Source organism: Martes martes (genome assembly GCF_963455335.1).
Source record: "Martes martes genome assembly, chromosome: 9".
Taxonomy (NCBI): domain Eukaryota; kingdom Metazoa; phylum Chordata; class Mammalia; order Carnivora; family Mustelidae; genus Martes; species Martes martes.
Genome location: NC_137896.1, coordinates 66,655,280 through 66,727,368, shown reverse-complemented (window position 1 = coordinate 66,727,368; position 72,089 = coordinate 66,655,280).

Sequence of the window (72,089 nt, the reverse complement as noted above, 5' to 3'; positions counted from 1 at the left end):
GGCCACCTGTGTGGCCAGGCCCAACCACATGGCCCTTGCCCTTTAAAAGTTAGTTGGTAAGCTGGTGGTTGGGGGAGGAGGGGGGGTCGTGCTCTCTGTAAGCAGCACAGCCCCGGCCGGTCAGTTTGATTCTTGATGCTTGGAGTGAAATAAAGCTTTGCTTGACCTTCGCAGTGTATCAATCTTGCTCCTTTAATCACGGACCCATTATTGGGGGATCTTTCAGTGAGGTGACAGTTCTCCATGGTTTTTATTTGTATTCTCTGATGATGAGTGATGTTAAGCATCTTCTCATGTCTCTATTGTCTATATGTATGCTGCCTTTGGAAAGACGTCTATTCAGCTCCACTGTCCATTTGTAATTGATTTTTTAATTTGGAGTTGAGTTGTATCCGTTCTTTATACATTGTGGACTTTTGTTGCAGAAAAATGAAAATTAGACGGGCAAAAGATCAAGGGACACTAGGAGAAGTAGGAGTACTCGAATTTATTTCATTCTGGTGGAACCAGATGAGCTCATGCTCAAAACTCTGGGCCCCAGGGAATGGGGTCACAAGGCTTTCATAGGGCACTGCAGACAGTCAGATCCCCAGGGCTATTCTGACTGCTGGGAGGTGGGTTTAAACTGAGGGAGCAGGGGCTGCTTTGGGCTGGAACAGGAATGCAGGGAGCCTGCGGTAGGAGCCTGTTTACAGAAGCAAAAAGGGCTGGTTATCTCTTGCTGCCAAAAGGGCCACTGCTTATCTCTAGCTCATTGTTAGTAACTTTCCATTTTTTCGGGCCTCCTGGCCTGGGCCTGCTCTGGGTCATTTTCCTCTTCATATTAACCCCTTACCAGATAGATCATTTGCAAGTATCTTTTCCCATTGAGGAGGTTGCCTTTTTGTTTTGTTGATGGGCAACCCAAGTGTCCACTGCTAGATAAATCAATCAAGAAGATGGGACATATATGTACAATGTAATATTCATTGGCCATAAAAAAGGAGATCTTCCCATTGGCAAAAACATGGATGGACCCAGAGGGAATAAGGCTAGGTGAAATAAGTTAGAGAAAGACAAATCTATGATTTTATTCATATGTAGAATTTAAGAAGCAAACAAAGAAAAATAGACAAAAAGACTCTTAAATAGAAAAGACTGGTGGTTCCCAGAGGGAAGTTGGGGGAGGGAGGGTTGCTGAAATAGATAAGAGAGAGGAAGAGTTCACCAATCTTCATGAGCACTGCATAATGTACAGAATTGATGAACCATTATATTGCACCTCTGAAACCAATATAAGACCGCATATTAATTGTACTTCAAAAAATTAATGAGAACACAGGATTTCAGAAAAGTAGTACCTTGCCAGGAATGGACAGCAATCCCTGTACTGATGGATGAAAGAATACTCCAAACTTGGCTGTCACAGAGAGGCAAGGCAAGGGGGTCAACGCTTGGAGACCCTTTGCCCTTCTTTGCTCCCGCTTTATGGGTCCCTCAGGATAATCACAAATCCTTACCACTGTTTCTCAAAGAGGGCTCTCACTGACAATAGGAGATATAATATGCTAATCTTCCTGTTCTACCAGTTCTGCCAAACATAGCCTAAGGGGACAATGCTCCATTTAGATCACAGGGCAGCTGTTTGGACTAACAAAGCTTTGGGGAAGGCCTGTCCCCATGGCACTCCAACAGCAGAGTGGGGAGCAGGCCAGGGCATTCCAAAGGTGTCTGCCCTCCTCCCAAACCTTCCATCACTCCCAGCATCCTCTGTGGTATATTTTCATAAGCCAGGTATTATTACTGATTTCCTACTCTATGGTGGATCCTTACTGTGGCGCCAAGAAAGGTAAGAACTGGTTTTCTTAAGACTCAGACTGATGAGGGAACAGAAGGCTGGCTGAGGACAAAGCAAAAGGCTGACACCTTGCAACCTCCGCCCCCACCCCCACTCCTCGGTGGGACATATTGTGACATTCTTTAGGAATCTCCCAACTATTAATAACTTGCTAAAAGGGGCAAAACAACCTTGGCAATGGCAAGGCCTCTGCTATCCAGTATATTTGTAGGACCTCTTTAGCATATGAAAGTTCTATTGAAACCTCCCTTTTCCTTCCTTCCCCCAACCCCATGGTACATAACTTGCCATCCCTCACAGCCCAGGGCAGCATCTCTTCCTGCCCACGGGTCCTGTCCCCATACTTTAATAAACCACCATTCTGCACCAAAGATGTCTCAAGAATTCTTTCTTGGTTATCGGCTCAGGACCTCACCCTACTGAACCTCACCTACATTCTAGAACTTCATCAAGACCACCACTCACTACTTCTTTGTCAACTTTCCTCCACTCTTGTTGATTTGTCTTTTTATTCGCCTTATGGATAACAGGCAAAACTATCAGAAATGCACTTATAATGAGGCAGAGATGGTGGCTACATTTGTACTGTCATCTAAATTGTGGCACAAAGTCTAAATCCTTTTAAATTATCTGGCTCTAACTAGTCCTATCCAAGGTCACATTTTAAGAAAAAAAAATGGTATTAAAGTGAATATCCAGGGGCACCTGGGTGGCTCAGTGGGTTAAAGCCTCTGCCTTCGGCTCAGGTCATGATCCCAGGGTCCTGGTGATGAGGGAGCCGGAGGCTGGCTGAGGACAAAGCAAAAGCTGGCACCTTGCACCCCCTCTCCATCCGCTCCCCTCGGTGATGTGTGTGGCATTCCTCAGGTACCCCTGACTGCCAAAACAAATAGTTAACTTACTGAGATCACAATCCCGCAAGACAGGAGTCTCCCTTGGTTTAACAAAGAAGTTACATTATCAATAGCACAATTTCCAGAGGCAAATGACTCAGTTCCTCAAGCCTTAATGTCACCCTCCCCTCCATAAACAAAACTGAAGGAGGCTGGGGTAGAAGGAAATGTAAGTGAAGTTAAGTTTCTTCTGTACCTAAATCTCACTAACAAAGACGCTTGATAGCAGGATTGTGACATTTCACCAGGAATCTCCCAACCATCTTGATGTTAATGGCTTGCCAAAAGATAACATTGATCAAGCCTCCCGGTATCCCTGCACCTTGGAGGCCTCCTTTAACATATGAAAACTCCGTTCTAACCTGTTTCCCTGCCTTCCCCAACCTTGTAGACCCCTTTAGCATATGAAAGCTGCATTGAAACCTCCCTTTCCCTCACCTTCCCCCAACCGCAGGGTACATAGCCTGCCATCCCTCACAACCCGGGGCAGCAGCTCTTCCTGCCCACGGGTCCTGTCCCCGTGCTTTAATAAACCACCATTTTGCACCAAAGATGTCTCAAGAATTCTTTCTTGGTCATCGGCTCCGGACCTCAGCCCACCGAACCTCACCCAGGTTCTAGAACTTCATCACTGGGATCGAGCCCCACATCAGGTTCTCTGCTCAACAGGGAGCCTGCTTCCTCCTCTCTCTCTCTCTGTCTGCTTCTCTGCCTACTTGTGATCTGTCTGTCAAATAAATAAATAAAAATCTTTAAAATAAAAAAAAAAATAAAGTGAGTATCCAGGGGTGCCTGGGTGGCTCAGTGAGTTAAAGCCTCTGCCTTTGGCTCAGGCCATGATCCCAGGGTCCTGGGATTGAGCCCTGCATCAGGCTCTCTGCTCAGTAGGGAGCCTGCTTCCCTTCATCTCTCTCTGCCTACTTGTGATCTCTGTCAAATAAATAAATAAAATCTTTAAAAATAATCTTTATTTTATAAATTTTAGTCCTCCCTGACCAAACCTAAAACTCCATTCCAAAATTTTTCCTTCACAAACTTTCTACAATTTTCCTCTGCATTCAGATTTTGTCTTGTTATGCCCACGTTTTCATGTCTGAGAGACCACCAAGGAGCTAACACCGATGCGATCACATGAGGGTTTATTTGACAAGCTTAATCTTGGGCACAAGTATACCCGACACAGCAGAGTAGGGACTTGGACCCTGAACCAGATTACAGTCAGAGTTTTTAAAGGCAGAGTAGGGGTGGACTCAGCGGTAGGTGAGGACAAAGGGGATTAGGGATGATGTAAGTCTCTAAGGAATTTTGGAAGCAAGGTCTCCAGGACCTTGAGGGGCTAGCTATTGTCTGGGGGAAAAGGCTATTCATTACCAGTAATAAAAATCTTCTTGTGAGACCCTTTAGTTGTGTATCAGTGGGTCATATGCTTGGGAATGATTGTTGACACTATCTTGGAGGTTTAGAGATAAAGTTTCCTAAATGAATTATTAAAGTAGACTTACAGGATCCTGGTTGGACCTGTTGGAGTAGGGGGTCGGTCAGGCTAGGATTGTCCTTAGCAAAACCTCAAGGTGAGGACAGTTGAGTCCCCAGGGGAGAGCCACTCTGTCTGTTTCAAGGGCTTATCAGTATAAGGAATTTTAATGATTTTCTTCTGCCTCTGTTTCCCACATCAGCTAAACTTGAGGTGGGATGGCCTTAATTTTCTCGGCCTCCACATGTCCCAAGCCATCTTCCCAAACAACCATCTTATTTAGGACAAAAATTACCTTTTACCTTCAACAACAATGCATTCCCATCAGTTAATTAGAATTTTGCATTCTTTAGAAACCTTAATCTCCAGGAAGACTAAGGAGGAACCAACTGTGAACTGTTATACCAGAATTCTTTAGATGGCAAATTTGTGACTCCATTAAGCACAAAACATGTTTACCAACAGATTTAAATATCCTTCATTTCTTTGCAGTAAGAAGTCAAAAGCACTGACCTATGTCCAGTAATTAATGACTTAGCACTTTATCCTATTTGGAAAAAACCTAGATGTCCAACGAATTGAATTCCATTTATCATCCAAGCCCAAAGACTTTGAAAGCTATTTGAACAATTACCCCTGAAAAGTTTGAGACAATGAACCATCAGTTTAGTTTTTTTTTTTTTTTTTTTTTTGCTAACAAACTGCAACAGAGATCATATTAGCTTATTTGACTTTCAGCAAAACTTGACAGAGTAAGATTCACATCCAGTGCTGGTAACTTTAAAGACAAGTATATCTTAATTAAACCAACAAACTTAACTTAGTTTAAATACTGATTGGCATTCCACCTGGGCCCACCCCACTTCCAGTGTTTACCTGAGACATGGGTGGGGCATCTGGAGTGGGAGGTGTGAGGTTCAGGGTGTGCTTCTCGCTCCCTGACTATGAAGAGAGGAGGAGCCATTGTGCAGGAGACACTGAAGAAGATCTAGAGGGTAGTCACGCAGGCCGCACCCACATTGGTATAGAAACAGGGGAAGGGGAGATAGAAGAGACAAAGTGCTGCCAGATGGCAGAAAAGGGTTCCAGGTTTCAGAGCTCATCAGCTCCAACAGAGGAGCAAACATCTTGTTTTCCCACCAACAAGAGGGAAGGGGTTACGCAGTCCACGTCAGGTCAGAGAAGACCGGGAATTTCCCTGAAACAAAGGGAGTTTCAGCAGCTGCTTAGTAATATTCCTTAACGTCTCTATCTCCAGGGAGACTAACCGCAGTTGGCTCCAGTTATAGCCATCAACCCCAGGAAGTGAGTGAGGGAGAAGCCCCCATATTAGGAGGAACAGAGATTGAAAGTCAGTCCCCTTTGCTAGGGATGGCCTGTGTATCTGCCAGCAACCTGGGTTTACCAGGAGGCGGCTTAGTTACATAATTATCATCCAATATGTCAGGAGGGGGTTACTTGCCAGAAGGTGCAAACACATTCTGCAGGAGGCCCTTAGGTCGGGCTCCCAGTGCAAAGGAGTTGAGGCATAGGTATGAGCAATGAAGGTTCCCTAGGTCCATCTGCCCTACTTCCTGCAGAGGAGATCTAACTGATAGATCCCACTGAGGCCATGCGGTGTTCCAGGAGCTCAGTTCTTTCCTAAGTTTTGCAATGCAGTTTGCTTCCAGTGGGTTAAAAGGCACCCCAAGGTAGAGTCCTTGGGAACTGAAGAAGCCTACTGTGGCCATGCACCCAGAAAAATAAAGTCCATTACCAAATCCCCCGACTCCAGGCTGGCACCCCACACAGGATACGTCAGAGGTTCCCGTGTGTCAAAAGTGACCAGAGGCATCCCTCAAACAAGACATCGCTAGTGATCACGATCCTGCCTTCCCTGTGAAGGCATTCCTGCCAAAAAAGGCCCTGGAGGGTGCCAGTTATGAGGGAACAGAGGCTGGCTGAGGACAAAGCAAAAGGCTGATACCTTGCAATCTCCTCCTCACCCCCACACCTGGGTGGGACGTATGTGACATTCTTTAGGAATCTCCCACCCATCTTAATGTTAATACCTTGCTAGAGGGCAAAACTACCTTGGCAATAGCAAGGCCTCCAGTATGCAGTATCTTGCAGGTCCTTTTTAGCATATGAAAGTTCTATTGAAACCTCCCCTTCCCTTACCTCCCCTCAACCCCATAGTACATAACCTGCCATCCCTCACAACCCCAGGGTATCAGCTCTTCCTGCCCATGGGTCCTGTCCCCGTACTTTAATAAACCACCATTTTGCACCAAAGATGTCTCAAGAATTCTTTCTTGGTCATCGGCTCCAGACCTCACCCCACCGAATCTCACCTAGATTCTCGAACTTCATCATCAGCATCCGTCCCCCTCCCCACCACATCCTAGGCTACAGATGGGTGCCTGGTGAATGAACTGAAAAGCGATGCCATGCCATGCCACTGTCTGTCCTGAAGGTTGCATACTGCCCTGTCATTTTAACCCATGGAAAATACTAGAAAAGTTTTAAAAGGGGAAATTACCAAATTTTATAGCTCTAAGTACTTAGTAGAAGACAGAGGTATGTTAATACCTTGCTTAGAAGGGGAAAATGACCTTGACAATGGCAAGGCCTCTGGTATCCGGTATCTTATAGGTCCTCTTTAGCATATGAAAGTTCTGTTGAAACCTCCCTTTTTCCTTACCTACCCCAACCCAATGGTACATAACCTGCCACAACTCACAACCCCAAGGACAGAGCTCTTTTTGCCCACAGGTCCTGACCCTGTTCTTCAATAAACCACCATTTTGCACCAAAGCTGTCTCAAGAATTCTTTCTTGGTCTTCGGCTCCAGACTCCACCCCACTGAACCTCACCTATATTCTAAAACTTCATCCTCGGTGGAGGTCCCACAGCCAGAAATGGCCAGACCAGGGATGTGGAAGGGATCACATTAGGTCAATCAGGAGGAAACTTCACACAGGAGTCTTAAGACTGGCGGCCATCCTGATGACTTAGGTGGCTGTCCTGCACCCAAGACAGACAACTTTGTATAAGAACAGGAATAAAGGGGCACCTGGGTGTCTCGCTGTGTCTCTCCCATCAAAGGGAAAGAAGGGGAAGGGGAGTGGGGGGAAGGGGAGTGGAGAGAAGAGGGGAAGGGGAGAAATGAAACAAAGAAGGAAAGGAAAAAAGAAAAGGAATAAAGAGAAGGCATCCAGTTTCTGGGTCTTACTGATGAAGTTCTAGAACCTAGGTGAGGTTCGGTGGGCTGAGGTCCGGAGCCAATGACCAAGAAAGAATTCTTGAGACATCTTTGGTGCAAAATGGTGGTTTATTAAAGCACGGGGACAGGACCCGTGGGCAGGAAAAGCTGCTGCCCCAGGTTGTGAGGGATGGCAGGTTATGTACCCTGCGGTTGGGGGAAGGTGAGGGAAAGGGAGGTTTCAATGGAGCTTTCATATGCTAAAGAGGCCTACAAGGTTGGGGAAGGCAGGGAAACAGAGGTTTGAACGGAGTTTTCATATGTTAAAGGAGGCCTCCAAGGTGCAGGGATACTGGAGGCTTGATCAATGCTGTCTTTTGGCAAGCCATTAACATCAAGATAGTTGGGAGATTCCTGGTGGAATGTCACAATCCTGCTATCAAGCGTCTTTGTTAGTGAGATTTAGGTATAGAAGAAACTTAACTTCACTTACATTTCCTTCTACCCTAGCCTCCTTCAGTTTTGTTTATGGAGGGGAGGGTGACATTAAGGCTTGAGGAACTGAGTCATTTGCCTCTGGAAATTGTGCTATTGATAATGTAACTTCTTTGTTAAACCAAGGGAGACTCCTGTCTTGCGGGATTGTGATCTCAGTAAGTTAACTATTTGTTTTGGCAGTCAGGGGTACCTGAGGAATGCCACACACATCACCGAGGGGAGCGGATGGAGAGGGGGTGCAAGGTGCCAGCTTTTGCTTTGTCCTCAGCCAGCCTCCTGCTCCCTCATCATTACCATTCAGGGTACTAACTTCCAGCCAAAAGGCAGGATTTCTCTCCCCATAGAGCAGCCACAGGCTAGAGGATTATAGCCTGAGCAATTGACATACAAGTGTTCCAATAAGACTACACTCCTTGAAAAGGCCCTGAAATGAGAGTAAAGGAAGAGGAGAGAAAGTACTCACCAATTTTGCACTGAAGCTCAGTGTCCAGATGTAAAGACTCAAAGCCCCACGTTCACGTGCTGAATGATGAAATTTTAGAATATAAGTGAGGGTCGGTGGGGTGCAGTCCGGAGTCAATGACCAAGAAAGAATTCTTGAGACGTCTTTGGTGCAAAATGGTGGTTTATTAAAGCACAGGAACAGTACCTGTGGGCAGAAAAGAGCTGCTGCACTGGGGTTGTGACCGGCAGCTGATTATAGACTGTGGGTTTAGGGGAGGTAAGGGAAAAGGGAGATTTCTAAAGAACTTTCATATGCTAAAGAGGACCTACAGGAAACCAGATACCAGAGGCCTTGCCCTTTTCAAGGTTTTTCCCTGTAGCAAGGTATTAACATCAAGATAGTTGGGGGAGATTCCTGGAAGAGTGTCACCCAAGTCCCACCCTGGAGTGGCGGCTGGGGGGAGGGTGCAGCTGTCAGCCTGTGCTGTGTACTCAGCTTGCCTTCTCTTCCCTCATCAATAGTGGAATATGATTCCAAAGGGTCAGAAACAAAGTTTTCATTTTGTTTTCCATATAATCGTTCTCTCATTCTGCCTAATGATACTGCATGGCATGTTTTCACAGGGCAAATTCAAAGATACAGTCTGTGCTCCAAGCGATGTGATAAATTAAGTGTCTTATTTTTTTTTTATAGAACAATGTAGCCACCCTTCCCCAGGTGAGTACATGGTACCAATAAAATGTCCTTTTGACCTTCCTGAGTTTGGCAGCACTGCACACTCATACTTCCAGTGGGACAGTTCATCATTTGGAATGAATTAGCATCATACAACGTGATGGGTGATACAGACAAAACTGGCAGGAGTAAAAGAAGTCAATAAACATTGACTATTAAAACCATGTTAAAAATATGATAGGAGTGATTCTGTCCCATAAAAGCCATAAAGGAGAGGTTCATCATTCTGAGAGACCCTGAAAAGTTGCTGTTATTTCTTTTTCTATACACTTTCCTGTATACCAAAGGAAAATGGGAGTCGTACAAAATTTGTTGGAATTATTGGCAAACATATTCAGAGAAGGAGAATGTAATACTTCTGTATACAGTTTGTGGGATTTGGGGGATTTTATAAAAATGTGTGTGGGTATTTTATAAAAATAGTTCATTTAAAAAATATGTAGATAGTGATCTATGGTTTCCTGACTAGTGTAAATTTTATTAAAATCCCAAAGAATGGGAAGAAGAAACTGCTCTGTAAAGTTTCCAAGAATCTAAGAAGTAGCGATCATCCTTACATACCACAGTCATCAATAGAAAATCATACCATTGTACATACAGAAAGTCACCCAGAGATCATGAAATTCAGTTTTCTACTCCTGTTAGCATGTTGCCTCTCTCACTCAGCAAGAGACATGAGATATTCTACTCAGGGTAAAACAACAGGGAAGCATTTTTTTTTTCCCCCTTAACAACCTTTACACTCCCATAGCATTAAAGGCTATATGCTGACATAAAGCTCATTACTTGACATTTAACAAGTATTTGGAGATTATAAAAGGAAATTAAATAAGTATTCTATTAAACATGAACTTCTTTGCTAAAAATAACACACATTTATTCGTACAATTTCATGCCGAGTATATGAGTGTTACAAAGTTTTTGTTTAAGCCTTTTTTAATTTAGTCTAAATATACCTTCCAATCACTTTTGACTCTGGTAGTTTGTTATGGCATCACCATGACTGACTGATATTTATAAGTGATCAATAATAATTTACTACCTTTAGGTTAAGAGTCAAATGTTGAGGCATATTGTGGAAAACCCCAATGTTCCATTGTTTCATTTTTAACTACAGTTGCACTTTTTTCTCCGTCTTGATCCCCTTTACCTTAAGTAGATTATGTAAGGGCCTATTTAGCCAGAGCAGCTCCATCTCGGTTGAACAGCCATTTTGTTGTTTATGCAGTAAAACTTAAACTGACCCTGCCCACCCCCCTCAGGGGACTTACTTAAAAGCAAGTCTGGGAAACTAGTAAAATATGGTCGACCAGTCCCAGGGTAACAGAGCCCAAATACAAGGGCGGGTCAGGCCAGATGGAGACATCCAATCACTATCTCCCTAAAGAATGTGGGCCCCACCTTTTGGGCACCAATTCTGACCAAGGTGATAGGCTAGTTCAAATATCTACTATAGGGTGAATTGTAATTCAATTGGCCACCCGTGTGTGACCTAGCATGACTATGCAACTTTCTGTGTTAACAATCTCATTGGCCACCTGTGTGTGGCCAGGCTCAACCACATGGCCCTTGCCCTTTAAAAGTTAGTCTGTGAGGCTGGCAGGGGTCATTCTCTCTGTAAGAGCCGGCCCCGACCGACCAGTCGGTTTGATTCTCAATGCTTGGCTCGAAATAAAGCTTTGCTTGACCTTTGCTTTGTATCAGTCTCACTCCTTTGATCACGGACACTAACAGATTACATGTCATTTAACATCATGCCTTCAAAGCATTTCATCACATTTAGCCAGAAGCAAATTTCAAGTTTATTAATTCTCAAAGCAAAAATCCATTTAGGACCTACTGCCAAGTGACTTTGCAGTCCTGTCTACTAAGAGTCTACTGCATTTCTCCACCTCATGGATGCTGGGTACATAGGTTAGTAAGTGATTTGTTATGTAGCATTGTTTGCGACAATAATTGACAAAAACTGTAGATTCTGCCAAGTCCCTTCCATAGTTTAGAAAACCTCTTGGTGTATTCTAATCTTCAGTGTAAGAAGGCATTACCTCACCAACATTTCTTTGTGGCATAATACAAAGAGAATTATAAATTGCTTGTTTAAAATCATTATGGATGCACCTTTTTAGTCATAGGAACCTGAACTGCAATACTCCCACTATGTCCCCAAAAGTATGACTTACTGGTAACAAGGAAGCAAAACTATTGACTAAAACAGACATCCTTGTCTTGTACCCCCTGTAGTGTTTATTTTTTGAGATGTAGAAAAAGGGAGTTTAGATCTCCGCATTTCCTGTTCAGAAAGACATTTGTATTGATGTGAAGATGCTCCCATACTCCAGTGAAACTGGCATTTGCAACCCAAACCTTTATTGATGGTTTGGCTATATGAGGAAAAAATAATTCAGTATGGTCACGAATTCAAGAAGATTTTTTTTTTAAAATATTTTATTTATTTATTTGACAGAGAGAGATCACAAGTAGGCAGAGAGGCAGGCAGAGAGAGTGAGAGGGAAGCAGGCTCCCCGCTGAGCAGAGAGCCCGATGCGGGACTCGATACCAGGACCCTGAGATCATGACCCGAGCCGAAGGCAGTGGCCTAACCCACTGAGCCACCCAGGCGCCCCTCAAGAAGATTTTAACAGAGATGGTGGTGAGAGAGGTTGGTGGGTGATTAAAATGAAGTGTAAAAGTCAGACAGGTCAAAGATGGAATGAGTTGACTTTTATAGGGTACCATTCCCAGAGAATAAAATGTGCTTGTGATATGTGCTGTCTTAACACACACACACACACACACACACACACACACACAGGCCCCATTTCTCCCTAAGCATCACTCTTTCTCTGCTCTATTTAACAGACAGTCTGCAGTCTTACTCTCTGCAGCCTGTTCTCCTCAAGAATATTCCAATGAGACTTTCATACCACAACTACTTCTATCAAAATCACCTAGAAACACATTGCTAAATGCAGGAGTCCTCCACTTTTGCCGTCCTTTATTTATCAGCAGAATTTTACGTATTATTCACTCCCACTTTTCTTACTTGAGAGAATTGACATATAGCATTATAGTAGTTTTAGGCATAGCCATTTTCTAAAAATCCTTCTTCAGTGGTGTTCCAGGGCCTTCCCCCTCCCAGCATTTTCCCTTCTTTATCAGTGGTTATTTCTTTTAGCTTCCCATGATCCTAACATCATAGAACATTTAAACAAAATATTTGGATATTTCTCCCTTATTTAAATCCACTCCTTGATAATCATAGCTTTAAATATTATCTAAATATGAGTGAACTCTAAAAGTATTCTTCAGCCTGGATTTCTCTCCTAAATCCCTGAATTCCAGACTTGTGCAATACCACCTACTGTCTTTACCTAAGTAGTCAAAGACACCTTGAACTCAATGTTTCCAATCTCCCAAAGAGATTGTCCTATCTCCCAAAGCCTGCTTCCCCTGACATCTAGTCCAAATGGATTATAGCTACATTGCTTTCAGCTGCCTAAGCTAAAAATTTGGTGTCATCCTTAATTCTTCTTCTTTTATAGCCAGCATTCACTTTGGCCACCAATCCTATCAGCTCTACTTTCAAAATACATTTAAAATTCAATAGCTTACTACATCCACCACAGTGACATGATCCAAGCCACCCGGGTTTCTAGTCTAGATAATTGTGATGGCCCCCTCATTCATTCCCTGATTCTGATTTTGACCCAATTATCTATTCTCCACACTGCAGCTGGGGGAAATTTTCCCTATCTATATTTATAGTGACACCAATATATAAATACATAGACACTCGTCTTTTAGAATGTCAATCATATAATGCCACTCCATCCTTCAAAACCTATCAGTGACTTGCCCTACTAGTCAGAGAGAGAGCAAAAATCATTACAGTAGCCTACAATGTCCCAGGAGATCCGCATATCATTCTCCTCTAATCATATTACCTTTCTGACCACATGTCTTGTTATTATCTCCCTTATTTCTTGTGTGTTAGCCACACTGGACCTTTACTCTTCGAACACACCAGGCAACAGACACCTAAGAGCTTTTATATTCGTAAGTGTTTGGGTTTGGGTTTTGGCTTTGCCTGGAAAGCTCTTCTATGGATAACCATGCTCACTTCCAGAGGCTTCTGTTCCCAGACACTTCTTCAGTGAGGTGTTTGCTAATCATCTGATTCGAAATTGAGCTCCCTCATTCTCTTTAGCAATTCTTTTCCCTATTTCATCTATGGCTCTTAATGATACCTGATGTCATATCTTTTTGCTAATTATTTTTGGCTTTTTGGTCTTTCTTTTCCTATGCAAATGTAAAATTCATTAGAACTGGGATTTTTGCTGTTTCTCGATTGTATCTTTAGATCACAGTATGAAATAAATATTCACAGAAAAAATGGAATAATGAATGAATCTCATGAATCCTGTTTGGCTGAAATCATTGGTGAATAAGTTAGCTAATTAGTTAAAACTGTCAGAACAGATTCCAGCGTCAAACAGGAGTAAGGATCTAGGTTTTCTGATCTTTAGATATCCCTTATACCTTAAAGTCTTAGGGTTCTCTGGAGACAGACCACATATTGGATAAGAAAAAAATTACATTAGTGCTTCCTTTTCTTTCTCCTTCTCCAGATCATGACAACACAGGAAATACAGCTGATAATGCAGAACAACAGCTCTGCCTCAGCACAGCAGAGGACAATGGGCCATAGGAAATGGGACACACTGAAGAATGAAGTATGTCTCCCTAAATGCTGAGTGAGCACCAGCCCATAGATCCCATGCCGAGTAGGCCTATGTCTGCCTTCCAAAAGCCATGAGAACCAACTGATAATCACCCCTATTAATTTCACATATTAAGTAGAAATTTGATAACAGGATGGTTTGGCCTTGTGGGTAGTACTTGTAAAGACAGTCTCATATCACTGAGTGGCAGTGTTGAATTTCTATTCCTGTCAAGACCTAAACCCACAAACATTTCACTCAACACTGTGGGGATTTATAGTGTCAGCAGTCTCAATGCACTTTTCATCTGCTGTGCATGGAGAAGAATTTGAAACAGCAGGAGCATACTGTCCATGAGCACTGAGGAATGAAAGCAGCAAAGAGTGTGTGCGTGCACGTACACATATTAAGGGCAAGGGCACTGGAAAGGGGGTGGACAAAAATATACTCGGCTTCTCAATTATTTTCAGTCAAAAAGCATATGTGACAATTTGACTGTGTAGAGAGTTTACATTTCCAGATTCTCAAATTCCCTTGACTTCTAAAAGTACCACTATTATACTATGGCTTTATTAAAAGATCAGAGAAACATATTCCTGATTACTTGGGGAGTCATAGAGGTAAGTGAGTGGGTAAAAACTCTTAGTTATATAGATGAATTTGACAAAAATGGAAGTTCACAGAAGTGAACAATGAAAGTTTTCTCTTTCAAGCAATCCTGAGGATCACATGTAAGCATCATGAAGGGAAGCTAGCCAGTGTATAGATAGCCGGTCTTAAAGTACATGGTGAATCCTCTTCCTGCCTCAATGCCATAAAATAGTTAACTGCACAATGCTTGCAAAATTACAAAGATCAGTAAATGGAGAACTATTCAATATCGGGAAAGATGCTGATTCAGAATTCAAATTGTCAGGAACTAAGAAAACATATGGTAATTCCTGTACCTTGCCTCTTACTTCTTCCTAAAAAACACCACATATCTCAGAACAGAAATGTTGGATTTCAGACCTCAATTTGACAGGTGTCAGTTTGCAAGATGTCCAGATGGTGAAGTACTTGGCACAAGGTAAAATAAATGAATAAATACACAAAAAATTAAAAAAGAAAAAACAGAAAACCTAGGCCGGGAGACTGTATTTCCAAACAGACTCAAGGGACTAAAGCAGTGAGGGCTTGTATACATGATAATTGAGAGCACGGCAGAAAATAGCACATCAAGAACATGGTTAAAAATAACTGTGCTCAGGGGCACCTGGGTGGCTCAGTGGGTTAAAGCCTCTGCTTTCGGTTCAGGTCATGATCCCGGGGTCCTGGGATCGAGCCCCGCATCGCATCGGGCTCTCTGCTTGGCGGGGAGCCTGCTTCCCTTCCTCTCTCTCTCTGCCTGCCTCTCTGCCTGCTTGTGATCTCTGTCAAATAAATAAATAAAATCTTAAAAAAAAAAATAAAATAACTGTGCCCAACAGGAACACCACCTCTATGGTTCAGAAAATAGGAAAGGCGATAAAGTGGTTGTGAAGATCAGGATGTTCCATATACTGCACCAGTAACACCTCCAAATGAACCTCAGCCACAGGGATACTAGGATTTGTTTGAGGCAAAGAAATTTTATGGTCTTATCCTTGAATATGACTGTGTTTGTTATCTGGACCTAGAAAATCAAGTTCTCTTGGAGAAACTTTATTCACTGATGTGATAACTATTTTCTACTCAACAGAGCAATTTCATAGAGAATATAGAGGCTCATGAAATGCATTTTGAAAGTACTCTAAGAAAACACGGATTGACTTACAGGAAGTGTTCTGAACTCCTCATACAAAGATCATAAGGTAAAATGGAGTTCTGAATGTGGCTTATCAGCCCAAGAAAAAATTCTAATAACTTTATTCAATAAGTGATATATAAAGTATTATATTTGTCATGGACTCAAGACTCCTTTTTTGGTCAGTCCTTTTTTTTGTTGTTGTTGTTGTGCATTTAAAAATGAATGTCTAGAGGCACCTGGGTGGCTCAGTGGTTAAGCCTCTGCCTTCGGCTCAGATCATGGTCTCAGGGTCCTGGGATCAAGCCCTGCATCAGGCTCTCTGCTTGGCAGGGAGCCTGCTTCTCCCTCTCTCTCTGCCTGCCTCTCTGCCTACTTGTGATTTCTCTGTCTCTCTTAAATAAATAAAATCTTAAAAAAAAAAAAAAAAAGAATGTCTATGTGCAGTATGTTTTGTATATAAATTATTTCTCAATAAGCTATTAAATAATTAGTAATAAATAGAGTAATAAAGTAATGGATAGTTCACCCCAAAAGAAGAGTGAATCTCTAGTTTTCAGAATATATTCTGTGGAGGGCACCTGGGGGTCTCAGATGGTTCAGGGTCTGTCTTCAGGTCAAGCCTCACATAGAGCCCCAATTCAGCCTCCCTGCTCAGCTCGCTCTCTCAAATGAATATATAAAATTGTTTTTATTTTTGTAAAGTTCTTACCTATTCACTTGACAGAGAGATCACAAGTAGGCAGAGAGGCAAGCAGAGAGTGGGGGAAGCAGGCTCCCCACTGAGCAGAGAGCCTGATGCTGGGCTCAATCCCAGGACCCTGAGATCACTACCTGAGCAGAAGGCCAGAGGCTCAACCCACTGAGCCAACTAGGTACCCCATAAAATCTTTTTTAAAGAAAGAATATATGCTATGGAAAAAATCAGAGGAGACTCATCGTGTAAGCTCTACCTTCTAAATTTATTTGGCTATCACTTTAAAGTGATACAGAAAATTCTATGGACTCATAATCTGTTGTAGTTATTTGTGCATTTTTAGGAAGCTTTACTATGTGATGGCACAGGGGAAAGCAACAGTGAATAAGATAGATAACTTTCCAGCTCTCGGAACTTTCAACCTTGAGGAATATAGAAAATACATATGTAAATTACCTTATACAGTTTTAAGTCTGGATGAAAAAGTGTAGAAGAGACAGCAGCAGGAATGGGAGCCAGCCTTAGTTGAGCAGACGAAGGGTAACAGAAAGGGAGGCTTCCACTAAGTAATTTATGGATAGCAACAGAGAGCAGGAGACCGAATGGGCAAATCTCTTGGATAAAGATCATGATGTCTAAGGCTGCCAAGAGGCAAGTGAAGAATTTAAAGATTTGAAAGCAAGTTTGAGAGTGTTCTCTTTGTTGTTTCTTTGTTAGTTTTTTGTCACAGATAGAGCTGAAATAGAGCAGAGGTGTGATTTTATTAATATGATGCTTCTCCAAAGTGCTCTGTCATTTTCAAAGATTTGTCAAATAAGTCCCGTCCTTTGACCCCTTGAGCAGTACTGAAGTAAGTGGTGCTGTTCCAATTACACTCTTTTGCTGTTGAGGAAACTGAGGCTCATGTGGTATCTCACAGTTATTAAGGAAGCAAACGCCAGAGTGGAAATTAACATCTTTATCTCTTGGCTCTTAGCTCACTGTGCCCCGTTGCCTTCTTTCCACTTGTCTTCTAGAGAAACATAAACAATGGCTCTCTCTTTGTCAATGAAGTACATAAAATCCATTACAATTTAATGGAAATGTTAAACAGTGGAAATAGAGTGATGTCTCCCTTAAGGAACTGTTTTATATTCTGCTCTAGTGTGGTTTAAGCATGGTAAGTGATGCTACATTACGGCATTGTAACAGTAAGGGAAAGCAGGTTTGTGGCAAGTCCTTGAATTGGGAAAAATCTTCAGTTTCTGAGCAGAACCTATAATTTGGATTTGATCTTATAATTCTAGGATAAAGTAATTATAGCATGTTGTATACAATTAAGGCTGAGGAATAATTTCATTTTAAGTGCTAACAATGTTCATATAGGAAAAGATGTCAATGAAAGCCACACTGAGAAAGTCAGTGAAAAGTTGGCCTGAAAAAAAAAAAAAAGTATTTAACATCTGAGGGAGAGAGTGATTTCAGTTTGAAGATGATGCTAGATTTTGTTTGTGGAAGAGATCAAAGAGAGAAGTAAAAAGTTTATATGTAATATCATAACTTAAAATAGAAAGCTTATTTTATTTTGGCTCCAGTAATTTATGTGAACCGACAATGTAAACTCATCATGCAATACTTTGTTTTCATCTGTACAATGGGAGAAAAATGACATTCTTACTTCTAGTTAAATTGTGGAACTCAAGAAGGAATCTCTTAGAGCATTTCTAAACAGAAAATATTATACAAGTGATAAATTTGAATGAGATGAAAAACAGGGCAGAGGAGAATTCCCCATCTGGACTAAAATGAAAGAAATGGAAAATAAGAGTTGCCTGTAACTCTTAGAAACTATCTTCTAGGTTACTGGGGTTTCCATTTAGAACTTTTGGAAACCAAAATTTCACCTTGGTGCCTCAGAGTCTAGAAAATAATTTAAGTAATGGATCTTGCCAGATTTCCTTTTGTGTATATTATGTACTTTGTATTTTTCATACTTCAGTGTTATTGTGGGTTTCCACTTTACCAATTTTTCAGTTTTTGCAGATTTTGAGGTCAACCTGTTGCTCCATTTATATATAGTAAACCTGAATTTACTTTTACTTTTGAATAAAGATTTTCATGGTTTAATCAGTGGACAGTAATTAAAGTATTTATTGAATCCTGGCATAATTCTGTGTCTGAAAAAAATAAAATGCATCATTTAAGAAAAATTGATAGCTGCCTCCATTTAATTTATTAGCCCTTCATTTACAAAAGCAAATTAATGAATGGGGCAGCACTAATCACAACATAGATGCTTCTGATTATTCCAAAAACAAGGCTTCATATATGATAGTTTTCATGACTTAAATTTTGAGATACCTTATCACAAGTTCTTAGCAATCTGGCCACAGAGAAACTGAAACCTTTATAGTCTGAGTTTCATCACCCCTCCAACACTCTCATTAACACAGTTCCTGTTTATTGTTCACTTCTCTTTCCATGCCATTAGTAATTCCATGCCACTATGAATTTGTTCCTGTATTTTTGCTTTCTTCATTTCATTTACTGTAGGAAAATTCCACCTCTCTGATACCACACTAGGTTTTGTACCATTATTTCATCAAACTGCCCATCTCAGTATACCCATCTTCAGAGTTATCCCTGGGCTTTTCCAAGGAGCCTAAGATAACAGTATGCTATTAAAATACCTTTCCTTGTATCAAAGATTATTTTTATAAACAACAGTTTAATTCTTTGCCTTAACTGAAATCTTACTTTTTCCTCTAGCTCTCTTCACTGGAGAGTAATGTTTTCTAGCTTTCCTAATTCATTAGAAGACTGAGTAGATTTCCATTGTAATTGCAGACCATGCTTTTGCCTCTACTGGACAGCAGTCGCTTTTTGGAAATCGTTAGGAAACCTTGACACTAGCTTTTTCACAAGTGGTGTCAGCAACTAACAGTCAAAATGCAATCCCTCTCATTGATGACTTCACCAGCAAGCTCCTGGCCTTTTATCACTATCTCCTACCTTGCCAAATATTTTTATAATTTCACCATCAGAAGCAATGACCCTTCTGCCACCTGAAATGTCAATCACTTCTAGATACTTCCAGGCCATTTTTATATCACTCAATTCACCCTTGAAGAGATGGGTCATGCTTTTCATGTTTGGAAATGATCAATCTCCATGAGCTCACACTTTGTGCACATCAAAATCCTATTTATTGCATCTTTTCCTTTATCTTTTTGCAATTTCCCATCCTATGTGTTTTTCCCATTCCTCAATTAATTAGCTTGGCCACCATATTAATTGGCTAACAATTTGTTTTATTCAGTTAATTGTCCAGTTATTGCAGGTAGGTACTCTATTAGAGAATTAGGATTTGAAGAATTTAAAACAACAAAAGGTTGATCAACATAGTACCTCCCCCTAGAAAATTTAATTCAGTAAGCACTAGAAAGTACTGCCACAATAGTTGGATACCCAGCATGTTGTAAAACAAAAATCCAACAGTGCCAGCTGAGGTGGCCCAATAGGAAAGATGACAGCCTCTGTTAAGAAGCCCAGAAAAAATCTGTGTGATGATAAAGTAAGATACTCAGAAGTTTTAGTGTGGTAATGGAGAAGTTACAAGGTTTAGAGTCAGGCTGAAAAAGGTTCAAAGAAGGATTTCTTGACTGAGGACAAATGGTTTGCACCAAGGCTTCCAAAAGTAGATGCCTGAATACCGTCCCCCCAAAGACCAGTCAGAAAGTCACATCTCACTGATTTTCACAAGCACAGATTCTGGACTACACCAGGAACAACACAGCAAATATGAGAGGGGTGCTCAAAATCAAAAGGAGATTCAAGGCCTCCTTTTCCTCTGTGACTATAAGAACACTGAAAGACTTGTTATGTCATGACCTCATTTTGAAGAAAATGAGAACAAGAAGAAAGCATTGGAAGGGCAGAATTCTCCCTCCCACCCCCTGTTTTAGTATGAAATAACTAACATCTGTCATTGTGTAAGTTTAAGGAATATACATCATGATGTGTGTGATTGACATGTATAGTGAAATGATTGCCACAAGAGGTTCAGTTAACAACCATCATCTCATATAGATCCAGGAAAAAGCAAAGGAAGAAGTAAAAAGAAAAAAAGGTGCTCCTTGTAATGAGAATTTTCATGGTGTAATTCAACAACTTTCCTATATATTCTACAGCAGTGTTAGTTAGATGTATTATGTCCCTAGAACTTACTTATCCTATAATTGGTAATTTGTGCATTTTGACCATCTTCCTCCCATTTCTCCTCCGCCCAAAACTCTGTCTCTGGAATCCTCAAGTCTGATCTCTTTATTTATGTTTAGATTTCTTGTATATTTAGATGCACATATATTTATATCCCACATATGAGATCATATTGTATTTGTCTTTCAATCATATGGTATTTCTCTTTCTCTGTCTGGCTTATTTCACTTAGTACAATGCCTTGAAGGTCCACCTATGTTACTGTAAATGGTAAGATTTCCTGGTTGTGTGTGTGTGACTGAATCATATTCCACTGTCTATGAACAGACCACAACTTCCTCATTCATTCATCCATCAATGGACACCTAGGTTGTTTCCAAGTCTTGGCTACTGTAAACAATGTAGCTGTGAACATGGGGGTGCAGCTACCTTTTCAAGTCAGTGTTTTCACTTCCTTTGACTATATTCCCAGGAGTGGAATTGTTGGATCCTAGGATAGTTCTATTTTTAGTTTTTTGGATCCTCCATACTGTTTTCCATAGTGGCTGCCCCAGTTTACAATTCTACCAACAGTGCACTAGGGTTCTCTTTTCTTCACATTCATGCTGACATTTCTCATCTCATCTTTCTGATAATGGCCATTCCAACAGGTTGAGGTGATACATCATTCTAGTTTGAACTTGAGCACCTTTACATGTACCCACTGCCCTGAAAGGCAGAGTATTTATCTGAAAGTGACTAAATCATTGAAAATAAGTTTTTATACTTGTGAAGCCTGTGAGATCATGTGTTGGCAGATTAAACTACACAACTGACCCTTGAACAATGTGAGGGTTAAGGTCACTAACCCCTGTAAAATAGAAAATCCAAGCATAACTTTTGACTCCCTAAACACTTAATTACAAAAAGCCTGTTGACAAGAAACCTTATGGATAACTTAAATAGTCTATTAACACATATTTCGGAGGTTATAGGCATTCTATACTGCATTCTTATCATTAAAGTAAGGAAATCTTAAGATAATTACAAGGAAGAGAAAAAAAATACATGTACAATACTGTACTGAACAAGTTCGCACAGAAGTAGACCTATGCAGTCCAAATCTGTTGTTCAAAAGTCACTTGTTTTTTTATCCTTCTTTTAAAATACAGCAAAAGGGAAAACTGCTAGCAAATTTAGATCTTTTATAGAGAAGAAAAATGCTAGCTTTCCTTTACATGTTTAAGGAGTATTATGAGTAAAGTTTTAAACCTGCCATTACTATCTATTTTCTCTTCAATATAGGTCTCTGTTACGTGTCATCAGGAAAATAGTATAAAACAAACACTTTCTGGGGTGCCTGGGTGGCTCAGTGGTTTAGGCCTCTGCCTTCGGCTCAGGTCATGATCCCAGCGTCCTGGGATCGAGCCCCACATCGGGCTCTCTGCTCAGTGGGGAGCCTGCTTCCTCCTCTCTCTCTGCCTGCCTCTCTGCCTACTTGTGATCTGTCTGTCAAATAAGTAAATAAAAAATTTTAAAAAAAAAAAACACTTTCTGAGACACAGCAGAACTTATATAATCAAATGTGAGTTGACTTCCTAAGTCATCAGTTACCTGACACTTACTCTCCATGGAGTGCAGACATTCTGGAAGAGATAAATCAATGAAGGTAGTAAAGATGCTCAACAGTTTGCTAGGGGGTTGAGGGGAGGAACAGAGGGAAAAAATAGGCAGAAAATGGCATTTTTAGGGCCAAGTATTATGTACATTACTGTAACAGTGGATAATGTAGTTCTGCATTTGTCAAAAGCAATAGAACTGACAATAGGAAGAAGGTAAATTAAGAAATTTGGTTAATAATAATGTAACAGGATTGGCCCATCCTTTTAACAGCTCTATCTCACTAATGCAAGATACTAATAGTGGGAAACTACATATATGGAAGTGTGAAGGATATATAGGAACTCGCTGTACTTCCAGCTCCTTTTTCAGTGAAATTAAAACTGCTCTAGGGGCACCTGGGTGGCTCAGTCTGTTAAATTTCCAATTCTTGATATTGACTCAGGTCGTGGTCTTGGAGTTGTGAGACTGAGCCCCACATTGGGCTGTGCACGGGGCGTGGAGTCTGCTTGTGATTCTCTCCCTCCTCCTCTGCCTCTGCCTCCCCAACTCTCTTTCAAATAAATAAATAAATAAAATGTCAAAAAAAAAAAAAACACAAAAAAACTCTGCTCTAAAAATATAGTCTATTAATAAAAATCCTAAAATAAATAAAAATTCAAACATTTAAATCACTGCAGTACAAGTAGACTACTCTCAGAAGACTGAGATTTTTAGGCTAGGTGAAAATCTAAACTCAAGTATACAATTTTACTAAAATTGCATGTTAAATCGAAAAGCACCAAGACACTGAAACTAAAAGGAAGCAAAATTATGTACTATGCATCTTGAATCATAATAAAGCTAGAGTGACTAGAATAATCATCTAAATACAAGAACAAAGAGATAGAAACAAGGAATATGATCAAAGGGCAGAAGTGACAATTCATAATGATTACAGGCTCAATGTATCAGAAAACTTAACAGTGATAACTATGTATTCCCCAAATAATGGAAATAATGGAACTGCAAAATAGCTGAAGTATGATTTGGCAAAACTACCAGGCAAATCCATGATCATAATTATGATCTTTAACACCAGTCAGTAATTGACAGACCAACTGGATGAAATAGCAATAGAGATACGGAAGACCTGAATATCACTATTGATTATTGTATCTCAAATGGTATTCCTAGAAAACCACATCCAATAGCTAGACAATACAAGTTCTTCTCTAGAACACATGAAACATTTACCAATGTAGACACTGAGCTGGGGCAGAAAACAAATGTCCTTCAATTTCAAAGGAGAGCACGCTTTCAGACTATGTCCTCTGACACAAACAGAAGCAAATTAGAATCAGTAAAATTAGATACCCAAGAAAGTCCTAAGTATTTAAAAATACAACTGGCTTTTTAATAACACATATGTCAAAAAAGAATAATTCACGGATCAACTTAGAAAATTACAAGTAATTTTAAATAAATTATGATGAACATATTACATACCAACATTTGCAGAAGGTTAATTTATTATGTTTAGAGGGAAAAACATAGCTTTACATTCTTACAAAAGAAAATAGGAAAAGCCTGAGATTAATGATCGAAATGTTCATCTTATAACACTAGAGAAGAACAAATTAAATGACAAGGATGGAGAAGGGAAATGATTCAGTAAGGAATCAATGATATAGCAAATAATCAGTAAATTCACAAGGCCAAAAGTAAAGTTCAGAAGTTTGTCCTTTGAAACAATCAAGAAAATTGTATTAGTCTGTAACAACAGTGAGCCAGAAGAGAGAGAGGAACACCAATACAAAGAAAAAAGAGAAGGCAAACTGCTATAGTGAGAATGTAAAAAGGTCTTACCACTAAAATTCCAAGAATATAAAAAATAAGTAACTATTATAAACATTTTTTTTATTTATTTGACAGGCAGAGATCACAAGTAGGCAGAGAGGCAGGCAGAGAGCAAGGAAGAAGCAGGCTCCCCGCTGAGCAGGGAGCCCGATGCGGGGCTCGATCCCAGGACCAGATCCCAGAACCCTGGGATCATGACCTGAGCCGAAGCCAGAGGCTTTAACCCACTGAGCCACCCAGGCGCCCCTATTATAAACATCTTTATTTTATTACTTTGTTGAGGTACAGAAATCATACCAATTTCTCTCTCATTCTTAAGGCTTTCAGATAACTAATCTCATACCAAATGAACAGCTCAACATAGAGGTCAAACACCATGTGAAGTTATCACAGAGGAAAGAGCAAAGTAACACCTTACCTACAATTAAAATCTGACTTAGGTTCACACTCATAAAACAGATGAAAGTAATTCTTTACTATTTTAAAATGAAAATCTCAGAAATGAGGTGAGAATAAGTAGGAAAGAGTTAATAAATGAAAAACACACTTCAGAAATAAAAAATAAGTGGTAAGAAATCCTAGGATGACTAAATCCACTTATGACTCCTGAAAGTAAGATGTTTAAATTTTTTTGTCCTGATTTCAAAAGTCACATGTGGCATTGAGGACTAGGTGTTATAGGTAACTAATGAATCATTGAACACTGTATCGAAAACTAATGATGTCCTAGCTGTTGGCTAATTGAACATAATAAAAATAAATGAAGAACAATAAAGGTAAAGTATTTTTTAAAAATTAAATAAAAAACAAAAGTATAATACGAAATTTAAAAAAAAAACAAACCTTACTTTTTAAATAGTACAATGTACTAATTAAATATGCCCCTTAATCATTTGTTCAAGAAAAATAAAAGATGCAAAGGAAAAATAACAAACTATAACTATCAAGATTAAACAGGGAATATGATGACAGGTCTGAAGAGGAGATCATATGAAGCAATCATTAATATATTTGCTAATTGATTTATTGGCAAACTCCTTCAAAATAACACTGGCTAAAGCAGACAGAAGAAACATGAATTCGCACTCTCTCTCTAGTTCCTAAACTGTACACCGAGGTGCTTTAAGACAACATAGTGAACTCTGAGGTCTGACACCATGTATTTTAAATATATGCCATGCATGCATGAAATGCAACTTTTGAAGACAAAAGTTGCACTTCGATGACACTAGAGAAGATCAAAATCTCTGCGCTGGATACAAAATGTGTTCACCATTAAGGGATTATAGTAGAAGTAAAAACTTCTGTTTATCAACTATGAAGAGAGTAAAAAGTCAATAGATAAAGTGGAGAAGTATATTCCCAGTATTTCTGAGGAAACACATATAAAGAGAACTTAAAAGAGACTATGTGCAAACACACACAACAAAAACCGAGTTTTGGATCATTTGATAAATGTCAGTTAAAACCACCATGATGTACTAACCACAAATTCACCAGATTTGTGAAGATCAATAATGACAAAAATACTACATTTTAGAGAAAATATAGAGAATGGTAACTCTCTTGTATTGCTGAAAAAAGTGTAAGTTGGTACTTCTTTGAAAATATGTTTTTGCAATCTCTTAAATGCATTTCGTATGTTCTTGGATTTCTGCTCCTATAGTTATGCCTAAAAGAAATGCACACAAAATTCCATCCACAAATATGCACTAGAATTTTCGTTGAAATAACAATTTTTTTAAAGGTTTATTTATTTAAGAGAGAGCAAGGTGCACGAGCAGGGAGTGGTGGCAGAGGGAGACGAGGAGAGAGAAAACCTGAAGCAGATGCCCCATGAGTGGGGAGCCAGCCAAACCATGAGATCATGACCTAAGCTGAAATCAAGAGTTGGACACTTAACCCACTGAGGCATCCAGGAGCTCTAGCAATAGCACTATTTGAAGTAGGCAAAACCTTAGAAACTAATCAAAAAAACTTTCAGCAATAAAATGGGTAAATAAATGGTGCTATAGTCACACTGATTACATGGCAATAAGATGAAATATCTAAATCATGTAACAGCATAGCTGAAACCAATAAATGTAATGAAACTGAATGAAAAAGGACCCAAACACAAAGTACACTGTTCATCTCATTCACATATAGTCCAAAAAAAAAAGACAGGTATCTTAGAAGTCAAGACTGTGGTTATCCTTTCATGCATCTGTGACTAGAAGGGAACATAAGAGGTAATTAGGAGATATGGATAGTGTTCTAGTAGTCCCTTCATTTTGGTGCTATTTCTACAGATATAATCTGTTTGTAAAAATTCAACCTAATTTCTCTGCCTTACCTCTTAACACTCACCACTGCTGTCAAAGCGAACCATTTATAACTCAACCAGATCAAGTCAATACCCTGCTAAAAACATATGTGTTGCTCATAATGTTTCTTTTGTCTGGACGACGTCACCTACACCTTACTCTAAGTCTTACACCTTCCTAAAACAGTTCAACTGTCAGCACCTCTGTCAATGCCCAAGTGACCATCCAGGTCCAGAGATGACCCTGTGCTTACCTCTGCTGTATGACATCGAATGTAAAAGTTTCAAGTCCCAGGTAAAAAAAAGAATGGGTTCTCTCAGTGTAGTAACATTCATGTCTTTAAGAAGCAAAAAATAGGTTTTTATGAACACTTCTCAGTTACTCAAGAGCTGCATTTGAATCATTGAATGATAGCAATTGTTAATTTAGAAATATTATAACTATTGTTTTCTCTGTTCTTCTACCAGAAAGGAAGACTCCCTTGTCTGCAGTCTTGCTTTCTGTTGCTGTCACCTGCCTTCTTTAAACCCAATTTGTCTGCCGGTGTCTCTATCACAACTGGAATGTTTCTGTGTTGTTGGTGATTCACTGGGAATGATAGGTCCCAGAAATGTGGTTTCTGATTTCTTTTCAATTTTAGCTAGGGGCTCACTGATGTTTCTGAGTTCACCTCTATGACAAAAACAATTTGAATCAACATAAAGAAACTTCAGCTGGTTTACCTCAAGTTCCTCAGGGAGGAGGAAGCATTAATATATCTGAATTGGAGAACAAGGTTTCATTCTTGAGTCCAAATCTGGGAGATACTGACATTTCTGCAATGGGAGGGCAGTTTTTCCTGTTGAAGTGAACCTTGTTTATGACTGACTTATTTCCATCTCTACCTGTTGTTAAACAATTCAACAAATGCCTACCGATAGGCCAATCCTGATATAGGCAGTGCTAATTTCTTTTTTTTTTTTTTAAAGATTTTATTTATTTATTTATTTATCAGAGAGAGAGAGAGAGAGAGAGAGAGAGCATGTGCACACAAGCAGGCAGAGGTAGAGAGAGAAGCAGGCTCCCTGCCAAGCAAGGAGCCCAATGAGGGACTTGATCCCAGGACGCTGGGATCATGACCTGAGCTGAAGGCAGCCCCTGAACTGAGGGGCTAAACTAAACTGAGCCACCCAGGCGTCCCAGCAATGCTAATTTCTGAGAATGCAATCTTATACAAATAATGATGGTTTTGCATAAAAAAATTTACAGTTTTAATGGAGATGGCAGCTTAATCATTTAATAAACAAAAGAAACCAAAATGTGGTGATCATTAAAAGGCAAAAATAAATGAAACCATGAGGCCATTTAACGAGGAGTTTTACCTTACAAAATCAATGCTGACTAGAAGGTAGCCAATTTCCTTCCCCAATCTCTGCTGATCACTTTCTTCTCATGCTTGGCTTAAGAATGGATTTCTCTAAGAAGACTTATTTGAGTAATTCTATTTCATTTGGAATGTTCCTTTACCCTGAGTATGCTTAGGCACTTGTACCTTGATAGGATGTACTTGCTTACATAGAACTTTTTAATTGTGGTTTAGCATATAAATTTTAGGACTTCTATTAGATTACCAACTTTCTGGAGTATTCTGCTCATTTTACTTCTCATAATACCTCCCATTATGTGAGCTCCCATTCACACAAAAAACTTTCCTAAGTGCTCATATATAGTGCTTAATGAATCTGCACTGAGTCGGGGAGATTAAAGTAGAAGAGCACTTTACATGTGAAACGTCTTTAATGCCAGAAATAGAGCAGTAAATTATTAGGGAACTCATCCCTGGGAACTGTCAAATGCAGACAGTCACTCTATTTCACTCATTCATTTCCAAATTCACTCTGCGTGTTCCTGGCTAGGAGAGAGGTCTCAGAGCTAAGCCAAGCTTCCTGAATCAGTAAAAGGAATTTTAGAACATCTAAGTTATTCAGATTTCATGCTCCTAAGGAACACAATCTGCAGATGTTAAATTAGCCAACAGGAAGTCTACTTGCTGGCCTATAAATTTTAGGGAAGCATACTGAAACAGATAAAAGAGAAGAAGTATTTGTATAGGTGATGTGAAGGTTAAACATCATTCCATAGATGAGAACTGTTTTCATCTATGGAGAAATTTAAAAAAGGTGTTTTACTTTCTTCAAGTTTTTCGAAGAGCAAAATGATAAATGAAAAAAGGTTGCTTCCCTTTTATGTTGCTCCATGTAATTCTCATATTAGAAAAAAGAGTGATGCATGCATTTAACTGTGTTTTTAAAAAAGATTTTATTTATTTATTTGCCAGAGACCACAAGTAGGCAGAGAGGCAGGCAGAGAGAGAGGAAGGGAAGCAGACTCCCTGCTGAGCAGAGAGCCCCATGCAGGGCTTGATCCCAGGGCTCTGAGATCATGACCTGAGCCTAAGGCAGAGGCTTTAACCTACTGAGCCACCCAGGTACCTCTTAACTACATTTTTAAAGGCCATACAGTAGCACCCATAGGCCTTAATATCTCCATCTCTTGCATGATCATCTGCTGTGTGAATGTCACCTGAAGCCTGGTGTTCTTGCTCAGTGGCTCATTTGCACGTGATGCCATGGCGTTAGCTGATTTAATTGCAGACTTTTGTTTACTGATATTTCTATTGTTTTGTTTTAGAGGTTCTTCCCATTAGGAATTCTCATCCCTACATGCAGAATGAAATTCTGAAATTTAAGAATGTGAGCTCAAGGATAAGTGTTTTAAAATAGCTAATATTGAGGAGCACCTGGGTGGCTCAGTGGGTTAAGCCTCTGCCTTCAGCTCAGGTCATGATCTCAGGGTCCTGGGATGGAGCCCCGAATCGGGATCTCTACTCAGCAGGGAGCCTGCTTCCCCCTCTCTCTCTGCTTGCCTCTCTGCCTATTTGTGATCTCTGTCAAATAAATAAATAAAATCTTTTAAAAAATAGCTAATATTGAAATAGAATTAAGAAAAAGAAGAAAACTATGATTTTGGAATAAATACGTCTTTATATCTTTATAATATATTTGATATGCCATGGAGTGGGCTTTCCCATGTTTGAGCTTTAAGAGCAGGAAAAACAAAGCTTAGAAAAATAACTAACAGTATTAAGCACTCACAGATACTGAATGTACTGTTTTCAGTACATTACCAAGTGGAAAAAAGTAAGCTACGTGATGACAGGCCTTTCTGAAATTCTTTTTTGAAAATTTCCTGAAGATTTTTATGAGACTGTGAAAGGCAATATAAGAAGATGGAATTGATGGGATATAGAAACTCATACCTGTCACAGGAACATGCGTGTTGCACAAATGGTACAATCTGATTAGTAGAACAATGTAGTAGGTTAGGAGAATTAATTAGTAGAACAAGTCTGTTACTAATTAGTAAAATTAATTGTAGAAGAATTAGAATTAATTAGTAGAACAAGACTGTTACTAATTAGTAAAATTCATTGTAGAAGAATTCGAATTAATTAGTAGAACAAGACTAATGGCAGCTTGATTAGTAGAATGTTCGCATGCTTTCAAAGACAAACATATTCACGATCATTGATCTGTGTATTTGGATTAAAGAAATCAATACAAATTCAGAAATACAGCAATTGTCTTCTTTTCTTCTTCCTTCACAGTTGGAAAAATGAAGAAATTCTGAGAGAAATCCAGCCTCTCTGTTTACTCTTCAATCAGTATGAACACAAAAAGTATCAACCAGCTCCCTTGTTTTTGCCAAATTAGTTTCATTGTGTCAGAAGAGACAAGACTGTGATCACTGTACAGAAAGGTGAACTATTTTTAAGCATCTCTAAATATGTTGCAAAATGCTAGTGTGAAATACATTATAGTTAGGTTTCACACGTTTTACTTGACCTTTCAACATCTTTCCCTTGGTGCTAGAGAAAGTATTACTTTAAATTAGGTGGGAGAGCAGGATTGGGAGAGCGAAAAAGTAGTAACAGAGTAAAGGTTCTGGAAATCTTCATCTGTAGCCTGCCCAGAATGCTGACCAAACTTGGTGTAGTATAGAACCCCTCGTGCCACTCAAGTGCATAAAGAAAACATAAATAATAAGAACAAAGCCAGCTTTTAAAAATCTAGACAAAAAATCGTTTTCAATGCAATGCAAGATTTTTATGACCTTAGAAACACTCTGCCAGAATTTGTTTGCTGTGGTATTCATGAGAACTGAGTACAAATTAGTATGTTTTGCTAGTTTTGGATGCACCTTAATCAAATAACTATTAAACTTCCCCTTCCAGGGAAGATCTTTCCTCTTATTAAATTTTAGAACGCTCAGGTTTTCCAATTTTAAAAGTCACTTTTACTTTTTGAATGAAGCTGCTAACTTGGCCTTCTTAAAAACCAGATGAAAAGCCATGAGGGTCACCTGATTAATTGTGAAGCTGAGTAAGTCATTTACCACAATCAGAAAACTGACTGGGTCATGAAAAACTGTAAATTTTTTATTTCCCAGTGAATTATTACCTATACTGACTATTTCATTATATACATTTATATTTAAATACTGGAATTTCTACTAACATATGGAACACACGAATGGAATTGTCAGAATGTGTTCCCTCTCCTGGAGGCCAAGCTTGAGATTCTGACTAGGGCCCATGCCCACCAAAATGAACCCCGGAATAGCATAATTTTTGTCCACTTATATAGCAGACATCCATTTCAGTGTTCTTTCCTTCAAGGAAGGATTTTCATCTAAAATGGGCTTTAAAATAAATAGAATAAGATATTAACAAATAGTTGAGCATCAAATCTCAGGTAATTGTTGTGGATTATATAACATAATATTATAATGAAGTCAAACATTAACACTTAAAATACTACCAAGTAGTCATAAGATTATTTCATTTGTATCCAGAGACAGGGACTGATCAGACAGAATTTTCCTCCTTTGTTATACTTAAATAGAGATGACACAGTGTGCTTCTCATATACAGGGTGCTTTCTGGTAACATTTTAACTCATATCTTCAGGACTCTTTCAAAAAGAGTTCCTGGGGAAACAAACAAGGGAATGTGGACTTCTCTGAAGTGAAAAAGGCTACTAGCCAGACGAAACTGCAAATATCATGTTTGATGTTGATGACCTGTGTCCTTTTTTGTGACTTCAGTTGATAACAGAGAACATTAGTAATCCAGATTTTAGAGTTTTCTGAATACTGGCACAGATGAACTAGGGTTTAGTTAGGACCTGGAAATGCATATTTAAATATACCAAAATTAATACACCATATGTATTTCAGAGAAGTTTTTCAGAAATACTATCTGATACTCTGAGTACAACACGGAAACTCTCCCCTCTTCCCTCTCTCCTCATTGTTCCTGCTTTTTTTTTTTAAACTCATTATGTGTTGGACATACTGAAATGTATGAAGAACACAGAATTCTGCAGCCTAGTGACATATATCCAAGTAAACATGAGGTTAACTGAGACACTTGTGTCAGGAGGTTGAATATCATATGTACCATAGACCCTCTCAAACTCTCATGTAATGTTACCTATATTTTGACATTTATTCCTTTATATTTATTTAGAGCTTTAAGTTGTCTAAACACCACTGTTCAGTTTTTCATTTTGTTTTATGTAAATGAAATCATACAAGATGTAGACATTTGGATCTGGCTTCTTGCATTCAAATTTTTATCTGTGAGATCCATTTCTGTTGTATGGAGCTGCTGTTTGTTGATTTTTAATGATGCATTGTATTCCATTCTGTTAATAAAATGCAGTTTATGTATCCATCCTGCTGCTAAGGGGAATTTGGGTTGTTTCTACCTTTTGATTAGTAAACAGAATGATATATCTCTGGCATGTAGATCAATTTGTCAGTTTTTACCTTTATGTTTAGTGCTTATTTTTGAACGTCCTGTTAATTAAATCTTGGCCTATCGCCAGACCAGAAGATATTCACCTGTATTCACTTCTGGAATTTAATTATTTTGCATTTTACCTATTGATTTCTGTTGTGATTGAATTTTGTTTGTGAGGTGAGGTGAACACCAAGCTTTATTTTCTTCCACAAGGTCATGCAATTGATCTAGCACCATTTATTGAAAAGGACAATTCTTTCCCAATGTTTTATAATACCATTTATTTTTTTCCACTTTAAATCATGTCCTGGGCTTCATCTAAACTCTCTTTTGAGTTCCACTGGCTTACTTCTCTGTTTTAGGACTCCAAATCCTACTTTATCAAAACTTTGGATATGCAATAAAGTGGATCTTCCTTGTCTTTTATTTGCCCCACGTCTATCCTTGGCCTTCCAAGTTTCATATAAGTTAAAATCACTTGTCAAGTTCAACAATAAGAAAGTAATAAAGTTTGGAATGCTGTCATTACATTGAATATATAGAGTAACTTGTACTGAACTGTATTTAGTTTTTAGGTTTGTGTTGATCTGAAAAGTTTGTGTTAAAGTTTTATTCTCTGTAGTAGTCAATGAAACATTGGTACTGAATTGTATTTAGTTTTTAGGTTTGTGATGATCTGAAAAGTTTGTGTTAAAGTTTTATTCTCTGTAGTAATCAATGAAACATTGGTATTACTTACTCATTTATTTATGCAGAATAGTTGCCTTAATCCAAAGTTTCCTTTGAGGGAGAATTTAAAATTAGGGCTGTTTCTTTTGTAGTTACAGGAATATTAGATTTCAAATTTTCTTCATGTAGTTTTGATTAGCTGTATTTTTCTAGAAGTTTGTTGGTACATGACCTATTTTTTTTAAATTATTGGTAGGAAGTTATTCATATTTTTTCATTATTAAAGCATGTGTGATAGGTAGTAATGCATCTTTTAAATATTTTGATTTTAGTTTTATTTTTCTCAATTGTATTAGTCTTTGAAAAATCAGTTTAATTGACTTGCCCATTCTTTTTTTGTTCTCAATATCATTAACTGCCATCTTTATCTTTTATTTTCTTCAATTTTTTTCAGTTTACTTTCTTTTTCTATAAAGTAGATACCTGACTTCATTATTTATTTTTTTCTAACGTATGAATTTAAAGCTCAAATTTTCTTCCAAGTCTGGATTATTTCAGTTTTTAAATTATTTAGTGCAAAATTTAAAAAAAACAAACATATAAATAAACCAGGAAAAAGCAGTCAACCATAGTATCTATTTTAAAAAAGAAAAACAATTAACTCTTTGGCAAAGTGCTGATAAAAAATAGGAAACCCAAATGAACAACATTATAAATTGTGAAGTTATTTTTTTAATGAACATATTTTTATATATAAATTTTAAACTAGTAAATTTGAAAGTAGAGATGTAAAGGACAACTTTAGATAGATATAAATGCCAAAACTGACTGAAGAGTTGCGAAGTTGATAACTTCAATACTATATAAGGCTGAAATACAGACAATAAAAGGAAATAAAAAGTTAAAATAAATTCACTACAACTGTTTGAAAAGCAATTGTTGAGATATGCAGAGTAAATTGTCAGAAAACTCAATGAGACAAAAGCAAAATGCTATTAATTTTTTAGAGAATGAAGCCCATCTATAAGAATTCCTGTGAGGGGGTACCTGGGTGGCTCAGTGGGTTAAAGCCTCTGCCTTCAGCTCAGGTATTGATCCCAGGGCCCTGGGATTGAGCCCCGGCACATCGGCACATCGGGCTCTCTGCTCAGCAAGGAGCCTGCTTATCCCCTTCTCTCTCTGCCTGCCTCCCTGCCTACTTGCGATCTCTTTGTCAAATAAATAAATAAAATCTTAAAAAAAGAAAAGAATTTCTGTGAGTATGTAGTTTTTTTAAAATATCCACATTAAATTTGTAGTAACATTTTGCATTTATGGTGTGCTCCAGAACCGCAAGTTCACATGCTTGAAACTGAACTAGTTCAATTATCGAGCAGTATTTATTTGACAGTTTTTAGGAGAAGTCTTCCCGGGAGCCCACACGCACAGAGAAGCATATTGATTTCGTAGGTTTAATAGGCAGTAGAAGAAGTGACAGGAATTTATTTATGGAACTCTTGGAGGGAGGCAGCCTAGCCCTAGACAGGACTCAATGCTGTCAACCAGAGTAGACAGATTATCACTCCATGTTTAACAAATGACCATGCAGACTAAAGGCAAACATGCCCTGAAGGTGAGGGGCCTGACCAAGAAGAATTTACTATAGACTACGAATACTTTGCTTCTGTTTTCACAGATGTCAAAAACATGGACGCTGTTTAAATAATTATTAAAAGTTCCTTTCTCCTTAAGAGTAATAACCAACTTACGGGTGCCTGGGTGGCTCAGTTGGTTAAAGCCTCTGCCTTTGGCTCAGGTCATGATCCCAGGATCCTGGGATCAAGCCGCACATCAGGCTCTCTGCTCAGCAGGGAGCCTGCCTCCCCACCCCCGCCACCCCCAACGCTGCCTGCCTCTCTGCCTACTTGTGATCTCTGTCAAATAAATAAATAAAATCTTTTAAAAAAATTTCAAGAGTAATAACCAACCTAAAATTAAAATTAGCTTTAAACTTTAAAAATGATTACTTGGGGGAGGGAGTGTAAAAGGAAAGCCTGTTCTTTTTTTAATGCTTTTTTTTCTCCCCCTGAAGAAAAATAATACCCCAAGCAAAAAACAGCATTTTTTTTTTTTTTTAAATTCTGAGAGATAGTAACTCTACTGGATCTTATAATCAGGTTTCTTTCTGTCATGCAGTTTTAATGAGTGAGTCACTGAAACAGAGGTCTTTGGTATACCTTGTTGAGTTGAAATAATTAGGTATTCTGGGAATACAATCATAGAAGGAAGAATCAACTTTTCTGGAAAGTCATAATGCAAATTTCCACCAATTATGCACATTCTCCCTGGCTTGACTCTACAACTCCAAAGTCACGTTCTTAGATTATTTCAAGTTTCCAGTACTCATGGACACTGTGTTCTGTCACGGCAAATACAACAGAAAGAAAGTGTGTCTTCTATGAATATGTATAGTAGAAATTAGCAATAAATGCCCCTTAAGCAAATTGAAAAACGTTTTCCCCAGGTGATCTGAATTTTTTTTTAAAGATTTTATTTATTTATTTGACAGACAAGATCACAAGTAGGGAGAGAGGCAGAGAGAGAAGGGGAAGCAGACTCTCCGCTGAGCAGAGAGCCCAATGTGGGGCTCGATCCAAGACCCTGAGATCATGACCTGAGCTGAAGGCAGAGGCTTAAACCACTCAGCCACCCAGCCCCCCCCATCCAAATATTTTTAAATGTTTTTACACATTCCATCAAACATTGGTTCTCTAGAATATAGAGCAACTACATCACCATGAACTTATGTATTTTTTCCAGATATTAATAAGATAGGTTTGGATTTAAAAACTTAGTCCTGTGGTTAATAGGAAACAAAGGTAGAAATAATCCATTCCAAATACTGCCTCCTCACCTCACGGATGTTTAAAAGAGAAGAGGCAAGAACTTAGGTATGGACAGCTCCAAATCATTAATAAATTAGACCAGGGACCTTCAAATGTTTTTTGTTGCTGCTGCTGTTGTCCTTTCTTGAGCTGGAAAGCTCTTAATTCAAAGAAATCTTTAGTGGGGATCCACCACATAACAAAGAAAGCAGAGCTGCGCTGAATAAAGCAGGTCTGGGTCACCCTGCCTGCTTTAGGCAGCTAAGATCCTGCACTATACTCACTTAGAAGTCCCTTTCTAAATTAGATGGAGTCCCATAGATTGTTCACAAAAGGCTCTTTCTGATCCATCTATCTATCCATCTTATCCATAAGGTAAGATAGATCCATCTTATCTATCTTTCTGAAAAGATAACAACTTTTCCATTAACCTTTATTGCTAGTACAAATAATGACAGTTTCTTTGGTTATGATGATACACTTGTTAAAACACAAATGTCCTTGCAGGGGTAATTAATTCAATTCATTATCACTAAAATAAATTACTTTTCACAACCTTTCCTTAAGGCAAGAAAATAGATAAAACATACTCTACCCTGAAATATTATAAGAGAAACTTCAACTATTTAAATCAAACTTCTGCTTCATCAATTTTCTGTAAGATGCAGGTCAGTTGTATTTTAATATGATTTTAATTAAATTTTATTAATAACAGGTACAGAATCCTGGATTTGGAAGCTCCAAAGAATGAGGAAGTGGTCAGAGATTAAGACACGCTGGCTAAGAGAAAAGGAGTCAGGATGACAAATCTCAAGGGTAGCCGGCAAATCTTGGCATTTGGAAAGTTGTCCATCAGTTAAGAAGCTGGTGGGGAAACAATTCTCTCTCAGCAGGTCTTTGTGATTCTACATATCTTGTGAAGAGCTGCTGACAGCTTTTGTTCTCAATTATCACTTCCAAGTGTCGTATGGAAAACAGCCTTAGAAGAAAGAGACAGTGTCCTTTCCAGGGTGGATGCAGATACATTTCTCTGCTAGGTTATTCAAGATAATGTCTCCTTTTGGGGAAAAGGTAAAGCAGGTTTGCCAGCTCTCCCTTCCTAACTATCTTGTGTTTCCTGCTAGGCCAGGAGTAATATGGTTCTTTGTCTCTGGCCCAGGAGTCTTGTATGTTCTGCCACCATCTATAAACTTATGGCAGGTTAAACTGTTAGCATCTAGTGTAAAATCTCACCCCCTTCTACAATGTTCACAGCAGTGTGTTATACAGAAAAGGTCATGAACAGACAATATTGACCCCAGTAAGTAGTACAATGGGGCCTCTACTGGCCAAGAATTAACATGAAAATTCTACTAAAGCAGGGTTGAACAGAAGAAAAAAATTAGCTCTCACAAGTTACTGGAAAAGATAAAAGACAAGCAACTGTTCACAAAAAGGGGTTCCTTGTGTCTTGGACATGATTATTAGCCTTGAGACCTTCAGGCCTAATTTTGTTGTGCTCCTTAGTCCCATTTCTGTAGGTTATCACAAAGAAACCCAAATCCAGAACATACTGCCTCTGTTCTAATACCTATATGGTTCTCCTGTCTCCCCGTCCCTCCCCACACAAAGTCCTTATCCTACTTCCTGATTTTTATTTTTCCCCAGCATTCATGACCATATTACTATATTGTGCATGTTTTGTAGGACTTCCTTGAACTCAAACAAGTTCTGTTTGTTTGAGTTCTCCCACTAGAATCTAAGCTCCAAAATGGTAGAGAATTTTGTCTGTTCTGTTCACTTAATTAATCTTTATTTCTGGAATAGAGTCTAGCATTGCATAAGTAATAAATAAACATTTATCAGGATGAATTAGTTAGTAGGTAAACAAAGGAAAAAGAATGGGGGATTGTGGTTAAACATTTCCATTTTTTTCAAGACTTTCATTTCCTTTGAGCCTTCCCTCCCAGACCCAGTTCTTAAAGCATGGCTTTAATCTGGACCCTTAAATGGCTAATATGGCTGGTTTTCAAATTTATCTAAATAGAAAAATACATCCAGCTTTAAAAGGAAAGCATAAATATGGAATGCTTAATTGGGGTGTACAAATTTGAAGCTGGTGATCAGACAACCTTGGCTGGATGACAGTGCATAGAAAGAAAAAATGACTCAGCCATCAGAGAGGATGAGTACCCAACTTTTGCATCAACATGGATGGGACTGGAGGAGATTATGCTGAGTGAAATAAGTCAAGCAGAGAAGGTCAATTATCATATGGTTTCACTTGTGGAACATAAGGAATAACATGGAGGACATTAGGAGAAGGAAAGGAAAAGTGTATTGGGGGAATTGGAGGAGGGGATGAACCATGAGAAACTGTGGACTCTGAGAAACAAACTGAGGGTTTTAGAGGGGAGAAGGGTGGGGAGAGGGGTGAGATTGGTGGCAGATATTAAGGAGAGCACATATTGCATGGGGTGCTGGGTGTTATACATAAACAATTAATCTGGGAACACTATCAAAAACTAATGATGTTTTTTAATGGTTAATAACATAATACAATTTAAAAAAAGAAAAAAATGTGTTTCACACCTGTCTGAAATGGAAGAAATTTATGAGGGATTAATATTAGCCAATTGTCATTTTTCCCCCCATAAATAAAACTACATCTTTGTTAGCAGGTGATTGTTTAGTCTTTGTCCACACAGTCCAATTGCATTTAGTAACTGATTAATACACACACACACACACACACGTGTATATATGTATAAATATGTATTTTTTAAAGATTTTATTTATTTGACAGACAAAGATCACAAGTAGGCAGAGAAGCAGGCAGAGAGAGAGGAGGAAGCAGGCTCCCCACTAAGCAGAGAACCCGATGCGGGGCTTGATCCCAGGACCCTGGGGTCATGACCTGAGTTGGAGGCAGAGGCTTTAACCCACTGAGCCACCCAGGTGCCCCTAAATATGTATTTTTTTAAGGTTTACTTGTTTTAGGGAGAGGAAGTTCAAGGGGGGAGGGGCAAAGGGAGCGCCCGTTAAGAGAGATAATCTGAAGCAGACTCCTTGCTGAGCAAGGAGCCAGATGCTGGGTTCAATCTCGTGGCCCTGAGATCATGACCTGAGCCAAAACTAAGAGTCAGATGCTTGACCACCTGTGCCACACAGAACCCCTATAAATATGTATTTTTAAAATATGAATACTGGTTTTTTTTCAATGATAAGAACAAAACAAAAAAAATAAACAACTTGGATGTAATTACTCTAGGACCACTCTGTGAAATTAGAGGAACAAGAATTTTAGAATTAGTTTTTTTTAATGCATAGGAAGAAATATGACATGACCTATTATGCATAAGTATTGTATTTTTGGTTGTTATGAAACTTTAAGATATGTTCCTGAAATTTACTGTTCTAAGAATAAATTTTTTTTCAAAAAGTAATATTCACATTATGACATGTAACTTAATTTTGACTGTCAGACTGTTCAAGTTGGATTTTTAAACCTCAATACCAATTGTTATACTGTACTCAAATATTAGTTTAATATTTCTTTTTTTTTTAAGTTTTTTTTTTTATTTGACAGAGAGATCACAGGTAGAGAGGCAGGCAGAGAGAGAGAGAGAAAAAAAGACGGGGAAGCATGCTCCCTGCTGAGCAGAGCCCAATGTGGGGCTCAATCCCAGGACCCTGAGATCATGACCTGAGCCGAAGGCAGAGGCTTAACGCACTGAGCCACCCAGGCACCCCTAGTTTAATATTTCTAAGTAGATTTGTAGCTAGACACATCATAAGAGACTACTTATAATTGTTAACGATTAACTAAGAATACACAGAGAATTAAATCCTAACAGAGGCTCAGGAAGAACTCATTAGAATATTCTTCATTTACTTTTATTCTGTAAGAGACAACTTAACAAAAAACACCTGCCAGTAATGACCTACCCTATTCAACCACCTGGGTCATGACCTGGGTCATGATCCCAGGGTCCTGGGATGGAGCCCGCGTTTGGCTCTCTGCTCAGCAGGGAGCCTGCTTCCTCCTCTCTCTGACTGCTTCTCTGCCTACTTGTGATCTTTGTCAAATAAATAAATAAATAAAATCTTAAAAAAAGAAAAACATAAAGCTATGGTTGCACAGTTTTTTATTTTTGGAGCCAACAATTAATGGTGAAAATAATAGTCCAGATTGGTGGTTTGAACTCTGCATCACAAGTTGCACATCAAGTATGCAGTTTTGCTGATAGGAGGTTAAAATTACCAGTTTAAACTAGTGAGAGAGAAGGTATTTTGTTCAGTAAGTTGACCTTAAGTTCTTTAAATCTCATGGCATGGCTTTAAAATTATCCAAAAATAATGTTCTCATTATTTTTATGTCTTATCCAACTGCTTTTCACTTCTCTCCCACCTGCTCTCCCTTCCATGCCCATATTGAGGTGAAAAGAGGGACCAGAGTATTAAAATCATTTAAAATGCAATGACTTATTTTTATGCTGGAAAGGGAATGTGTTAAGGTAAAAGCTTATCAGGGAATTCTTGAGTTTCAGAACTCAGAAATATTTGCGTGATGTCATTAATATTTTTTGAGCCTTGGATTTTTCAAACATTTGAAAAAAGATCTAGACTTTCTCCAGAGAAAAAATTTACAGGTCATGCATATAATCTCATCATATCCATACCCATATACTCACAGACACTATTATATACATTTGCATATATTTGGACTTGCACACATTAAAAAACTCTTGTAAATTCATATGTTTTTATTTTTATTTTTTTTAATAAATTTTTTTTTTTAGGATTTTATTTATTTATTTGACAGAGATCACAAGCAGATGAAGAGGCAGGCAGAGAGAGAAGAGGAAGCAGGCTCCCTGCTGAGTAGAGATCCCGATTCGGGGCTCGATCCCAGGACCCTGGGATCATGACCTGAGCTGAAGGCAGAGGCTTTAACCCACTGAGCCACCCAGGTGCCCCATATTCATATGTTTTTATAAAGAACCACATATTCCTGATTTCTGTTTAGAGAATAACAATTTCATTTAACCAGAGGTCAGCAAAATATGACCTATGGGAAAAATCCAGCCCAGTGGCTGATTTTATAAATGAAGTTTTATTGGAATATAGCCTAAGTCAGTTATCTTGTATATTATTTATGGCTGCTTTCATGATATAATTACAGAGTAGACAGAGGACTGTAGGACCACAAAGCCTAAAGTACTTGCAATCTAGGCCATTTAAAGAAAAAGTTAGCCAAATCTATAACAAAAATCTTTATGTGTGAGGAAACAGAAAATTCAATTTGTAACCTATTCTTTTTTTTTTTTTAAAGATTTTATTTATTTATTTGACAGACAGAGATCACAAGTAGGCAAAAAGGAAGGCAGAGAGAGGGCGGGGGAAGCAGGCTCCCCACAGAGCAGGGAGCCCGATGTGGGGTTTGATCCCCGGACCCTGGGACCATGACCTGAGCTGAAGGCAGAGGCTTTAACGCACTAAGCCACCCAGGTGCCCCAATTTGTAACCTATTCTTAAGAGTGCTCTGACAGCATGGTGAACTGAGTAAGACTATTTTCTGCCAAAAGATCCTATAATGATGGACAATATGGAAGAAAATTATAAAATAAGGTTTTACCTCTGCACATACCAGGCAATTGCAAGTGAGATTGCTACATAGATTCTCCTGAGGCTGCCTCAAGTGACAGGAGGCAGAACTCCAGCCACTGATCAAGAAACCATGAGGGAGGCTAATATGCACTCATGGTCAAGATTCTCTAGGAGGGGAAGGAGAATAAAAAACAAAATAAACTGACACTTATGAAAAAAAAAAAAATCAAACTTCTGGCCTATGCTACCAAAAACTCAGAGCCTGAACTTACAGTGCCAAACCAAAATATTAATATGGTCAAATCCACTGGTCAAATCAGGTGGTCTTTCCTTTTTTGCTTCCCTCTCTCCCTCTTTATCTCCTTTTCCTCCTTCCCTCCCTCTGTCCCACCCCACTTCCACTCTCTCTTCCATCAGTCCTTCCCCAAATCACCTGCTATACAGAGAGGTATTTCCACAATCAAGCTTTCATAGAACTACCATAAATTAACCAATCTACATTCAAGATCAGTTTACAACCCAAAATTTAAAAAAAAAGAATTTGCAATTATGTAGCATCAAAGAAAGCCCATAAGGGAGGAACAGTCCCCAGAAACTTAATAGAAATATGTACACCAAAAACAACAGCATATCTAGGAATAAAGTTAACCAAATATGTAAAAGAACTATACTCTGAAAATTATACAACATTGATGAAAGAAATTGAAGATAACACAAAGAAACGGAAAAACACTCCATGCTCTTCAATTGGAAGAACAAGTATTGTTTTTTTAAATTTTCTTAAAGATTTTATTTATTTATTTGATAGAGAGAGAAAGAGAGTGCACACAAGCAGGGGAGGGCAGAGGGAAAGGGAGAAGCAGATGCGGTACTGGATCCCAGGACCCCAGGATCCTGACCTGAGCTGAAGGCAGACACTTCACAGACTGAGCCACCCGGCTGTTCCAGAATAACAACTATGGTTAAAATGTCTATGCCACCAAAAGCAATCTACAGATTTAATGCAATCCCTATCAAAATAGTGATGGCATTTCTCACAGAACTAGAACACACAATCCCAAAATATATATGGAAGCAAAAAAAGACCCCAAAAAGCCAAAGTAATCTTGAAAAAGATAAAAACTGGAGGTCTCATAATTTCAGACTTTATGTTATATTACAAAACTCTAATAATGAAGAGTATGGTAGTAGCACAAAACAGGCACATAGATCAACACAACAGAAATCCCAGAAATAAACCCACAATTATATGGTCAATTAATCTTCTAAAGGAGGAATGAGTATCTGACCGGCAGCAAAACAGTCCTTTCAACAAATGTGTTGGGAAAACTGGCCAACAACATGCCCAAGAGTGAAACTGGACCACGTTGTTTCAGTGCACACAAAAATGAACTCTAAATGAATTAAGAACCCAGGTGTGAGAATATAAAAATCCTTGAAGAGAGTACTGGCAGTGATCTCTGATATTGACTGTAGCAATCTTTTTCTAGGTATCTCTCCTGAGGCAAGGGAAATAAAAGCAAAAATAAACTATTGGGACTACATCAAATAAAAAGCTTCCACACAGCAAAGAAACAACAAAACTGAATAATAACCTACTGAATGGGAGAAGATATTTGCAAGTGATGGATCTGATAAAGGGTTAGTATTCTCTCTCTCTCTCTCTCTATATATATATATATGTGTATATATATATATATTTATTTATTTATATAAAGAAAAGTTCTACAACTCAACACCCAAAAGCAAATAATCCAGTTAAAAAATGGGCAGAAGACATGAACATTTTTCCAAAGAAGACATCTAATCACCCACTGTTATTCAATGTAGTACTAGAAGTCCTAGCCTCAGCAATCAGACAACAAAAAGAAATTAAAGGCATCCAAATTGACAAAGAAGTCAAACTATCACTCTTTGCAGATGATATACTATACGTGGAAAACCCAAAAGACTCCACTCCAAAACTGCTAGAACTTGTACAGGAATTCAGTAAAGTGTCAGGATATAAAATCAATGCACAGAAATCAGTTGCATTTCTTTACAACAACAAGACAGAAGAAAAAGAAATTAAAGAGTCAATCCCATTTACAATTGCACCCAAAACCACAAGATACCTAGGAATAAACCTAACCAAAGAGGCTAAGAATCTATACTCAGAAAACTATAAAGTACTCATGAAAGAAATTAAGGAAGACACAAAGAAATGGAAAAATGTTCCATGCTCATGGATTGGAAGAACAAATATTGTGAAAATATCTATGCTACCTAAAGCAATCTACACATTTAATGCAATCCCTATCAAAATCCCATCCACTTTTTTCAAAGAAATGGAACAAATAATCCTAAAATTTATATGGAACCAGAAAAGACCTTGAATAGCCAAAGGAATATTGAGAAAGAAAGCCAAAGTTGGTGGCATCACAATTCCGGACTTCAAGCACTATTACAAAGCTGTCATCATCAAGACAGTATGGTACTGGCACAAAAACAGACATATAGATCAATGGAACAGAACAGAGAGCCCAGAAACAGACCCTCAACTCTATGGTCAACTAATCTTCAACAAAGCAGGAAAGAATGTCCAATGGAAAAAAGGCAGCCTCTTCAACAAATGGTGTTGGAAAAATTGGACAGCTGCATGCAGAAGAATGAAACTGGGCCATTTCCTTACACCACACATGAAAATAGACTCAAAATGGATGAAGGACCTCAATGTGAGAAAGGAATCTATCAAAATCCTTGAGGAGAACACAGGCAGCAACCTCTTTGACCTCAGCCACAGCAACTTTCTTCCTAGGAACATCGCCAAAGGCAAGGGAAGTAAGGGCAAAAATGAACTATTGGGACTTCATCAAGATCAAAAGCTTTTGCACAGCAAAGGAAACAGTTAACAAAACCAAAAGACAACTAAAAGAATGGGAGAAGATATTTGCAAATGACATATCAGATAAAGGGCTAGTATCCAAAATCTATAAAGAGCTTAGCAAACTCAACACCCAAAGAACAAATAATCCAATCAAGAAATGGGCAGAGGACATGAACAGACATTTCTGCAAAGACGACTTCCAGGTGGCCAACGGATGCATGAAAAAGTGCTCCACATCACTCAGCATCAGGGAAATACAAATCAAAACCACAATGAGATACCACCTCACACCAGTCAGAATGGCTAAAATTAACAAGTCAGGAAATGACAGATGCTGGCGAGGACATGGAGAAAGGGGAACTCTCTTACACTGTTGGTGGGAATGCAAGCTGGTGCAACCACTCTGGAAAACAGTGTGGAGGTTCCTCAAAAAGTTGAAAATAGGCTACCCCACGACCCAGCAATTGCACTACTGGGTATGTACCCTAAAGATACAAATGTAGTGACCTGAAGGGGCACGTGCACCTGAATGTTTATAGCAAAAATGTCCACAATAGCCAAACTACGGAAAGAACCTATATATCCATCAACAGATGAATAGATAAAGAAGAGGTGGTATATATACACAATGGAATACTATGCAGCCATCAAAAGAAATGAAATCTTGCCATTTGCGATGACGTGGATGGAACTAGAGGGTACTATGCTTAGCGAAATAAGTCAATCGGAGAAAGACAACTATCATATGATCTCCCTGATATGAGGAAGTGGAGATGCAATATGGGGTTTTGGGGGGGTAGGAAAAGAATAAATGAAACAAAATGGGATCAGGAGGGAGACAAACCATAAGAGACACTTAATGTCACAAAACAAACTGAGGGGGGCCAGGGAGAGGGGTGTAGGGAGAGGGTGGTGGAGTTATGGACATTGGGGAGGGTTTGTGCTATGGTGAGTGCTGTGAAGTGTGTAAACCTGGCGATTCACAGACCTGTACCCCTGGGGCTAGTAATACATTATATGTTTATAAAAAAATTAAAAATTAAAAAAAAAAGACATCTTGATGGCCAACAGACACATGAAAATATGCTCGACATCACTCATGACTGGGAAAATGCATATCAAAACCACAATGAAATGCCACCTCACCCCTGTTAGAAGGACTAAAAACAAAAATCAAGGAACAACATGTGTTGCTGACAATATGGAGGAAAAGGACACTTGGTGCACTGTTGGTAGGAATGCAAAGTGGTGCAGCCACTGTGAAAAACAGTATGAAATTTCTTTACAAAGTTAAAGAGAGAACTAACTTATGATCCAGTAATCACACTATTTGGTATTTACCCCCAAAATGCAAAAACACTAATTCAAAGGGATACATGCACTCCTATTTTTTTTGCAGCATTATTTACAATAGCCAAGTTATGGAAACAGCCAGGGTCCATAGGTAGATGAATGGATAAAGAAGATGTGTATGTGTGTATGTATATATGTATATATATGCGTGTGTGTATGTATACATATTACACACAACATATTATTATTCAGCCATAAAAAGAATGAAATCTTGCCATGTGCACAGCATGGATGGAGCTAGAGAATTTAATGCTAAGTGAAAGAAGCTGGAGAAAGATCAATACAACTACCAATGGGTAGAATTTATTATTTTTATTGTTTTTTAAAGATTTTATTTATTTATTTGTCAGAGAGAGAGAGAGAGAGAGAGAATGTGCACAAGCGGTTGGGGGGGAGGGGTAGCAGGCAGGGGGAGAAGCAGGCTCCCTGCTGAGCAAGGAGCCTGGTGCAGGACCAAATGCCAGGACAGAGGCAACATGAGCCCTGCTGAAGGCAAATGCTAAACGCACTGAGCCACCCTGATGTCCCCCAGGTAGAATTTAAAAATCAAAATGAATAAGGAAAAAAAAGAGACAAACCAAGAAACAAACTATACAGAGCCAGCTGATGTTTACCAGAGTGGAGGTGGGTGGGGAAGAAGGGGGGAGATAGGTGATGGGATTGAAAAGCACACTTATCACTATGAGCACTGAGTAATGTATAGAATTGTTGAACTGCTCACTGTATTGTACACCTGAAACTAATTTAACACTCTGTGTTAACTGTGCTGGAATTAAAATAAAGACGTAAAAAAAAATAAGTGGTCCATAATCAATGAATGTTGGAACACTTTAAAAAAAAAAAAAAAAGAAAAGTAACAGAAAATCCGAAATCACTCTACAATGACTCAGTTTACAAACCTAAAAAAGAAAATATATTAAAAAGTTAGACACCAGGGAAACTGGCAAGGAGATGGGTAATATAACCATTAGAATTTCTGCAAGTTAAAATACAGCTCTTGTAAGTTAAAAATTCAGCATAATACTTAGAAAAAAGAGCAAAACTGAAGAATATGTTTTATAACCTCTGTAAAGTAAGTAAGTAGAACTGAATCAGCTGACCTCAACACAGCCCATAGGGATTTCCCCCAGATTCATTTACATTTATTCAACACACAACACTGCATGAGTTTAAGGTATGTGTGTGTATATATATAGATTTTATCCATTTATATATTGCAACACAGTTACTACTGTATTATTAGCTAGTGGATCCATCACATCTAATAACTATCATTTCTAAAAGAATATAAAAAATAGGAAAAAAAAGGTATGAGACACCAAAATAGAATGGAAAATTATAGTATAAATTCAACAAAATGAAATAAGAAATTTTTGTGAGGCAGTATTAAAAGAAATAACAATTAATAATTTTCTAGAACTTTTGAAAAATATTAATCCTCACATTAAGGAAGCTTAAGTTATTTTCTCCATAAATATATAGAAAAGGAGATACATCTCTCTCTCTCTCTCCATACACATGCCCCCCCCCCACACACAGGTGAACTCCTTATATGTGTACATTATAATAAAAAAAAGAAGAAAATTCAAGCAAAGAATGTTAAAGCAGAGAGAAAGGGTAGTAGTTCTAAACATGACATGATAAAAATTTAGATCAACGTCAGGATTCATGTTCACAATACAGACCAGACCCTAGAGATTATTTCCTATGTGCTCAGTGATAACAATTTAAGTGTTCATATGCCAATAAGGTATCATTCAAGACTAAGGAAAAAAAGAGCATTTCCAGACAAAAAAATGCACAAGAAAGTTTACTACTGGTAGACTATGGTAGAAAGTATTACACATGGTTTATGTCAAGACAAAACTAAGCCTCAAATGAAAACAAGAGATTTAAGAAGAAATGGTGACAGAAGAAGTAATACATTTTTTAAAAAAATATTTAATTGAAAATTACTGTGCTATTTCTAAATAGACAGTAGCTTCAAAATAAAGTTCATCAAAAATAGGAAATGAAAATTCTGAAGAGGAATGGATAAAATAGGAACAAAGATAATTGTTGAAGAAGGGTCTGAGCACATATATTGACCTGTATCCATCCTTAGACCCATTTAAAAATGAGATTCATTAAATGTACTTATCACAGCCAAGAAATCTGGGGATGTATGAGTGAGCTGGGGTTGAGGAGCACAGTGGGTAACAGAATTCAATCTATTTATGGGAGAGTAAGAGATGGTAGACACTTTTTTACTGATGAAGCAGAGGAGGAAGTGGCCAGGCAGTTCATCTGGAAAGGCTCCTGGATCCAGCTCTGGAAAAAAGCAAGACAGAAAGCTTGTGGGTGAGGGGGGAGCAGGGATTGAGAGTGGTTTCTAGGAAGTCCATATATGGAACAAGTGGAATAGGTGACACTCCTCCACTCACACTCTTGGTCCCGTATCCTCTACCTGGCCATTTTAGATTACACAGAGAACAGAGATTACCCAGAGGACAGAGTTTACCCAGGTCAGGGGAGAACTACATACTTCAATAGAAATTTATCACAATTCCTGAAAGAATGAGAGAGCCTATGGTAGATGCTGCTTCCAGAATCCAAATTATCTTCCTATTGCTACACGCATGATGCAAATCAGCAGCAGAGTAAGGAATGAGCAAGAAGAACTAATAGCATGAAAGCAATGAAAACAACTAGAATTGCAGGCTTCAAGAGAAAATTTAAACATTTCAAATTCATATTTTCAGAATGACTCAAGAATGTATTGGTTACATAACACCGACTAGTACACAAAATGTACTTCAAAAAAAAGTAGGATGGGGTGGGGAAGAGAGTTTTAAAATTGTATACTCATTATGTAAATTAAAAATTTTAAAGCATTAAAAAATGCAAAAAAAGAAGGAAATTTTATTCAGAGTTAAAAAAAGACCAAGAGAGATCGATTTTGTGAGAAAAGCAGCCTAATGCAGCATTCCAATAGTGTCCATATATGAATGGCATGAACTTGAGCTGTGAAGAAGAGGGGAAAAATGGAGAAGCCATTTATAGAAACTGAGGGGAAAAAAACCCCACATTTTTCACAATAAAAGGGACTGCTCAGTGCCCTTGAGAACAGATGGAAAATATAACTAAATAAATCTTCCCCTTGTTATGTAACTTTGAAACGCAGAGCATTAAGTTTCTAGAGAGAAAGTACAGGAGAACTGCATCATATTTTCATCAGAGTGGAATCTACCAATAAAATTTTGGTGTATCTTTAACATTGATTGTAAAATACGATTTGAACCTAAAATTCTCTGTCTACCAAGACCACCAGACAGAAACTTTACCTTCTATGTTTTCTCTCCTCCTGTGTCTTCCATGCTCTGTGTATCTTCCTGCCTGCCTGCCTCTTTCCCTATCTTCGTTTCTTTTTAAGGATGTTGTCTGAACATATTAATAAGAGAAAAAGTGAAAAGCAAAATAAAGGAAAGCTATACCCACAATAGTGAAGTTCACCTAGAGTTCCAGCAAAACGGACATGGTAACTTGGTATGTGCACTAAGGAGACCTTGAAATACAACATTAAAATAAGAACATAAGTTGAGTGACATCTAAAGAAAAAATAGTCTTGAAGAAAAGGAACTGCTTAGATACCAAAAAATGTATATGGAATAAATAGTCCATGCTAAAGAAAGTTCACATGACTTCAGTCAATAAGGACAGCATAAAGGTGAAATAGAAATTCTGAAGAAAGACAAACCAGACAAACCTGATTCAAATATAAAATAACTGTAACAATCACACGTTTGAGACCTTGATGACGAGTAAGAAGACAGAATCCATTTCAAAAAGATGTGAGTTCTGTTCTTGAGCAGCTCAGAGCCAGGACACTGGCCCACAGAAAATCAAGTTTGGCATCAGACTACTGCTGCCTATGCAAGTAGCATGGTTCTAAGTCATAGAATTAACATTTATTGCTTTTCGTCTTGGCCGAAAACTTCAATATTCAGCAGTGTAAATTTTAATCAACCTAGACAACACGAAAGTAAAGATTATAACTTCCAGAAAAGGATTGATGAGAAGGAGAAAGAACTGTAGACGGAGGAATTTTCTTCATCTGAGAGGCAAATCAAGAGGAAGCATGTTAATCAGTTATGACAAAAAAATAGAAGTTACAATTTATCTTTTAAATATCCCAGAAGTAAAAAATTTTAAAGGATACAAGTAGTGAAAGGATGGTGAATTTGATCTGCATTCTTAGCCATCCTAGCTGTAAATCATGAGAAAATTTCTAAAGATAAATAAAGAACACAGACCATGTTACTCAGTGATATGGAGGTAACAGATTGGTGAGAAGTGGCAATGGACTGGGCTAGGACTCTGGCTTTCAATTAGGATCCCTCATTTTTTTTTGTGCCATGCATATACCCATTGTATATTACATATGAAAAAACAAGTCAATGTACTGTATACATGAAATTTTAATTATAAAATTAATAACCTTTCTGGAAGAAAAATCTGAAAATAACAGATATACATCAAATATAGGTCAAATTTCTTTTCATGGGCCATAAAGTGATAGTTTTCCTATGTTAATTTAAAATAAATCTAATTTTTAGTAGAGACCTTTACTCACTCTCAATTTACTCACATGTTCTGCCTGTAAGCAAATTTAACAGTTTGCATATAAACATTGTAGTGTTCATTTCTTTATTACATTTAATTGCTCTCAATTTGTCAGTGGGTACTTAACAAAACAGTCCACATTGCAGTGATATTAGATAAAATACTGTCTTAAGTGTAATAGACAAGGGCTAAATGATTTTATCTAAATAAATCAGTTACAGAGCAACTGATATCAATTCAACTAGGAAGTTCATCATTAGCTTTACCTCAGCCAGTATTTATAACTAAGGATAATTTTCTTGAATATATCTGCCAACCAGTAAACTCACCAAATACATTATAACATTATTCTTCTTTCACATAAAAAATTATGAACATGTTTAGTGTTTTTAACCAATATTCATCTACTTTCTAATAAGGCCTAGTGTGGTTTTAAAATAGAAGAAGGCCGATAATTGACAAGCCATTTTACAATCAGAATTTTACAACCAGAAGCAATTATATGGAAAATACCTAAGTAGTAGGTTTCATGGGTGTGCAATAGGTTTCATGGGTGTGCAACTTAGTCACACAGAGCCCAAAGCTGAGGAGAACCTCACACTTGGTTTCATGCTCTGCTGTGGTTGTCCTGCAAATGTTAAGTCATTTGACACAAGGCCCTACATTTTCATTTTCTATTGGGTCCTGTAAATTATGCAGTAGGGCCTTCAACAAATGGTGTGCTTATAGAAAGAACACAAGTACACCTTTCTGGAAGAAAAATCTGAATTACTCTATTTTTATTCTCTTAAAGTCTTAACTTTTTCTTTTTTTTTAATTTTTTATTTCTTTTCAGTGTAAGAGTATTCATTGTTTTTGCACCACACCCAGTGCTCCATGCAATCCGTGCCCTCCCTAATACCCACCACCTGGTTCCCCCAACCTCCCACCCCCCGCCCCTTCTTTTTTCTACAGTTTTTATTTCTTGGGTCTGTAGAGACCAAAAGCAAAATTAATATGAATAATGACTGAGTTTAATACTTAAAATACATAGTTTAGAAAAGGGAAGGCTATATAGGGGTGAATTTTTTCTAGAGTTTTAAGTATTTTTTCTCTTTTATTTTAATAAGTCATTATTCAACATTTTCTTTAGTCCAGATATGGGTGTGAGGTCTAGAAGATACACACATACAAATAGTTTCCTCTGATGTTAAAAATAGAGACATTTTTCTGTGTCTGTGTCATGTTTAAGATCTGTTAAAAAAAGACTTCTGAAAACCAATTTAAAATTTAAACACAGATTTATTAGGTCATACCTCTGGCCATATAGACTTTAGAAATAATGTATTAAAATTAATTTGCTTTATTATTTCTTTGTTCTTAGGAAACAAGAATCTTAGCTTTATTTAGATTATAATTATTTTTCTAAACTAATTTAGTTCTAGTGTTCCCAGATCAAAGGATGAATACCCAACTTTTGTATCAGAACGGATGGGACTAGAAGAGATTATGCTGAGTGAAATAAGTCAAGCAGAAAGAGTCAATTATCATATGGTTTCACTTACTTGTGGAACATAAGGAATAACATGGAGGACATGGGGAGATGGAGAGAAGTGAGTTGGGGGAATTGGAGGGGGAGATGAACCACGAGAGACTGTTAACTCTGAGAAACAAACTGAGGGTTTTGGAGGGGAGGGGGGTAAGATGTTGGGTGAGCCTGGGGGTAGGTATTATGGAGGGCACATGTTGCATAGGGTATTGGGTGTGGTGCATTAACAATGAATTCTGGAACACTGAAAAGAAATAAAAAAATAAATGAATAAAAATTAAAATATCTATTGTTCTGTGCATGCTCAAAATCTTTATTAATGGAACTTGATACTTTTCCAACTCGATCTTTTCATTCACTCTCTTACTGTCGAGGCTACATGTTGGTATTCACTGTATTCTAGTGCATGCATTCATCAGTTTGGCCACCTAGGATTAAACAAATCCACATGGAGATAAATTACATATAAAATCATTCTAGTACTTCCTGCAACACATGTTTCTAGCACCTTGAGAGACAATATGGTAAGAAAAGAGATGAAATGGTTACCACTTCATTTTACCTCCTGCTTTGATTTACACTTAAATAAGAAACATTTCTTACTACTACTAGTATGGTTATTTTTATTTAAGCAGAGTTAAGATATGAATTCTCTAACTATAAATGTAGTTCAGTAAATCAAGGATTTAATATGTCTACTGGCCTCAGATTGCAATGCCGTTTGTAGTGCACCTGTCAGAGATACACACTGTGTTGGATCATAACACTATGATTCATATCAGATTAACTCAGGCACTATGTGATCATCGGATGTTTTACATATTATATGGAATGGGAGCTTAATCATTTTTTAGCATAAAGAATATTTAGTATAACATTTTATGAACGCTACACAGATCATTTCACTAGGAGAGCAGTAAAACAGGTCTGTGTCCAATGAAGCTGTGTATGCCATATTTTATGAAGAATCTTAGAAGGATTCTTTCTTGGAACTGATAATCATTATTCTAAAATGAATTACATTCTAATGTATTTTCAAATAGGTCATTTTACCATATTCTTCTACACTTTTCTAAAATAGGCAAGGTAAATAAATATTGTTATCCAAAAAAGTGACTTTTCTTTTTTTCTTATTTAAGATTTTTTAGTTACTTATTTGACAGAGAGAGATCACAAATAGGCAGAGAGGCAGGCAGAGAGAGAGAGGGAAGCAGGCTCCCCGCTGAGCAGAGAGCCTGATGAGGGGCTCAATCCCAGGACTCTGGGATCATGACCTGAGCCGAACACAGAGGCTTAACCCACTGAGCCACCCAGGAGCCCCAAAAGTGAGTTTTCTTATGATATCAGATGGGTTAAATAGCATGCAAACCATTTTTCAAAGAAATAAACTTTGAAAGAAAGCAAATAAAAGTAAACAAAAGAAAGAAAGAAAATTAACATTTTTATATGTAACTCAGAGTTGCTGGAGGACACTCATATTCATGTTTTCCCTTGGAGGGGGGAAAGATTTAGTATTAGTGAAACAACAGATTTCATTTTCAAGCATGTGCAAGATCAGAGCAAGATGGGGAAGCCCATTCGATGGTTTTTGTTGAGCTCCTGCAATATTTGGACTCCACCGTGGTTTGGAGCTAAACATTCCCTCTTTCAACCCAGCTTGGGCTTTGAGAATCTCTGAAATATTGCGCTAAGAAGGATTGAGGAATATACTTAAATCACATTAAATATGCATTTTAGTGTAGATATAGTATCATTCTAAATATACATACACACTTATGATAAACAAAAGTCTGGGAAGCTATAGATCAAAAATTAACACGGAGTATAGCTGCAGTGTGATTACAGATGTGTTTTCCTTTTTTGCTTTTATAAATGGTAGTCTTTTAAACAAAAACTTTATTCATTTAAAAATGTTTAGTAAGAACTACTATATCAAAGCTATTGTTTTAGGTTCGAAATAGTGAACACAATAGTCTTTATTATGTTGATTATAAAATTAGAGTAATTTCTATTTGAAAATATAAATTTGATGTGGTGACAATTTTGTAGAATTTTGTACTTGAAAACCATGATTGTTTCTGCATGATAAGAATAATTCTTACTTTATTCTTTCTGTGGTTGTTAAAAATGTTCTAAAATACTTTAAGACTGGGTGCCTGGCAGGCTCAGTCAGAGGAGCGTGCGACTCTTGATCTCGGGGTCGTGAGTTCGAGCCCCACATTGGATGTGGAGACTACTTAAAAATAAAATACTGTAAGACTATTACTACAAAAAAAATCAAAAACTGTCTTAAAACATTACATTCATCTCAAAATTATGATTTACATTTGTCTGTTCCAATTGTTCTATCATCTGTCACTGAAAAAGCTCTTATTCTGGAAATATTACCACCTTGACAGTCATGTTTTTCTTCCTCACTATCTTCAACAGTTAGTGTCTTTTTGATTTTTCAAAACTCAATTTCTGCCTCATTTACAATAAATACATTAATACATCATTTTATTACTAAATAATTTAATTTTGCTTTATTCACTCACTTCCTTTTTATCTTACATTCTTTTCCTTTCAGCTTTGTTCTTCCCTTATGAATTTTTGCTTGAGTTTCATGAATTTGTGTTCTACTGTGAACTTTAAAAAGTAACTTAAAAATTCTTTAAAAAAAAAAGTAACTTAAAAATTAATTTAAGTTTTTATTTAGATTCCAGTTAGTTAACATACAGTGTAATATTAGTTGCAGGTGTACAATATAGTGATTCAATACTTCCGTAAGATACCCTGTGCTCATCATGACAAGTGCCCTCCTTAATCCTCATCACCAATTTCACCCATCCCCACTCGTAACCATCCATTTTTCTCCATAGTTAAGAGGCTGCCAGGGTGCCTGGGTGGCTCGGTGGGTTGGCTCAGGTCATGATCCCAGGGTCCTGGGATCGAGCCCCGCATTGGGCTCTCTGCTCAGTGGGGACCCTGCTTCCTCCTCTCTCTGCCTGCTTCTCTGCCTACTTGTGATCTCTGTCAAATAAATAAATAATTTTTTTTTTTTTAAAGATGCTGTCTCTTGGTCTTTCTCTTTTTCTTGTGCTCATTTGATTTTTAAATTCTCCACATGACTGAAATCATATGGTATTTGTCTTATTCTGACTGGCTTATTTCACTTAGCATTATGTATTCTAGCTCCATCCAGGTCATTGCAAATGGCAAGTTTGTTTTTGTTTTTTTGTTTTTGTTGTTTTTTTTTTTATGGCTGAGTAATAACCCACTGTATATTACCATGTAATATCCCACTGTATATTACTCGGCCATAAAAATAATGAAATTACACACACACACACCCCACCCCTTCATCCAGTCATCAGTTGACAGATGGTTGGACTGTTTCTGTAATTTACAATTTACAATTTACAATTCTGTAAATTGTAGATAATGCTCCACGCATCCCTTTGAATTGGTATTTTTGGATTCTTTGGGTAAATACTTAGTAGTAAAATTGCTGAATTGTATGGTAGTTCTATTTTTAACTCTTTGACCAAACTCCATATTGTTTCCCAGAGTGGCTTCACCATTTTACTCTCCCACCAACAATGCAAGAGGGTTTCCCTTTGTCTACATCCTTGCCAACACCTGTTATTTCATCTGTTCTTGACGTTAGTCATTCTGACAGGTTTGAGTTGATAGCTGATCGTAGTTTTGTATACCCCTAATCATCAGTGATGTCGAGTATCTTTTCATGCACCTTTGGCCATTTGTATGTCTTCTTTGGAAGAAGGGCTATTCATGTCTCCTGCCCATTTTTTATTAGGTTATTCATTTTGGGGGTTTTGAGTTTCTTAAGTTCTTTGTATATTTTGGATACTAACCTATTATCAAATATGTCACTTGCAAATATCTTATCCTGTTCTGTAATTTGCCTTTAGTTTGTTATTTCCTTCACTGTGCAGAAGCTTTTATTTTGACAAAGTGCTTGTTTAACGACATGCGAAAGAATGAAAGTGGACCATTGTCTTATACCATACACAAAAATTAATGTGTTGAAGACCTAAATGTGAGACACAAAAGTATAGAACTCAGGAAACAAAATCTGACATTGGCTATAGCAACTTATTTCTAGATATGTCTCTGAGGCAATGGAAACAAAGGTAAAAATAAAACAATGGGACTTCACCAAAATAAGTTGTCTTCTGATTATTAATCAACTATCTTTTCTAAAGTATGGCCTGGCTCCCTCTTTTCAGATTGACAGGTCTTTTTACTGGTCAAGCAGATGCACCTCAATGTCCTTTGTATGTTTGTTGTTGTTTTTTGATGATTGTCCCTTTTTTTGATTTGCATAGTATATAATCAGAATAATTCAATTAATATGTATTTGGCAAGATATAAGAATTGTCCACTCAGTGACCTCCTATAAGATGACTCATTCTCATTTTTACTCTAATAGCAGGAATGAATGTTTATATGGAGTGGTCCTAAACTTATCTACTCTGTATTTTTTTTTTTTCAGTGTCTATTAGACTCAGTTGGGAAGCCTTATTGCCTCATTCCTTAGAAAACATAAATCTGTATTTTTCAGTATACATGTTACACAGTCTTTTCCTTTTTCTTCTTCTATTCCCAACAGTTTGCTCACTATAAATTTGGGGGATGCAGTTAGGGATGACTAAAATACCCACAGTAGGTATTTTAGCACAAGTACTGATATACTGATTTTCACAGTAGTTTCAAGTACAACTAATTTAAGACTGGATTTCCAAGTGCCATTTTAAAATAGTACCAGGCTAGTAAAGAATCACTAAAGAATCCCACTTGAGACCCAGTAATTATTTCAAGACAAATAATACTCAAAGTAATAGTTATTTTACACCATTAGAAATAAGACATGGGAATACGAACCATGTGAATACAGAAAAGTAACAAGTCCCCTGCTTGATGAGATCCATGGTGGATTTAACCTTTAACAGAAAAGTGAGAGGAGAAAGAAACCTCCCTAAATGCTGTTAAGAGGAAAACAGCTGAAATTTAAACATGGGAAATGACTGTCTGTCCCAGGAGAAGTAAGGGTCACTTGTTGTCAAGGGACAGCAAGGGGCCTGGTAGAGTAAGGATGTATGTAGAGGAACAGGAGAAAGTTAACATGGGGCTGAACCTTATACAATGCATCAGGCACTCTATCCTTCAATCCCAGATGAGTAACTTGGCAGATGAAACAGTCTCATTTTTATGGGAAACAATTTTTATCAGTTTTTTTTTAATACAAAGTCCCTCATGTTAAATGAAATATTAAGATATGTGAAAACATATTACTATCATAATAATGCTATCAGACCCAGAAATGTTTAGATGTTGGAATTATCAGAAATGGATTAAGGTAATTACGATTAACATGTTAAATAATTTAGAGAAGTAAGCATCATGAGGGAATAAATAATGCTTTTCAATAAAGAGACGGAAATTTTCAAAAGCACTGAATGGAAATGCTACAATAAAAAAAAATCACATTGGGCATTAAGATTTTGGGGGGCTTTCAAGAGATCTGTAAATAGCAGATAAAGATCAATGAATACATACATTTCAGACAAAATGTGGAAGAATTTATCTCTAGCAGACCTGCTAAATAAAGTCTGTTAAAAGAATTTCTTTAGAGGCACCTGGGTGGCTCAGTGGGTTAAAGCCTCTGCCTTCAGCTCAGGTCATGATCCCAGGGTCCTGGAATCGAGCTCCACATTGGGCTCTCTGCTGGGCAGGGAGCCTGCTTCCCCCTCCCTCTGCCTGCCTCTCTTTCTACCTGTGATCTCTGTCTGTCAAATAAATAAATAAAATAAAATAAAAGAATTTCTTTAGACTGAAGAGAAAAGATGCCATATAGAAAACTAATTCTGAATAGATAGCAATGCCTGGGAGAATAAATATATGGTAAATGCAACAATCTCAAAAAAACAAAACTAAAAATCCTCTTCATAAATTAGTAGTTGGCCTCATTAATAGCCTTCCTCCAGTCTTTAATTAGGCAAAGAAAGTCAGTAAATATATAGCAGACTGGAAGAGCTGTACCATTTTGATGCAACTGATATTATATAACATCACACCAAATATTGGTGCTGGAAATGCTCAGTGATAAAAGCCATATGCTGAGCCACAAAACAGGTCACATTTTGTTAGAAGAGAATTTGTACAGAATTTGTTCTGTACTACAGTAGTATCCAATTCTAAGTCACTAAGTAGTATAAATATAGAAAATCTCCATGTACCTGAAGATTATACAATCGATTTCTAACAGATCATGGGTCTAAAAATAAAAACCTCAAAAATAGTTGAGGAAAGCACAACTTATTAAAAGTTGTCTCATAAGATAATTGGTGCTTAGATTTATAGCATTAAATGCAATAAAGAAAAGGGAAAAAGGAGTCCCATCTAGGATATAAACTTCCACATCAATGGAGGGATGCTGAGCTACCTCAGTGGGTGGAGCCTGGGACTGTCCATATGAGTTCAAACCCCATATTGAGTATTGAGAGGACTTAAAAAAAAAATCTTAAAGAAGCTAGTAGAACAAAATAATCCCAGAGTAAGTCAAACTTGTCAACATAAAAAAAACCTTCTACATATTTAATTTATTCCATTAAAATTAAAGGAGAAATATTATATGCTAACTGCAAAAGATGTGGTGAATGCACCTGAGAAAATGTAACATACATTCATGATAAAATTGCTCAGTAAATTAAGAATACTAGTCAAGGGCACCTGGGTGGCTCAGTGGGTTAAGCCGCTGCCTTTGGCTCAGGTCATGATCTCGGAGTCCTGGGATCGAGTCCCACGTCGGGCTCTCCGCTCAGCGGGGAGCCTGCTTCCCTCTCTCTCTCTCTCTCTCTCTCTGCCTGCCTCTCTGCTACTTGTGATCTCTCTCTGTCAAATAAATAAATAAAATCTTTAAAAAAAAAAAAAAAAGAATACTAGTCAATTTTCTCAACCTCATAAATTAAATCTCAAAAGCAAAATTGAAACCAAAAGCTATAGCTGTTGACATAATTAATGCTGAAATACAGATCACCTTACACATGATCAGGAACAAGACAAAATGTTTCAGTCTTAACAGGGAAATTAAACAGTGTATCCAGGACCACATATCTAGTTCAGTAAGTCAATACTCCTAAAGTCAAATTATACCTCAAAATAATATTTTAATAGCTAAGAAAATAAGAACCAGAATGGTATTTTGAAAATAAGGTATTACAAAGACCAAACAACCACCACCACAATAAACCACATAATGAATAATCATCTAAGGCTCTCATTCTCATGTTTTCCATATACATAGGTGAATACACATACACACACACACACACACACACACATCTCCAACTCTTCTCAATATCAAAATTTTCTGAGGTTTTCCAAAATTAAATAGCAGCTGATCTCCATTTTCAGTGTGATCTCCCTACTATCAGGAAACTATGGTACATATGTGGGGTTTCTAATTCATCTGTAATGCTTTCTCAGAACTTTCAGAGTCACTGAAGAGAGGTGATTTCACAGTCTTGGCTTCAAAGAGAACCATAAAAATAGTTCTTGACCCATTTATTAAAGTATGTGATACTCTTAGGAGTTGCTTAAGAAATTGAATGATAGATTTCAAACTGTAATACTTGGAGAAAATAAGGAAACAATTTAACTCATAATGAAATTAAGTTTGGGGATATTATATAGATTTATAGATTATGGCTTTATATACAACAATCAGATGGTTAAAGGTAGCACATAAACATGAAACTTTTCTTATGTAGAGTAGCAGCACTGTCATCTTTAAGTCACATAAAGCAAGTATTTTCCTAACTCTGTTACATCTCTCTCTAACTTATCATAATTATTTATTTCCATGCCTCCTTTCATATTCTTTTGTCCACTCCCAAGGGAGACTCACAGGGGACTGTTATCTTACTTGGCCTCAGAGCTGAACACAGTTCTTAACTCAATATAGGAGTTTTCAATTTAATTAAATTGGATTTTAAGGATAAAGCAGACATCCCTAAATCCTACAGAGAGCAGAACAAGACTTGTAGGATCAAAGGTAAAAACATGGACTAACTAGAAAATCCAACACACAAGGTGGATTTGGACATGATAGCATTTAAAAAAATCTCTGAAAAACATTTTAGTAGCCAATTACAGAAAACAAAAAACTAAAACAATTTGATCAGCACAATGGAATATTTTAGTAGTTAAAACAATGTTAATCTTTCACGGAACAACTATTTATATACACATAAATCCATTATGTATTCTGAAGAAAAAATCCGGAAAAACTTGATTTAAGTATCGATATAGATGTGTCCATCTGCTGTTGAAAGCATGATCATTTTGAGATTGCATGGAGTAAACGCTCAGGGGTTACTCAACAATCATCAGGTGAACTATTACATTTTGGATTATAGGGAATAGGGACAAATTTCCTCCTCTTAGAATGGAGCAATGGTATAGTAACTTGTAAATGGATTTAAGTAGCAATGGCACAGCACTGAAGACTTACATAAAAATTTCAAGTATGGATCCATATTTTTTGAAACTAAAAGGTAATACATTGCCTCTTAAATTCTACCAAGTCTTCCTTTTGTTATTCTTAAACAGAAATATCTGTACTCAAAGCATAGACTGTACATTTACAAAATTTGACACTAATTAGGCTGAAGATATTTTTTCACTGACAGGTTTGAGCTTTTTGGATGGATAACCATGAAATTAAATTTCGTCAATATAAAGCAGAGTGAAAGTATTTCCTTTCTGGAGAATTAATGAATTTTATCAATTTCCTTTAAAAGTTTTTATTAATAGTACCAACTATCCACGTACCCACTTTTTACTAAAATCATTTTATAATATAAAAACTCTGAGGTCAGAACTGTGTTTTTGTTTTTGTCTGATGAATACATACATATTATAGTAATAGGTAATCTCCAAAAAAGTCAATATAGAATACAAGAAGTGCTATTCATTTAGTCCTCCTTAATTGGAAGCAAAATTCTCATACATAGAAATAAATATAAGTTTAGGTTCTGCATATACTAGTACCATTTAAAGAAAATTAAACAAATTTTGGTAAGAAAAGTGAAAGTTATATTTATTTGGTCATTTAATGAATTAAAAATTTACACATCTACCATTGGTTCTTAAAGTCATGGTGAGTACGTTAAAAGAAAAAATCAGTTTTTGTCCTGTAAAAGATTTTAACCTATATAAGGATATCAGAGGATATGTAAATCTTGGAGGTGAAAACAAATGAAAATTAAGTGTCAGAATGTGTGGTGCAGAGCAGAAGGAAACGCTAGTATTTCCTTTGTATCTTAAAGGTCATTTACAACAAAGATCAGGAAGCCAGATGCAGTGATATTTTCTAAAAATCAAGGTGATCTATGTGCTTTTTATGACCATAGTCCGGTTTCTGAATGATTTATGGTCTTCCCAAACCAATGAACAAGTTAGTAACAGTATTTCTTTAAAGAACATTTACATTTCTTGTATTGCTATTTAAGCGACTAAATAAGTATAAACCAGATAAAATCACATAGTTAATGCATAACACATTTCAAAAAAAAAGTTAGTGTAATTAAAAGTACTAGCTGTATTATCAAAAGACCTAGGTCTTTCCTCTACTTTCCTAGGAGCTAGAAAATTACCTCTATAAGTTTTCTAGACTCTAAAATTTTGAGTCTAGAAATTTGATTTGGTCTAACTCACAACATTATGAAGATCAGATGTGCCCAGTGTGATGGCATTTTTTAATGAACAAAAATGCACAGTATAAATAAAATACTGGGAAGGTTAGAATTTCTGTAGAGAAATAATAGTTTTAATGGTTCTTTGTCCCTCATCCTATACTACACAACTTCTTTTCTGCTGCAGAAATCAACCAAATTCCCCATAAATTACAAAAAATCACATCTATTTTTAACTCATATTATGTGAAGTCAGCTGGATGGTTGTAGCTCATATAGTTAGTTCAATTTTTCTAGGCTCTGTTAATTTGACTGGTTTATAGGAAATATGAAATGGGATGTCCATATGAAAATATTCCCTAAGAACTAAATTAATGCACGTATGCTAGGAATGAATTTTATAAACATGCTTCCTTTTATGTTCTCTTTGTCCAAGACAGCACTATAAGTAGCAAAATGTTATTCATTGCCCTTCTCAAACAAATCTGTTATGATTTTATAAAGAATCAGCCCCAAATTTCCATGCTGGTTATTCTAGAAAATCTGTTTTATTTCTTTCAGTGTATTTCCTGTGTATTTATTTCTTTCAGTGAGTCCCTGATTGCCCTGATTCCTTTTTTAATTCAACTTCTTATAGTCATTAATAAGATGAAATTAGTAACATATCACTTGCTGTATTAACATTCTGTCTCAAACTTATTCTTCCAAAGCAACTTCACTGGGTGTATTTTCTACCTCCTGCTTTAGCCAAGCTAACACTTTTAACTTTGCCAAAACAAACTGTGGACCACTACTTTTTCAGTTTTCTTTAACAGTAAAATTTATAAGCCTCTAGTCAGGTTACCCAAGAAAAAAAAATTACAAGAGAAGATACAAATTACAAATATCAGAAGTTGGAAATTGCCCATCAATACTGATCCCATGAACATTGCAACATTAGTAAATGAATATTATTAACAACTCCATGCCCACCAATTTGATAACTTGATGAAATAGAACATTCCCTCAAAGTCACCATCTAAAGAAACTCCCACAAGAAGATGTATAATCTGAATATATCTCTATTAAAACAACCAATTCAGTGATTAACAACCTTCCTAAATGAAATTACCTGTTGCAGATGGTTTCACTAGTGAATTCTGACAAACATTTCAATAATAATGATACCAGTTCTGTGCAATCTACCCAAAAAATAGCTAGCAAACCCTTCCTAAGTCATTCTGTGAGGTATTACTCCAATAACAAAACTGGATGGCAACATGGAAAAAAAAATACAAAAAAAGATGTTTCACAAAAACAGATAAGAAACCTACAACAAGCCATTAGTAAATAAAATTCAACCCTGTATGAAAACAACCATACACCATGAACAAGTGGAATGGATTCCAGGTATATAAGGCTGTATCGACATTTTGAAATTAATTATTACAATCCATCACATGATAGACATGGAAAATTGTATTGATACAGAAGAATTATTTGAAAAATGCAATACCATTAATGATTAAAAAAAACAAAAAACTTCCAACTAGACATAGAGGGGAAAGAAATCAAGTGGATTTAAATTAAAACTAATGTTCTATTTAGTGGTGAGAAATCAGATACTTTCCCCCTAAGATCATCAACAAGGCAAGGCTATCTCCCTTCACTACCCTTACTAGGCGTTGTATTGGAAGTCCTTGCTAACATAGTAAGAAAAAAAAGTACATAAAAGGGACGCAAGTTGAGAAGAAAAAATAAAGGGCAAGTGAAAGCACGTAAGAAGCTTGTCAGTGTCTTAGGGCATTAGGGAATTGCAAATTAAAACAACAAGATATCACTACGCATCTAGAATGATTAAAGCCCAAAACACTGACAACACCAAAATACTGATGAGAATGCAGAGCAGCAGAAACTCTCAGTCATTGCTTGCATGAGAGAGAATCATCTTATCGCTTACATGTGGAATACAGTTTGGAAGTTTTTTTATGAAGTTTGTCACAGATTATCACATGATCCATCAGTTACTCTTCTAAATATTTACTCACATGAGTTGAAAATGTACGTTCACACAAAAAGCTGCACATAAAGTTTCCATCATTTCCTTCATAATTGTAAAATATGGGAAACAACCAAAATGTCATACAACAGGTGAACAGATAAATTGGTACATCCTAACAACAGAAAATTATTCAGCAATGAAAAGAAACAAACTATCAAATTTTGAAAAAACAGGGAGAAACCCTCAATATTTATTACAGAGAAGCCTGTCCACAGAGACTACATACAGTATCCTTCCAACTAAATGACATTCTGAAAAGACAAATATATGGAGATAGTAAAAAGATAAGTTGCTGTGGATTAGGGGAAAGAGTGAAAGATAAGTAGATAAAGCACAGGAAATTATAGGGCAGTGAAAATACTCTGTAGCACATTGTAATGAAATATATACATGACACTATGCATTTGTCAAAACTTCCAAAATATACAACACAAAGGGTGAACTCTAACATAAACTATGTACCTCAGGAAATGATAGCGTATCAGTAATGATTCAATTTTAACAAAGATATCACACTAATGCAGCAAATTACCAACATGGGACACTAAAGGACACTATATGTGGAGAAGAGGATATATACCAAATTCGCAGTTTCTGCTTCTTTTTTCTATTACCCAAAACTAGTCTAAAATACGATCTATCAATTTTAAAAAACCCTAATTTCTAGTCCCAGTTCCACATGTAAAGAACTTGGAATTTCTTGCTAAGTTATAACAAATGAAAACACTAACCAGACTGAAAAATCAGTAACTATTCATGGCTCTCTAAGACAGGACACAGGGCAAACAAATCACCTGCCCCCAGCACTAGAGAGACAAACATAGATGACCCAAGAGCTATGACTCACCGACTCACCGCAGTAGAGGCTCTAGCAGAAATCACCACTGAAGAACTAGGGTAAGAAAAGTGTAGTCGCTCAGTTCCTACAGGCTCAACACAAACAACTCTGAGAGTTAAAACTCCTGGGGGGAAGAGTCATAAAATGACCCCCACCAGATATACCTCCAGGAACTTGACCAGGTTTCTTCAATAAGTAATGGAGAAACCTTCCCCCACTTGTGTTTTGGGCAGAGGCCGGGGAAAATTTGAAATTGGTAAATGTAGATAATTATTCAGGATGAAATGCTTGGTATTTTGGAAGTTATTATACTATTCCTTCTACTTTAATGAATGTTTGAAATTTTCCACAATAATAAAAACAATGGTAGAAAGTTAAAAAAAATTTTTTTTGAAAAGAAAAAGAACCAGAGCAAACTGCTTCCCCCTTAACAAAGCCTGCCCTCAAGGGAAACTATTTAACCAGAGTCTAACCTGCTGGGGTGTTAGGAGATCCAGCTCACCTGCTGAAAGAAAAATAACCAAGTCTAGCCAGTCTAATTTTCCATGGGAAAGAAGGGAAATCGCCAAGTATAGACCATTCTAGCCATCCTGTACCACTTAAAGGAAAGGAAAGGCAAACAAAATAAAACTGAGAAATGCTTATGAAGTTCATAGTTCAGAAGAGACATCCATTAACTAAAAGACTCAAGCAAATATCATGAGGCTTAATCATAGGAGTATAGAATACTTCCCCTCTCCTCATACCGTGACATCAAAGGTCTATTTATTTTTTATTTTTTTAAGATTTTATTTATTTATTTGACACAGAGAGAGAATAAAAGCAGGCAGAGCAGCAAGCAGAGGGTAAGGGAGAAGCAGGCTCCTCACAGAGCAGGAAGCCCCATGCCGGGGCTCGATCCTAGGACACTGGCATCATGACCTGAGCTGAAGGCAGCCGCTTAACCAACTGGGCCACCCAGGTGCCCTGCAAAAGTCTATCTATAGCTAGTCCATTTACCCAGTACATCATGTCTGGCTATTGGGAAAAAACAAAGCATATCAAAAGGGCAAAGAACACAATTTGAAGAGACAGAGCAAGCATCCATAACAGACATGGTAAGGATATTGGAATTATCAGGCCAGGAATTTAAAACTACTGTAATTAATATTCTGAGTGTTATAATGGATGGAGCAGATAGCACGCAAGAATACATGGGCCATGTGAGCAGAGAAATGGAAATCCAAAGAACCCAAAAGAAATGTTAGAGACAGAACACATTGGGAAAGAAATGAAGAACACCTTTGATGGGCTTGTTGGTAGACTAGACACAGCTGAGGAAAAAAACTCTGTCCTTGAGAATATCTCAATAGGAGTCTCCAAATCTGGGGAGGGGGGAAACACCTCAAAACAGACACAATATAGTCAGTAGCAATAGCATCAATATAGTCAGGATTGCCTACTAATAAATTCTCTAACTTCCACAAATTTGACGAAAAAGTTGTCCTCAACATACACATTGAAAAGGAAAGCTATTCAATTTGTTAATTTCCAAGATGTTTTATTTCTTTTATTAAAACTGAATACTGAAATGCAACAGATTCAAACACAAAACAATCTTTTTTGCCTTAAAGATAGTAGTAAATTACAAAAAAGAAAAAGAAAAAAAAGAAAACAGGAACTATTGGCCAATGGTGCATATTTACTACATAATAACTTCATATTTTCAGTGGCGCTAAAATTCTGGACAACCATAAAAAGAAAAAATATATATATATATACGTACACACATATATGTACACATATAGACACAAGATTTTATTTATTGGACAGAGAGAGAGAGACAGCAAAAGAAGGAATACAAGCCAAGGAAGTAGGAGAGGGAGAAGCAGCCCTCCTGCTGAGCATGGGGCCCAATGCAGGGCTCCATCCCAGGACCCTGGGATCATGACCTGAGCAGAAGACAGCCGCTTAATCAACTGAGTCAGCCGGGTGCCCCTATGTGTGGTTTTATGTTGGTAGATAAAACATGCTAATTTACTGTTTATGTTCAAAGGATGGGAAAATAAGTGAAGAGTTTGGAACTGGAGAGAGATATTTCTAGTTAAATTGAAAAATAACTATAAAGGAAATTTTCATAGAAAAATATAAAATATAAGCATATTAAAATAATCTATTTCAAAGAAGAGACTATTAAAATTGAATGAAAAAGAAAACCTGTCATATACAGAATATAATCAATATATTTAAGGCAAAATATTTTCAAAATTTTAAAATCAAGGAATGTAAAAATATTTATTAACCAAATGAAATGTGAATGGGAAAGACATTTGATTATATAATACAAAATAGAACTAAGACATAAATCATGACATTCAGTACTGCTTAATATTAAGTGCAAAGAGAGGCTTGACCAAATTATATAGTATGTAAATTATATCTCAATAAAACTGTTTTTTAAAAAAAGGTTTCTTTTTGGCATGACCATTAAAGGTAGCAAAGAAGAGCATTGCCTGACATCCAAGCACAGGCTGGGAATTGAAAGCCTACATCAATGTATCACACCATTTCCGTTTCTTCTCCCCATTCTTTTGTTTTCTCTTTTTTAAGATTTTATATATTTATTTTAGAAAGAGAGAGAGAACACACGAGTTGGGGGAGTAGCAGGGCGAGAGAGTTAGAGAGAATCCCAAACTGAGTATGGAGCCTGACTTGGGGCTCCCTCCCAAGACTCTGAGATCATGACCAGAGCCAAAATCAAGAGTCACATGCTTAACCCATTGAGCCACCAGGGTGCCCCCACTTCATTCTTCTTAAGCATCATGGGACTTCTATTTCTCCAGCTTAGGTTAAATGGGGAAGGATTTATGGTGCCTTCGAAGAGAGGCAGCCACCTGAGCTGGAATTCATTACCATTGTGATCTGGTGATTCTGTATCAACAGTATTTAAGAACAACAGTGCCAATTTCTTTTTTTTTTTTTTTTTTAAAGATTTTATTTATTTATTTGACAGACAGAGATCACAAGTAGGCAGAGAGACAGGCAGAGAGAGAGGAGGAAGCAGACTCCCTGCTGAGCAAAGAGCCCAATGTGGGGCTCAATCCCAGGACCCTGGGATCATGACCTGAGCTGAAGGCAGAGGCTTTAACCCACTGAGCCACCCAGGTGCCCCAACAGTGCCTATTTCATCCTGATTTTCATCCTGTTCTTAATCCACCACCTGAACAGTTGACTCACCTAAGCCAATTTTTTTTCCATTTCCCTCATTATCATTTTTATGTTTCTGTTAGTCTTCTTTGTTCTTTGGAATGGCTTCTCATTACTAAAGCAATACCTGGTAGATATGGTAGCAAGAGGTTGTTTCCTATGCCCTCTGAACATGAGGTTGAAATAAGGTGGCCCAGGCAGAAAGAACTGCCTGTATCACAAGGTATATGGTTGTTAGGACCAGAGGCACATCATTCTGGCTGGGTGATTGCTTGTCATCATAAAACCAATCTCACCTTGCTTGTACATGTAATATTTTAAGGGCTTCGGGGATATTTCAGTATTTAAAGAAGGCAAGACAATCAAGTGGTAAAATTTTCAGCATAAACTTGCTCAATTCATGACTTCATTCATTCCAAATTGGTCAATTCAATTACATCTAAATTCTGGAGAATTTTCTGTGTGTTGAATTCTGCTAGGACTCTGCCTGACTAGTCCGTTCTGTTCAATTATGTCTACCATGAAATTGTTAAGTCTCCCTATCATTTAACTAACAAATCTGAGAGAATGAAGATTTATCAGGGACTTGCTAATATTTTCATACAAAGTGTCACACTCCTTTGAACTACATTCACAGGCATCTGTGGTCCCCTCTCTCCTGTGTCATATGTCTGGGAGTATGGCTAGTGACTAATGACCATAGCTGAATAAAATCATAAATGATTACAGTATTTCTCAAATTCCCAACAGAACCTTCCTTGTACAATAACACTTTTTTCAATTGTCTGTTTTACCTACTATGATTGACTCTTTTCTTCTGTTTTCAGCAATTCTACTTACACTAAAAATCAATTAATTACTAACCCAATTATAGTCTTTCTTGGTCTCCTCCTCTCAGTTGTCCTTTCCTTATGAATTTATTTTGCCAACTCAACAGGAGTCAAAACTTTTCACTCATAAATAATAAGCAAACATACAAACAAACAAACCTCTACCACAGAAGTTTTGCTGCTTCATACTGAGAGTGGGCCAGCAACTGTCCCAGCATTGAAACCTGAGCTCTTTCTTCCTTCCTCCTTGCCTAACTGCAAAGTACCCTTGCCATAATGAGTTGTAGGTCTGAAAGTCAATCCTTCCTCTTCAAGATGCCACCCTGTAAGATCTACAGTGATTAAATAGCACCAGTGGTCTTGGGTTCTGATTGATAATCAAACTCATAAAGCACAATAGCCTTCACAAAGCACCAAGTTCATTAGCTTTCATGAAGGTTAAAGATCAGGGAACAACATGCACAGTGGCCAAAGAGTTAAGGGAAATTGGAAGGGAAGATGAACCATGAGAGACTATGGACTCTGAAAAACAATCTGAGGGTTTTGAAGGGGCGAGGGGTGGGAGATTGGGGGAGCCAAGTAGTAGGTATTATGGAGGGCACGTATTACATGGAGCACTGGGTGTGTTGCATCAACAATGAATTCTGTTGTGCTGAAAAGAAATAAATTTTAAAAAAGACAAAGAACAATTGTCTCTTGACTCTCAGAACCAGCTTCTGGATATTCCCTAAATTCCATATAAAGATTATGGCTGAGGTCTGATTGGAGATAAAGAGAGAGAGGGAGAGCACACAAGCCAGGGAAGAGGGAGAGAAAAATGAACAAGCAAACTCCCTTCTCAGCAGGGAGCCTAACTCAGGGCTCCACCCAGGACCCTGGGATCATGACCTGAGTGGAAGGCAGATGCTTAACTGACTGAGCCACCCAGGAGCCCCTGATTTTGGATTAAGTAACATGGAGGCTGACTGGTTGGTTACTCTGACAAAAAAAGTTATGGTGCTGGGGCGCCTGGGGGGCTCAGTGGGTTAAGCCTCTGACTTCGGCTCAGGTCATGATCTCAGGGTCCTGAGATCGAGCCCCACATTGGGCTCTCTGCTCAAGCCTGCTCCCTGCCCCACCTGCCTCTCTGCCTACTTGTGATCTCTGTCAAATAAATAAATAAAATCTTAAAAAAATAGTTATGGTGTTATCATGGGGTGAAAATCTGATTAGAGAGGGTTAATGAGAAATAGAGGAGGCAGTATAGGCAGAAAGGCTAGAAAACCCTCTCAATGAGATGTACAACAGGAGAATGGGCAGAGACTTGAAGCAAAGGTCAACTCAGAAACGGCTTTGAAGTGAAAGAATTTGCTGATGGTAATAAACCAGCAGAGTAGGAAAAATAAAATATGCAGAAGGAAGAGGGAAGCATCACTAGAATGATGATGCATTTGTGTAGGCAAGAAGTGAGTACTGCACATTGTTGGAGTACTCAGAATATTTCCAGATTGTTCTCGTGTGTCATTACGCTACTTACTGTCATTTCAGGCTTCAAAAGAGATAAAGAAATGTTAGCAACTCTTTGTTTCATTGCTAGTATTTTTGGTTCCTTTTTGAACATTTAGTATTATAATTTCTTATTGAAATGCTTTAGGGTGAATTTTAATTAAGAGAAATGGGGAAATCCACTAATCGTGTCCCTCTTCCATTATCCTGTGAAGAAATATTTCCCAAGATTTTAATTGCTCAGAGAAAATTATGAAATCAACATCAGTGTAAAGGATCCATGAATAGCTGAGATTTTCTAGGCACTTGGGCAGGAAAAAAAATTGTAGCTCACACAACAATGGCACTGTAATCAATGATTTCTGCTGAACTCTTTGCAGAGTATTCACTGGAATTCCAAGTGGGTTTAATATGCTGGAGACAGATCCAATCAGACAAAGAAGGGGAAGGCTTTGCAAATAGGAGGAATGCTCTTCTTTGCTCTGGTTTGTAGTCCCCACTATACTGATTGTGTTGATGGAGTTTTATTTCTCCCATTTGTTCTTGCCTTTGTTGTTGATGACATTAATATATTTTTAGGAACCAAGCATCCAGGGATAACCAGAGAGATGTAGCTCATATCATGCATTACTAGGATGACAGCAGAGATATTATTAGCTGAAAATCTGCTCTTTCAGTACAAGACCAATGGTGGGGGGTATTAAGGAGGGCACATATTGCATGGAGCACTGGTCTGGTGCATAAACAGTGAGTCTTGGAACACTGAAAAAAATTAAATTAAATTAAGGTGTTGGGGGCACCTGGGTGGCTCAGTGGGTTAAGCCTCTGCCTTTGGCTCAGGTCATGATCTCAGGGTGCTGGGATCGAGTTCTGCATCGGGTTCTCTGCTCGGCAGGGAACCTGCTTCCTCCTCTCTCTCTGCCTGCCTCTCTGGCTACTTGTGATCTCTTTCTCTGTGTGAAATAAATAAATACAATCTTTTAAAAAAATTAAGATATTAAAGAAATAAATAAAATTTAAAAGATTAAAAAATAAAAATAAATAAAGCAATGCCAAACAAAACAAAACAAAACATGGAAGACATTCTTTTCCTTTTCTATTATTTGTTTACCAGCAATCTTGTTCTTGCCTCTAATCAGATTTCCTTAAGTCCAGAGCTATTTAAACATAGCCATATTTCTTTTCCTGGACACTCAAAGTAAATAAATGACTGAGAGTTTTACTGATTTTAAGTTAGAGCATAAGCAATCTGGCCATAGCTACTAGCATCTAGTATTTAAGGGAAGGATTTGACTCCAGCATTATGTTCTTTCATTTTCCCATCACCTAGCATAGATTTGGCTGCAAATGGATCCAGCCACAGGCATGTGACCCAATTTGAAATACACCTTTCAAGCAACTTTGACTCCTCAGCACTCTCACATTCCCAGTGATTTAATGATAATGCTTTCCAACATGTCACTGGTCTCACACATTAACAAAGTCCCTCATCTAATTCCAGTACATGTTTAACATCTTTTTGAGATTACAGTCTTGTTTTCCAAATAAAAATGAAATAAATTACAATTGGAAATGTATCTCTCAAGATGAAATTCTGCCAAATAGAGTGTTCCATAATTAATATGGTTAGTATAGTTTTGCCATTTCTTTTCTGTGTGGCTCATTTTACAGATGATAGTGTGAGGCCCAGGCAAGCTAATTGATCTCAGCGCACAGAGGTTATGGAGCATCTTGTCCTATTATTGCTTCTACACAGCTACCAGGAAAAGGCAGCATGACCAAAAAATGCCATGGGACATGAGGTCCTTTAAATAACCTCACTGTAATTTTTCAAATTGTTGTCAAATGTCTTCTTCAGAACAGCACCAAATGTCAATGAAGACTCAGGTATCTGTTCAGGGTAGAATCACTGTTGTTCAAAGAGCAAGAGAAAAACAGACCAGATGCTCTCTGGTGCTGAAGAGAGGAAGAAAGAAAGATCACTGATTCTACCTATCATTTTGGAGACAATATCTCTCTTCTCTGCACTAGAAGATCAGTGTGGAATTGGAATTGCCTAAACTAGGCTATTAGTGTGATGACCGAATTTAACAGTATGTGAGATTCTTAACTATTATCATAAAAGTGGCATCGAATACTACCTTGCTACCATCTGAGCAAAACAGCCTGTAACATCAGCCTTGACCCGCAATGGCAGCCCCTTTACCCTGGCAATGTTTAAGTGCTTCAGAGAATTCAAAACAGGAGATGAGAGCTTGTATGTCTGGTTGACTTATCTGCATGCTTGTCTAGACATCATCTCATAGAAATAGTTAAACCTATGTGTTTGGAGAAAACTTTGATTTTGTGGTGGGTGCTCCAATATAAGGATCAAAATGAAATTTAGATAATTTCTGTTTTATCATCTTCATCATTTATATAAAAAGTTTCAAGATATTGATGCAAGGGTTGGGGGTAATATATAAGCAGAGGACTTAGTGCTGGCTCAAAGAGAAGAATTCA